Below are 72,089 nucleotides of genomic sequence, written 5' to 3' on the forward strand. Positions count from 1 at the left end.
ATCACTCGGCAACCAAAGGAATCACTTGGCAGAAACTAAGAACTCAACAACAACTACACGCTCTGTAACCATTGAAAGCTCGACAATGCAAGACATTGCAACTCGGTAGAAAGGAAAATTGAAAACATGTAGGATATCAGTGCAACCTAGGATGCTCCTACATCAGACAACCAAGGTTGGAAGAAATGATTCTCATCAATCATTGAGACATTACAACTTGAGTTGAATCCAACTTAGATTGAGAAATCCATGAAGCATCTTCGATGGGTCTGTTCTTCCACTTCACCAAATATTCATAGTAATCTTTTCCTCTTGTGTTCTTTCCAACTCTTTGATCCGATATCTGTTCAACTTCTTCAATATGTTTCTTAGGATAATCTTTTGACACAACATCTTCATCATCTAACTCATGATACTTATATAAATCAACAACATTGAATATAGGAGATATATCCATGTCATCAATTAACTCTACTTTATAAGCGTTGCCACTGTCAAACTTCTTCAAGATCTTACAAGATCCAAACTTCTTCATCTTCAGCTTATTGTACGTTCCAACAGGAAATCTTCCTTTCTTCAAATGAACCATCACCAACTTCAAAATCATGATGTCTCCTAGACTTATCAACATTATCCTTATACTTTTGATTACTATGTTCCAACCTCAACTTTATTTCCTTCTGCAAAGACTCCATAAAATCAGCAAATTCTTCCCTTATAGCGCTTCTCTTTTCTTCACCAGCAACATCTCTCAAGTCTGATATACCTCTAGGCTACATTCCAGTAACAAACTCAAAAGCTGTTTTCCCTATACTCCTATTCATAGAATTATTATATGCAAACTTAGCTTGTGCCAATACCATCTCCCAATTACTTGGCTTATCTACAACTAAATATCTCATCAAATTACCCAAGCTTCTATTCACAACCAACCTCTATCCATCTATCTATGGATGGAATGTAGAACTAAACTTCAACTCAGTACCCATCTTGTTCCACAAAGTCTTCCAAAAATAACCAACAAACTTACTATCTCTATCAGAAATAATACTTCTTGGTAATCCATGTAATCTCACAATCTCTTTAAAGAAAAGTTCAGTAACATGCTCACCATCTGATGTCTTCTTACAAGGTATGAAATAAGCCATCTTAGAAAATCTATCCACCACAAAAAACATAGAATTATACCCCTTCACTATCTCAGAAAATCCAAGAACAAAATCCATACTGATGTCACTCCAAGGTTTCTTAGGAACAAAAATAGGTGTATATAAACTAGTATTCTGACGTACTCCTTTTGCAACTTGACAAACTCCACAACTCTTCACAAATTTCTGAACATCCTTATACATTTGTGGCCAATAATACTTCTCCTTTAGCAAACTCAATGTCTTATCAATTCCAAAATGTCCAGCCAATCCACCACTATGCTTTTCCTTAATTAAATTCAACCTCATATAACTTCTAGGAATACACAAATTGAATACCTTTGAACAACATATTTTCTTGAATAAAATATTCATCATACTTACTTATGTGAGCATTAGATTTTGTGCTCGACACTCTCTCCATGCCTTAGAAAAATCAGGGTCAGTATCATACAACTCTTTCATTTCATCAAAACGAAGAACTTCAACCTTCATCTCAGTCAGTAAAGAACATCTTCGGCTCAATGCATCAACAACTCTGTTAGTAACTCCACTCTTATGCTTAATGACAAATGTGAAACTCTACAAGTACTCAACCCACTTCATATGTCTTTGATTCAATATATGTTGACTTCCCAAGTATTGTAAAGCTTTATGATCAGTATACAACACAAACTCCTTAGGAATCAAATAATGTATCCACTTCTTCAATGCTTGAACAATAACATAAAACTCTTGATCATAGATAGAATTCTTCCTTTTAGCATCATTCAACTTTTCACTAAAGAAAGCAACAAGTTTACCTTCTTGACTTAATACAACTCCTATTGCACTACCACTAGCATCACATTCAACTTGAAATACCTTATTGAAATCAGGAAAAGCCAATATAGGCAATTCAACAACCTTTTGTTTCAAAGTCTCAAAACTCTTATCAGCTCCATGTGTCCACTTAAATTCCTTTTTATCTCCTCTCATTGTTTCAGTCATAGCATTACAAACAAAACTGAAATTCCTTATAAACTTCCTATAAAAACTAGCCAAACCATGAAATGATCTTACCTCACCCACATTCTCAGGTGTAGGCCATTCCAAAATTACTTTTACCTTCTCAGGATCCATCTTCAAACCATTAGCTGAAATCACAAATCCCAAATACACAATCTTCTCTTGCATAAAATAACACTTCTTCAAATTAATCATCAACTCCTCCTCTTTCAATCTCTGTAATACTTTTCTAACATGCTCAAGATGTTCTTCCTCAGTCTTACTGAATATCAGAATGTTGTCCAAATAAAGAATCACAAACTTACCTAAGAATCTTTTCAAAACTTCATTCATCAACCTCATGAAAGTACTAGGTGCATTAGTCAAAACAAGAGGCATAACCAACCATTCATACAAACCATCTTTTGTCTTGAAAGCAACTTCCATTAGCACATTCTCTAATTCTGATATGATGATAGCCACTCTTTAAATCAATCTTGGTAAAATACTTTTCTCCACTCAAGCAATCCATTATGTCATCCATCCTCGGCATAAGAAACCTATGTTTCACTGTGATCTTGTTAATAGCTCTGGAATCAATACACATTCTCCATTCTTTTTAGGTGCTAATACAATAGGTACAACACATGGACTCAAAATTTCTTTGATCAAAACTTTCTCCAACAACTCATGCACTTGTCTATTAAGTTCTTTATTCTCTATAGGTGTCAATCTATATGGTGCTTTGTTCGATAAACTAGCTCTAGGAATCAGATCCATAAAATGACCTATACTTCTCATTGGAGGCAAACCATCAGGAATATCCTCTGTAATAATTTCTTTATACTCATTCAACAATTCAACAATTTCTTCCAGTACTTGGCTACCACTATCTACTGTCACTCGGTCATTACCAGCTTCTGTTGTCACTTGGCCATTACTACCCAAACTTGGTCCTCTACAAAACAAACTTGGTTCCTTTTCATTTCCTTTTCAAATTGTTTCCCATTAACCATGCAAACTTTTATTGCAGTACAATTAACCTCATCTGGACTTTCAATCAAAGGTAGCAATATTTGTTTCTTCCCATTCACCCAAAGAGTGTATTGATTCAATCTTTCATCATGTATAGCATATCTATCATATTACCAAGGTCTATCTAATAAAATATGACAACAATCCATAGGCATAATATCACACAAAACTTCATCAAAGTAATGTCCAATCTTGAACTTCACAATACATTGTTCACTTACCATTATCTTATACTCATCTTTGATCCATGAAACATGATAGGGTTTAGGATGTTTTAGCCTCTGCAACTGCAACTTTGTAACCAGCTCTTCTGATGCCAAATTTGTTGAACTTCCACTATCAATGATCACCTTGCAACATTTTCTAGCCATCTTACATCCAGTTTTGAAAATAATTCTTCTTAAAACAAGTTCCTCATCACTTCCCTTATTACATAAGGTTCTTCTCACCATCAGATTTTCACCAGCCTCAGGTCCACTTGGTAAACCCTTAGTGTCTCCTTGAATCACAATATTTTTTTATCTTGCCCACTTTTAGAAGATCTACATTCAAAAGATTTATGCCCTTCTTTGCCACATCTAAAATAATTACCATGAAAGCCACTTCTAGGATAAGAATTACCTCTTCCTGGGTAAGAATTAGTACCTCCTCAATAAGAATTACCACCTTTCCATTTAGTCTTGTTTCTGTCATCACTCTTCCATTAGGATTTGCCCTTATCTTGCACATAATTGTCAGATCTACCACCTTCTCCATAAGATCTAGCTCCACCTCTCTGGAATCTACCACCTGTACCTCTTTGTCTTTGTTCATGCTTCTTTGTCAAGATCTCCTCAGCTTTCAAGGCATATTGGTATGCTTCTTCCACACTTTCCAATTTCATAAAATTTATCTCATCTCAAATTCCAAATCTCAATCCATTTATGTATCTTGTAATTTTCTCAACATCATCATTCACATGTCCAAATCTGATGTCTAATTTATAGAATTCCTCAGTATACTCCTTCAAACTCATGTCTCTTTGCCTCAAATTTTGCATCTTTTTCAACAAGCTAACTTGGTAATTAGTAGAAGGGAATTTGTTTTTCACTTTTTTCATCATCTTCACCCAAGTTTTGATCTTTTCCTTTCCTCTCCTTTGTCTATTAGTTTGCAAATGATCCCACCATAGTGAGGCATGTCCTTTTAACCTAGTAATTGCAATCTTCACCTTCCTATTATCGAGAGTTTTTTCATACTCAAAGAACTTCTCCATTTCAGAGATCCAATCCAACACAACATTGCTGTCCAATTTTTCATCATAAGGAACAACTTCAACTTTTATAGAAGGCTTTGAATTTTCCCTCGATAATACTCTCAACAACCTTGCTTCATCTTGATCTTCTTTAGGTTCTGGATTAGGGTTTGGTGCGACTGCTTCATCATCACTTATATCGTCAAGAGGTGCTCCTCTCCTCTGGGCTATCTCTACAACATCTAATCTAGCTACAATTTGTCTCAATGTATCTAATATTACATTATCAACATTTCCTCCACCTCGAACCATCTTTATAAATTAGGTTCCTACAAGATCGTAACCCTCAGCAAGTTATCGATCAAATCCACAAATCTACAACCCTATAACCAAATCTGAATTAGGGTTCTACACGATCCAAGGTCCTAGTACAAATTGCCTCACACTTCGGCGATCTACTTGCACACTTAGGAACAATTAGGCTCTGATACCACCTGACGCAGGAAGAAAAGAATAACTAGGACCAAAAGCACACCCAGCTATCCAAACCACCCTACAAGAGTTAACACAGTGGAAACATAACACAAAGAACAATGACCAAAGGAGGGAGAAGCAAAACACTTATTGATTCATCAAAAGATCAACATAAATACCCAACTATAAGGCCTTTTGGGCTATGGCCATATAACAATTCAATTACAATCCACAATGATCCTACTTCACATTTTTGCTCCTTACTATTCTTAGTTCTCTATCTAAAACTTAATCCTAGACCTCCTTGAATACTTGTGTGACCACAGGTCGGCCTATCACAGAACTAAACCTTACATTAAATGTATGTATAGCCATAAGTTGGATCACAACAAATATTAACTACCTATACCAAAATTAAATGCGTGAAAGGTTGGCCCAAACTAGAACCAAACACAGACCACTCATCAAACAAAGACTTCACAAAACACTAGCACTCGACAACCAAACAAACACTCGACAACCACACGAGCTCAGCATCCAAAGAGTCACTCCATAGCAACTATGAACTTGGTATCCTCCAACACTTGGAAACTATAGAGAAATCGACAACCACAGAGAAATCGACAACCAAAGGATCACTTGGCAACCAAAGAAATCACTCGATAGTAAATAAGAACTTGACAACAACTAAATGCTCGACAATCATTGAAAGCTCGATAATACAAGACATTGCAACATGACTGAAAGGAAAATTGAAAACATGCAAGATATCAATGCAACCTAGGATGCTCCTACATCATACTCTCTCTTGAAAATGACAAAGCACCTAGCATTGATGACCTTCCAACCAAGTTCTACAAACACAACTTGGTTTGAATTGGATCTAAACTCTTAGATCCTTATGAAGATGTCTTTGTTCAAAGATCCTTACCTTATGACAATAACTAAGGTATCATTAAACCTATACCCAAGGGTAGTGATAAGAACCAAGTAAAGAACTAGAGACCTATAACACTTTTGTATTGATCTCTAAGCCTAAGTTTCCTATTAGTGTCTAATACTTAGTCATTTTTCAAGGCAACGTTGGTCGGTCATCATTACGATCGAGTCACCTAGAGAAGGTCAAGTTACAAAGGACTTGTTTATTTTTCATTACATGTCGAGCAAGTCAAAAGTTGTCAAGCACCCTAGTACAAACTAGTAAAGTATTCAAGCCGAGTATAATAGTGAAAACCAAGCAAGTGGAAAATCAATTTTTGCTAAGTAAACAAAATATGCCAAGTATATAGAAGTCTTGTAGCAATATGAATGTTAGTTATGACCAAGCATCATAACATTTAAATGTCGAGTAAACTAGTTTTGACATATGAGTTTGTAATAGCACACAAACACTTATGTAAATCATTTTAGCTAACTTCTACACAACATTTAAATATTGTAGAGACAGTTAAGATGGAGATTACACATTTTGTGAGATAGCATTAATCCCATGGAAAGTAGAATAAACAATCAGAAAATTAGAAGGGTAAATAGAAAAAGGATACAATATGGATTGTTGATCAAGATCTATAACATTTTATGATTATCTATTTAAGGAGGATTATAACCTTAAGATCAAAGAGTGATGAATGGATGTGTAAATGAGCACATGTGATTAGCATGTGTAGTGAAGTGCAAGTGAAGGAGCAAAAAAGGACATAGCAAAGCGAGGAAGGATAAGTCTATCAGTCAAAGCAACCTAAGTAGTGAAGGAAAAAATAGAGATATTAGATAAGGAGATCAAAGAGAGGAGATCTATGATTAGCTTTTAGAGTAAACCGAAGGATCAGGTGCTAAGTCTTAACTGAGTTAAGGAAAATCTCTTAATAGAGTGGTTCTAACAGACATATTTAAATCTCTTAATAGAGTGTTTACTTTATTGTAAGCACAAAATCCTTTAACAAGGTAACACCTAATAGTCTTAAATGTTGTGATAGAGAAGACAACTCATAAGGTAGATCATTTGGTATGATCAAATTGTAACCCTAAGAGGTTAACTTTGTTGTTGCAACAATAAAGATTTGTGGGTTTCACCCTAATTTTACCTTCATCTTGAAATGTGTTTGGGTTACCAAAATATTTTGTGTTATGTGTTGATATTTTCATGGTTGTTATGCTTAGATAAGATTTCATTTTAGCATTACAGTTTATGATTTTATGATATGAGATCTAAGATATGATATGGATTAGGTGTGAATACAGTAAAAAAAATTATTAATAAAAATTTATAAGATTCCGATTAACCCCCCCCTCAATATCTTGTTTCCCATTAAAACTTCCAATAATTGGTATCAGAGCATAGTACTCTTGAAAAGAAGTCTAACAATGCAAGGGATAAAATCTTAGAAATGGAGGAATATAAAATAAGAAAAAATCATTGTGAACCATATGATTGAAATCAATATCATACTACAACAACTTGAAAGAGCAAAAGAAGATTTGAGGAAATCCTTAAGAAAAAGGAAGGAAATGACCATTCAACAAAATTACGCACTATACAAGGAAGTTGATATACAAGGATTGCTTAACAATGGAAATATTGGTGATAGCGATGTAGTAATAGCATATCTATTAGAGAAGATTAGCATTTTGAGCAAAGAGTTAAGAGGACTCAAGAGAGAATGGTAAATTCAATCAATAAAACTATGTGAAGTGACCAAGCATAAGAAGAAAGCTAGAGAAGATAAAATTATGGCTGAAGAAGATAAAATCCAAATGGCTAATAGACTTGAAGAAATGTCATTTGATGTGGATAAGCATACAAAGAATTAGTTGGATGTGATGAATCAGTTGATAATTGTAAATTAGGATTTCAACAAAAAGGACATGGAGATTACAAGTCTAAGATTAGAGACTGACCAACTAAGGAATGAGTTGAGGATTGAGAAGGAACTTTTGGAAAGAATAAACAAACCTAGTGAAGCTATCAAATACTTTGAAGAACCAATGAGATCACCAAGGTCATCAAGGGATACTTCTAGTTTAGGACATATCAAGTGCTCTTCATCTACCAATGAAGGAGAATCAATAAAGAATGGAGAGAAAATAAATGCATAATATGAAGGAAACCCTACATATCATTATTGTGGTAAACTTGGAGACATTGCTAACATGTGTAGAAACAAGAATGGTATGCAAAACCCTAAACCTAAGTTTACTAGTAATTGTTTTAATTGCAAGAAACAAGGACACCAAGCACATGCATGCAGGTGAAAGACAAGCGAAGCACCTACCTCACCTAGATATGAAGGACATTGTTATTGCAGACACCTAAAAATCCTTTAGAAAATAAAGTATTTTTATTTTCTGAAAAAGTCCCTGATGAAATCATCATTAATTAATTAATTAATTAATTTTTATGCCATTAAATTCCTTTATCTTAATTAAAAATATTTAATTAAGGAATCCCTCCCAAAAATGTTTAAATCTTATTTATACATTATTTCTTTTTTTATTAATTATTTAATTAATAAATTGACCAAAAATCCCAAAATAAATAAATAATTTATTTTTTGCCCAAAACTTGGCCAATTTCCTTATGACCACTAACCTCTTCAAAAATATTCTAATCCTTCTTTAATTTCGATTAAAGGCTAATCCCATCATTTCCTACCCCTAATCCCAACTCAAAATATTTAATTAAGATTAAATATTAATCCTCATGTTTATTAAAAATATTTTAATAAATATCTCCTCAACCCAAACCCTTAAAATAAATAAAACTTTATTTATTTCCTAAAAATCTTATTTATCCTCATCCTAGGAAGTTCTTGACTCTTCTAGAAAGTCTTCATCCTCATCCAAAGCCTAGACTCTTCTAGAAGATGTCAATCCTTATCTTTGACCCTAATCCTAATCCCCCCCCCCCAACCTTGTCACATTCCCTAAACATGAGTTAAGACTTGCTAACCCAAGCCAAAGCCAACAAATATCTCCTCCTTCACCCACCCTCATTAAATGCCATCCACGTGCCCATCTCTAACAAGCCTAATCTAATCTTAACCCGAGCCTAATCCAAGCCTTAATCATTTGCACATTCCTAAGTCAAGTTTAAGACTTTCTTAATTCAACCCAAGTCAAAATATCTCAACTCTCTCACAAATATCCCAACCATAAAACTTTATAAAGACCACAAAGTCATAAATGACTCTTGCAAGCCCATTCATTGCTCTTACAAGCCATTATGAGGGTATTTATGAGCTTTGAGCCTCCTTTGTTGATCCCTCAACCCCTCTTGCTCTAACCAATGACTATGTAACATGTGTCACTCCCTGATTGGCTGTAAGAAAGAACAATCCATGTGCTCTCCTCTCATTCAATCTAAACCTTCCATAAGCTTTTTCCCATCCTTGCATCCTAGCCCTTGATCCCTCAAGCCCTTTGCCTATTTAAGGAATCCTCTCCCAAGCCATTTTAACACAATCTAGAAAGTAAAGCCATAATTCCATTTTGAGAAAGCCATTTTTACATCAAATCCATTCACCAAAATCTATCAAAAATCTTCCATTGAAGCCCATTTGAGCATTTGAGCATATATACATAATCAAGCCATCTTAGCTATTAGACACACCTCTACATCAAGTGATCATCCTCATTGAGAGAGCCTATCCATGACTCATATTCTCATTTGAGGACTTCACTTTGTCTCTCATGAAGTTATGTTAAATTAGTATGCAAATGCTTTTGATTGTTTTAATTTGGTGTTTCTAACATACTAAAGTAGCATATACATTTTGGCACGCCCAGTGGGACCCCGCATGAGTTATCTTCATTAGCTTTTTTAGTCAAGTTTTGTATGTCATTTGCTGATTTTGGCTAATTTTGCTTGTTTTTGTGATTGGTAGGATTGTATAAATTGGTTTTGTAGGTCCACATGAGCATGAAGAAGACAAAGGAACTCATAGTCTATCTCATAGTGTTTGCAGATTTTTCAAGCTTATAGGTGGACGAAGCACTTGGAATTCTTCTTTCTCTTCTTGTCTATATTCTTCTTCTATTATGTCTACTTCTTCTTCTTCTTCTTGAGGGATCTTGGCCTTTTTTTTTTAAGGAAGCAAAATCATAAACAATTTTTTTTAAGTGCTTAAAATGAACCCCCAATACTTAAATCCATTAAAAACTAAAATTTGCAAAAAAAAAAAAATCTTTTAACAAGTGAAACTAAACCAATCCAATCGTTTGCATCCTTGCAACATCAAGGTTTTAGATACATTCATGCAAAGTTAGGAACACTTCATTTTTGGGAATTTAAAAAGAACTTCAAGTTTCCATTTCAAAAGGTTCAAAATCAACACTAAGTGCACACTAAAATCTAAATCAAACTCAAAGCATCAATCAAGGATAAAATGAACCTCATTTGCAAATATTTTAAAGTTCTTTTAAAAATCTCATGAAAACTAAGAGTCCTAAATGGTTGCCAAAATTGTCCTAAAAAGCTTTGTTATTTGTTCCAAACAAATGTCTTGTTGCAAAATCTTGAATGTTTCTTAAGTTTTTCATGCATCAAAACAATCTAGAAATATCATTTTTGGGCTTAAAACATGAAAACTAGAACACAAAATCTTGAATGAAAACCAAAGTCCAAAGATTTATTTTCACTTTTGAGTCCAAAAAAATCTTGAATGATCTAAGGTTAAAACAAAGCACTTCAAAGTTCTTAAAACAACACGCAAGATCTCAATCTTGAATGCTCAAAGGAAAAAAACTTGAATGTTTAATCACTTGTCTTTGAATGCATGTTGCTAAAATCACTCTTGAGTGTCATGGATTAAAATCAAGTTTTTTTATTTTATGAATGCATGATTAAAACAAAAAATCCAATCTTGAATGCAAAAAGTCAATTAATCATTACAATATCTCACACTTCATCTTTTGGGGCATAAAAAGAATCTACATTTTAGAAACTTTCAAAGTTATAAAAACAAATAAAGACACTTTGAGTGAATTTGTTGTTGGACTCACCCTATTTAATCACCCATCATTCTAACCATTGGTTGCAATATCAGCGCCATATATGGGGATGGGTCTACCTAAGAAGGTGTTAAGTGCTCCACAAAAATCAAATTCCACTCACTTGAGTTTTTATTGGTTTTTCTAAGATTAAAAATTTCTTGAATGCACATTAGTCTCGCTAACACTTCATTTGGGCATAAAAATTGAACAAATCTTGACGTGGAGGGCCTCTGGGCAAGCGCTTGAAATTGAGCTTTACGCACATCTTTGTTTTGGGCTTAAAACAAACTCACACTCAATCTTGAATGCCTTAAAAAAAATCAATTGATACTTGACGTGGAGGGCCTCCGGGCGCGCAAGTTTACTTTTTGTTGACCCTAAATCTTCTTGGTGTATTCATTCTTCGATCACTTCTCTTTTGTTGGCACATTTCAAATTGGAATTGAACCTTTGCATCTTAAATCACGTGTGTTTTCAAAAGGTCTAGATCAGAAAACTTAAAGCGTCAGTTGGAAAAGAACTCTGTCTTTTAGCCCAAGATCATCCAAGTTGTAACGCCCCGCCAAGGGATCCAAAAGAATTAACCTAAGGTTTCACTAAGTTTTCTATAATAACCATGAAACATACTACTAAAACACATAGATAAAAGACACATGTTTTGCAAACAAGATAGTTTCAATTTTCAGTTTGCCTAAAATTTCAGTTTAAGTATAATTTCAGTTTTGAAGTCTAAGTGTTGAAGTATGAAAAATATGCAACTAATAGTTTACATCATGTTTCAGTTCAACTAGTTTCAAGTTTACTTTAGGTTATTTCTTTTGGATCCCTTGGCGGGGCATTACACAAGTCTTCTCTCCCCTTGTCGTCTTTCGAGGCCATCTTGGGTGCATAAGATTAGGATCCAAAATCTTGTCTTAGCTTTTAGGAGGCCTACTTGGGGATTTCATCACCCCTTGGGATGACCTCAACTCTAGCGTTCCAACGGAGTATAAAGATCGAGAGGTGAATCCAAAGACACCTCTCTTGGGATCAAAATTCTGTCACTCGGGCTAAGCCTCAAGGAACTTTATACCCTTACGGAGTGAAAGAGGAGAAGTGGGTTACCGCTCCTCTCGGCTGTGTGACATTGTTTTGGTTTCATCTATGGATTTGGGCCTCACGTACCTTGGGTATATCGAGGACTCCCTAGCTAAACCAACTGTCAACCTTGTAGACAACCATCTAGGATGTTAATGTGTTTGAAGTGACTAATCAAAGCATTTGTAAAATATACACAGTCCTTGGTGCACATATCACATTCTGAGAATCAAAAACTTCTATCTAGTTGTTCCTATCTATTTCTTGATCTTTTACTTGTTGAATAAATGTTTGCCAAACTTGGTCAATCCTAGCTTAGGGAACACTTAGCGTAGTCACTGCCTGTTTTAGAAGTTGAACAAGTTGAAGAAAAACAACCACAATCTCTCAAAGCCAAACAAATTAAGGAATTTATGTTAGAACAACCCAAACCAAAATAGAAGTTTCACAAAGCCAAATTCAAGCCCTCTCAGGCATACCAAGAAATTTCAGCCAAGAGAAATGAAGTAACACCAAACCCTCGAATTGCCAAACTCCATAAAGCAGAAGAAAAAGTGGCCGACGAAACCTGTCAGGACGCCTGGTTAGATCGCACTATCAGATTTAGCAAGCATCCAAGAGTTAACCTTGCTTATGTCTTACCAACTAGGCATGATTTCTATGATTAGGCCCCCTTGTTTTTCCACATCTTCTTGCATAAGTTTCACTTTATAGTCATCTTTGTAGGAAAGCCAGCCATTCTAGGTTATCCCTTTAAATCATTTTAGCTCATCCATCTCATCTAGGTCTTTGCCTTGGAATCAAACCAATCCCCTCAAACCTAGCTAGCATCCCAAAAAGCCTAATTTTCACATCCAAGCCTTCAAAATTGTTGTCACCTTGCCAAAGGTTTTCCATTCCTACCATCTTGCAAATCCACCAGCCTCACTGAGGTTATCCCTCTGACAGAGCTTTGTCTAGGGTAATCTAGCTTTGTCACTTGTTATCCCTCATCACCTTGAGCCAAAGGTTGGGATCCACAAGTGGTCAATCTCATATTTTTCCTAAAGGATCATCAGTCTATCCTTAAAGTTGACACAATCACCACCAAGCTTGCACATAGGAAAGTAGACCTTTCATGCTTTGGCAACATATCTTTGAAGTTAGAATCCCCAACCCAATCCTCCTTAGGTTTGTCATATAGCTTTGCCTCAACCTAGGAAATCATTTGCATAGAAAAGCCTTCCCCTTTTGCATCCATCAGAATTGTTACATCTCATCCCTAGGAATATTTTCATGCCACCCATCACTCGCTTAGCCAAGAAGAAGAAAGAAACAATGGAACCCTATCATTTGGATCAAACAACATCGCTCCCCTTGAGCACTCAACCATCCTTCAGCCCAGAGAACACTATACCATCACCTACTGACATTGAAGCTTTCATGAGCCAACCAGGAAATGCAGTATTGGTGAACACCATTATAGACAAGAACAAAGAAACAATCATGGCTAACTTTCGAAGGGACAATATAGGAGCGTTCGACTTTGGAAGACCTCCTCCCTTATCAGATCCATCTCACCCATTGTTTGGACAACTACCACTCCCAATAGGCTCTTATGATTTAGATTATCCTTAATATGTGCCAAAGAAGAGCCTCAAGCCAATCCTTATGATCCAACAGACCCAAACATACCAGCCTCCACTCAAGTTGAAATCTCCCTTCTGCAAGCCAATCTAGCCACCACCGTTCCACCATTGGTCCATACCACTCCATCCCAAACCCCCTTTGCCCAAAACACCTCATCATTCACTCCCTTCACTATTTTTGTTGCTGCTCTCCAACCTAGCCTTCCAAATCCACCCATCTCCCAAATCAGTGCTAGCATCTTTGGCCAACCTCAGCAATATACAACTGGGATGCCACCCATGGGGCTAAGTAATCAACCTTTTATCACCCCCAGCTTGTTTACCTCAGCTCAGAGCAAAATTCCATCATTTCCACTAGGTTCTTGGAGCTCAATGCAATCAACCACAAATCCACAAGCTACTGCCCTCACTCCACAAAGCTATCAAACCCCACAAGCTACTACCAATGTTCTGCCAAGCTCTCAAGTGACCCAAGCTCCTACCACCACTCTACCAAGATTTCAAATCCAGCCACCAAGCTATCACACCCCATCAGTTCCATTTCCAAGCTTTCAATTCCCACCACCTCCACCACCAACTAATCCATTACATCCTATTACTAACTATTTTTCTATGCCACTTCTAGGAGGAAATCCACCACCACCAACCACCAATTACTTGGCCTCTTTTGCCATGCAGATACCTTCCCAAAATGGGGCACAACCTACATATATTGGTCAAACTCCTCAAATCCAAAGTCAAGTTCCATAAGCTCCCCGATCCTTTCCCCAAGATTCACAACCATCTTATACCTTACCTCCACTAAGCAATCCATTTATCCCACAACCAGCTTATGTTCCTCAATCCCAACCTCAAATCCAATATCAACAACAAGCCTCACAACACATGTAGCAATATGTGCCACCTCCACCTCAGCAACCCATCATCTACCATTCAGTTGCCCAAGCCATGTACAATCCCTACCAGTCCATACCTCAAAGCCATCCATATTCCATTGCCCCATCTAGCACATACCTACCTTAGGGCACTCCTACATTGGGCACACCCCAGCCATCACCCATTAATTCAAAATGGGAAGCCATGAAGACAAATTTGAAGAAAATCCAAGAGGGAAATGATCCAAAAAACTTCAAGTTTGAGAATGTGTGTCCTTACCCATTTGACAGAGCCATTACCATGACACCACTTCTCAAACACTTTGAGATACCCAAGTTTGACAAATTCAGAGGAAAAGGAGACCCTGTCACACATATCAAAGAATTTTACATGCACTGCCAAGAAGTGGCATACGGTGACATCTTCCTCTTGTGTCTCTTTCCCAAAAGCTTGGCTGGTGTCATGTCCCCTTTTCAAATAATTAAAAATAATAATAAACTTTGCTAAGGCAGGCAAGCTCCAAAAAAGTGAAGTTTCGGAAAAAGGGGCTAATCTTTGGAAACCAATGGACTAATAAATAAAAATTATTATTAAATTATATTTTATTAACTCCTCTTGGATGTGAGTTAGGTTTATTCCCTCTTTTAAGGGGTTTGGAGGCATTTTGGGCTGATTCCAGAACTTGATTTTTGCTCATTTCTTTGTTGTTCTTCAGAGGCTGTCAAACCTGTGGATAAGGAGACCCAAGAATGGGAGTTTGTAGGTTTCTAAGAAGGCTAAGGATAGGATTTTGAATCCATTCCATATGCATGCTCATACAGAGTTTGGCTTTGTGCTGAACAGTGCAGATTTGTGGGTTTTTGGGTGTGTTTTTTGTATGAGTTTGGTGTTTCCAGTTGAGTATTTCATATCAGTTTGGGTTGATGCTGTATTTCAGAATTTAAGATATTAAAATAGAGCTGAATATATGTATTGGGACGTGATTAAACTTCTGAGGTAGATTATTAGTGTTTTTATGGTGTTTTCGGGCATTTTTGTGTTAATTTCGGGAGCCCGATGAGCATAGTTTTTGTCCTACATTTGTGAACTGTTGTGTAAAGGCTATACAGATCTAGAAATGCCATTTTTTAGGCTGTTATGCTACTGAAATTTTTGTAAAAATTTCCATTTTCAGATTTATTAATAATTTGTGAAGTTGTGAAGTTTTTGGCACTATTTTGGACATACCCGATTTGGGTTTTATTGAGAAATTGGTGGATCTTTGTAATATTGGATTGTTTGATTTCAAAGATCTGATTTGAGGCTTGAAATATCATACAAAATCAGTAAAGGGACATTATAGCTGGACCAGGTCTTGAATGGTTTTATAGAATCCCATATGGCACAATTAAAAACTTTGCTGAATTGTCTGAGGCATTTGTAGCCCAATATGCCCATCATGTCAAAACAGAACTATTAGTAGTTGATCTTGTCCACACTAAGAAAAAAGGTGGAGAAAGCCTTCCCAAATATCTGCAAAGATGGCAAACCCTTACCACCCACATATCTTGCACCTTGCCAGAGCGCCATTTGGTGAAAATGTTTGTTGATAATGCCCATCCTAGCTTGGCTCACCACATGACCATGAACTATTTGCAAACCTACAAAGATATCAAAGAGAAAGGAATGATCCTTGAGAAAGGACTCATTAAATATGGTGTGGTCAATATTTACAAAGAATCCAACCAAAATCAAACACCAAATGACAAGTCTAGGTATTGGAACAAAAACAAGCACGTTGCAACAGATGGGGTTACTAGCACCAGACATGTGAATATTGTTGGTCCTTCCCAAAATCAGTTCAACCCACCTTATCAACCAAACAATCAACAAGCTATCAACAACCAACATCAGAATCAACAAAGCTTTCAAAGCCACAATCCAAAGCCCAACTTTCAAGGGTCTAACAATCAAGCTAATGCCATCAATGTAGCTGCAGGACCAAAGCCCAAGTTCCAACCTGCACCTTGAAACTATACACCCCTTGGTGAGCCATTGGATGTTGTTTTTGAGAAATTAGTCAAGGAAAACCTAATCAAATTTCCTCCTACCTAGCAAATCTACCCAGGCCAATCCAAAGCTGCATGGTATAGAGACAATGAGTATTGCAAGTTTCATAGGGTGAAAGGGCACACCACCCTCAGATGCATGAAGCTGAAAGATTATGTGCAGGACCTCATTGATTAGAAAGAAATCATAGTTGGAGCACAAACCTCTCCCAATGCAGGCTTGCAGATCTATCAAAATGCTTTTCCTCCTCACAACAACCAAAATCTTGGAAAAGCACCTATCCAAACCAACAACAACAACACCAACAACCGCCAGCCAAACCAATAGCATGGGAAGAACAATGAGCACACTTCATCCTATATAAACTATGGTAGCCTCATCAGTTGTATATTTGAAAAGGAGCCTTTTGTCAATGTTATCAATATCCAAGGCCCAAACAATGAGTGTGCAGACACCACTAGAAGAACGCGATTGAACATCGCAGCCCCATCAGTCCCATCAGCACTATCAACCCCAACAATATCATCAGCTCTATCCAAAAGCCAATACAATATCTTGGAACACCTTGGGAACATGCCAGCCCAAATCTCCATTTTAGACCTTCTCTGCACTAGTCCTGTGTACAAAAACATCCTTGATAGTGCTCTCATAGAATCCTGTGTCCCTTCATATATCAACGCTATTGATTTTCATAATCTTGTTGGACACCTATCCTCCTCATATGCCCTATCATTCAAACCCATCGACATACCTGTGGTTGAGCTAGATCACACCCTTTCGCTTCGCATAGCCATCATGGTATCCAATTTTGCCGTAAAAAGAGTAATTATAGATAATGGATTAGCCTTGAATATTTGCACCCTAAAATTCATAAAACAAGCTAGGTATACTGAGGTAGATATCATCAGTGAGGTTATCACCATCAAAGCTTATGACAACTTGGAAAGAACCATAGAAGGAACTATTTTTCTGCCAATCAAGGTTGGGCCAGTCATCCAAGAAACACTCTACCATGTTATTGATCTAAACCTACCATTTAACATCCTCCTCGGCTGCCCATGGATTCATGCGATGAAATTCGTTCCATCCACTTACCATCAGTGCGTCAAATTTTTGCATCAGGGCACTGAGGTAACCATCCATGCTGATCCAGAACCCTTTGCTTACTGCAATGCGGTTGAAGCTTCATATACAAACCATTGCCCTAGAATTGATATCGGCACAACCATTGCTAGCTCATCCCACACTTGTAATGACCCAGAAACCATCCTGGCCTCCACCCTGTCTATCGTGAAGATCAATAACAAAGGCTGTGGAGAGTATAGTCTGTTAAATGCATTTGCTGTCGGGGCACTCCCACTTGATCCACATGCCCATGGACGACTGACATATCACAAAGCTAAGGAGATTCCACCTCCTCGATACAAACAGTTTGGACCAACAACCTTTGTATCCTCAAAAATCCCTCTTCATGAGGAGCTCACTCCAGATATCAACAATTAGTTACATAAGGATGCACCTCCAAGAAATCAAGCACACCTTGATCACTTTAGCTAGAAGTATCCCCAAGAACATAAGCTGATCACTGAAAAATGGAACTATCAAGGTGGTGGTCTAGGACCAGAAGAAAGAGGCATGCAGTACCCCATCGACACACACAAGTGGGAATCGAAGTCAGGTCTTGGCTTTGGCATAACCACAACTAGGGGCACCAATGAGAACGATCATGCTTTTTCAAACATTCACCGTGACCTTGTCAAAATTGAAGACATTCCTGAGGAAGTTGAAAAGAGAGCCTACGACGATATCCCAGACCAAATCTTCCTCAAAGACTCTGTTCTCCAAGAACTATCCATCCATTTCATTGACCTACCACTCGTCCATCGACTACTCATAGATTAGGACCAACCAAGCGTCATACACATTGATGAGTTCACATTAGAGGAAGCACTTCTGAGATTCATGGGAGCTAAAACTCCTCACAAGCAAACAAAGCTAGATTCTGCCTATATCTGTAAGCTAGATCCCAAGGGGTATTTTGGTGAAAATCCCCAACCTAGTTTCGATACACCCAAAACTGGAACTAAGGTGAATCTAGGACTAGCTAAGGCAGCAAAGATAACCCCTCAGCAAGAAAATCTAGAGTCACAAGCAGAACATGAGGATTTAGCATTGCCTCCTCAAGATAATTGACCAGAGGTGTGTTCTATTCTAATTGAGGATACTAGAGAAGTCAACATCGGTTCTTCAGAGATCCCTAGACTTGTTTACATTGTTGCATCCCTATCACAAGACCAAGCTGACCTCCTCTTTGAGGTCTTAAGAGAGAACATTGGCTGATTTGCATGGTCATATTAGGACATGCCAGGAATGGATCCAAAGCTTGTAGTCCATCATCTTGTAGTCGATCCAAAGATCAAGCCCGTTAGACAAAAGCTTAGAAAAATGCACCCCAAGGTGGCATTACTGGTCAAAGCTAAATTAGAAAGAATGTTAGCTGCTAAGGTTATCCGACCTATCGACTACTTAGAGTGGATCTCCAACATGGTCCCCATCACTAAGCCTTCTGGTGACATCAGAATCTGCACTGATTTCAGAGATCTTAACAAAGCTTGTCCAAAAGATGATTTTCCCTTACCCAACATAGATATGATCGTAGACCTTACAGATGGACATGAAATTCTTTTCCTTATGGATGGATTTTCTGGGTATAATCAAATCAAGATTGCAGAAGAGGATCAGCATAAGACAACATTCACTACCCCTTGGGGAACCTTTTGCTACAACATGATGCCTTTTGGCCTAAAGAATTCTGGGGCCACGTATCAAAGAGCTATGACAGCCATTTTTCATGATCTTATCCATAGCATTTTGGAGGATTATGTGGATGATATCTTGGTTAAATCTCACTCCTTCATGGATCATCTTGCTGACCTGGAGAAAGTCTTTGATAGGTTAGCCAAATATCATCTCATGCTGAATCCCAAGAAATGTGTCTTTGGGGTCACATCTGACAAGCTTCTAGGCTTTATAGTTTCTAAACGAGGTATAGAGATCGACCCCAAGAAGGTCAAAGCTATCTTAGACATGCCTCCTCCCCAGACACTGTGATAGCTTCGCACTCTTCAGGGAAAGCTTCAATCCGTTCAGCGCTTCATCTCCTAGCTTGTAGATAAGTGTACACCGTTTGCACACTTACTGAAGAAGGATGAAAACTTCAAGTGGGATTCTTTATGTCAATGCAGCTTTGATCATCTCAAGCAATATCTCGTCAATCCCCCTATCTTGGTTCCACCAGTTCCTGGTTGTCCCTTGATCTTGTACATATCAGCAACACCTACTGCTCTAGGGGTACTTCTAGCACAACTTGATGACTACGGTAGAGAAAGAGCCATCTACTACATCAGTAGAACCCTAGTTGGTTATGAACTCAATTAGACTCCTATGGAAAAAGATTTTTTGGCAGTTGTTTTCTCAACTCAAAAGCTTTGCCACTACATGCTAAGTCATACCATCCAACTAGTCTCGAAGATCGACCCTCTCAAGTATATGCTCTCCAGAACAACACTTACAAGCCGTTTGGCCAAATGGGTTATGCTCCTTAGTGAATTTGACATCCAGTAAGTGGACAGAAAGGCAATCAAAGGGCAAGCTATAGCAGATCACCTAGCTGATGCACCTCTAGTAGATACATATCCTGTCTTCATTTTCTAAGGAATCTTTTACTAATTTGGGCTCAAATTCACAAAGGAGGCAAGTTTCATCTTTGATTCTTCTCCTTGTCATAACACTTGATTCAACAATACTAATGATTTGATTAGGTTTATGATGTCTTCTCACCTATTTTGCTAGCATAGGTAATTTCCTACTTTATTATTCAACAAGTTCTTCTTGGAAAGTGATCTCAGGTTCATTTGCTCTTTCTTGTTCATGCTTTGGTTCAGCTTCTATATGCTTGACACTTGCTATCTGATGGTTGACATTGCCAGTTTGAGACTTGACATCTACAATCTGGTTCTCGACACCCACTCTCTATTGCTCGACATTTTGAATTTGCACTCCATCATTCTCTATTTGTTGGTAAATGTAGCTTTATTTCTTTGTTTGCTTTGAGTGCTAGGAGAACCATCATCCACATAAATGAAAGTACTATAGTCTTTAGGTTCTTCATTACATGTAATATCATTCCTTTATGTAAACTTGTCAACTTTCACATTTGCACTTTCCACAACTTTGTTAGTGTTAGAGTTTAAACACTTATAAGCTTTGCTTTTGGTGGAATAACCTAGGAATATACCTTCATCACTCTTTGCATCAAGTTTTCCATTCCTATTATCCTTCAATATATAGCATCTACTTCCAAAGATTTGAAACACTTGACATTGGGAACATAACCATACCATAGTTCAAAAGGTGTAGCATTTGTACCTTTCATGACTTGTACTCTATTTAGGGTATAAATAGTAGTAGTAACAACTTATCTCCAATATTTCTTTGATACACTCTTATCCATTATTAGTGTTCTTTCATAGTCCATTATTGATCTATTTCTCCTTTTAACTATTCCATTCTAAGGAGGGGTCCTTGGTGCTGACATCTGTCTTTTAATTTCTCTGCATTATAGAATGTATAGAACTCATTGGAAATTAATTTACCACCTCTGTCAGATCTCAAGCATTTCAGACTCTTCCTAGTTTCTTTCTCAACTCTGGCTAAATGCCACTTAAATAACTGAAAAACATCAGATTTAGCTTTAAGAAAATCACAATCATCATCCTAAAGTAGTCATCAACAAATAAAATGAAATACTTATCTCCACAATAGCTTTGAACATCAATGGGTCCACATAGATCAATATGAACCAATTCCAAAATATCACTTGCAGTGCATGTTTTGCTCTTAAAACTAGGCTTGGTCATTTTTCCCAATTGACATTATTTACATATAGCATTGTTAGGCTTCTTTAGTTTAGGCAACCCTCTTATTTTCTTCATCTTACATAACATAATTGTCAAAGTTCACATAACATAATCTCTTATGCCATAACAAAAAATCTTCTTATTATGAAAATAAACATGTCTCATTTGATAAATCTAGATAGAACAAATTACTTCTTATCTGTTCACCAATTCCAATAAGCTTACTATTAGCATCATGTATCTTGGCCTTCTTATTGTGAAATTCAACTCTGTAACCTGCTCAACTCAGCTATGAAACACTCAACAAATTATAGTTAAGGCCTTTGACCCAATAAACATTGTCACATGCCAATAGTGGCATGTTGCGATGGTTAAGTTGTTGAGTTGTTATCCTTGCCATCAAGGTTCAAATCTCATGGGGATGAGGTCCCTTGTTTGTGGCCTCACTGGTTCATAGCTCTAGGTCAAAGCATTTACCCCTCTTTAAAAAATAAACATTGTCACATGATATCTTTTCAGTCAGTTGAATAATGCCTTTGCCTTTCGTAACACATGGAATATCATTACCAAATTTAACACATCCACCTTTGCATGGACCAATATCTTCAAATTTATCTTTATTACCAATCATTTTATTTGAGCATCCACTGTCAATTATCTATCTACCACTTTTTTTCAGATATGAGATTAGTTTAGTTTTGTCATCTTCATCAGATTCTTCTTTCATAGCAACATAGACAATTTTATTATCATTACTCTCAAATTCATTATCAGTTTATTTTTCAAAAATATAATAGGATTTCTTACCTTTTCCATCCTTATTTCTCTTGTAGTCTCTGCCATCTCTTCTCCCTTTGTACTTTCTCTCCTTCATTTCATCCTTATCCTCTCTATCAGGACATCTAGCAACAATATGACCAACCTTGTTGCATGAAAATAAATAAATAGGTAATTTACCTTTGTATTTATCCACACCATACTACATTTGGATCCCTCTTCCATCTTCCTATCCACAGTGGGAAGCATACTTACACCTATACTTGGTGTATCTTCTTCCTAAAGGGAGAAATATTTTTTGTAGGCATTGAATTCTCTATTGTATATGTATGATGTATGTCATAATAGGGGGGTCTTGATTACTCCATCCATACATGCATCTTTCTTTATTGTATTTATCTCTCTTTTTGGGTGAGGGTTTTTCCCATGAGGTTTTCCCTTTTCTCTATTTACAAAGAGATTTTATTGCATTTCAACATTGCATTTGTACTTGGGTACCTAACATGGCCTAGTAGTTGGGACCTATTATGCATTTCATCATAGCTTTTGTGATCTTAAGTGCATTCCCCTAAGTTGCACTTAAGGAGGGGTATTAGTGTAAATAATTATTATTTACACTTTACTTAAGCTTACTTAGGATAAATGTATTATTTTATTATTTATTAGGTTAGACACCTAGGAGTTTGCATACTCATATGAGTTGTCATGTTGACAACACAAGAGTTACAACTCTATTTTAGCACATGGTGTCTACAACACTGAAGTTTGCATAATCAATTGAGTTGTCATGTTGACAACACAGTTGTTCGAACTCTTAATTAAGCACATGGTGTCTACAACATAATTTTACATGACACACCTTTGTAGGCTTATCCTTTTATCATCGCACTAACTCCTATGCTTAATGGAGGATAATCCACTCTTAGTGGACATGTGCTTAGTTGTGAGGCTTATCATATTGCTAACTCCTAGTCATTCTAGAGGCCTTTATATACAAGCACTCCTAGTGTACTTATACATCAATCAAACATCAATTTATCTATTATCGAATGGCTTGATATCCAAAGATAATCATATATTCATTCTTATATTATTCTGATCATACATTATTTGGTCCATATTGTACTAGTCTTGTGCTTCTTGATCTTGGATTCATTTTGTCCTAAGGCAAATTCTTCATGGTATTATAGCTATACCAAATTCTTACAAATCTCATCATTAGAACTATCATTGTCAGTCTTCACATGTTCGATTTTTCTTTTTCTAAGAACTAATTATGCCTTAAAAGTAGATATAATAGTAGCAAGTGTTTAGTTGTCAAAGTTAGACATCTCAAAAGTAGTAAGTCTACTAATTACACCTTCTAAGGTCAAATTATTATGTGATGTGCATCTCAGTTCTTGGATTGCAGAAACTCTAATAACATATATAGGGAGTCGAGTCCTTAATACCTTGTTTATTACTATTTCATCTTTGATTTTTCCATTTGCACCTTGAATAGCATTAACCACTTCTTTGACTCTTGTGCAGTATTGCACTATGTACTCACTTTTCATCATTCTCATGTCATCAAATTTACCTCTTAGACTCTCTAATTTGGCTTTTAAGACATTGTCATCTCCTCCATATATTCTTTTCAGTTTGTCCCACATCTTCTTTACACTTTCACATTCTTTTAGGTCATCAAACTCAATATATCTTAAGGCTGACACAATCTCCAACATTGCTGGATTGTGTTCTTGCTTCTGGTTCATTTATTCAGGTTTTAGAGGAGTAGTTGTTACAAGTATATATTCAGTGTCCACAAAGTTGATAACATCATCACCAATACTAGATATATGCAACCTCATCAAGGTCTACCATGTAGGAAAGTTCTCTTTATTCAACTTTGGTACATCTCTCTTATGAGTCATGATCTTTGGTTTTATTACCTTCAAAATTTTCTCTAAAAGAACTAAACTCTGATACCAATTGTTAGAAATTTCTAGAGTAATTGAGAGGGGAGGGGTGTGAATTAGTTACTCAAGGTCCTTATATACCATTTGAAAATTAAAACACAAATACTTCACTATTCTACCTTATCCTATTGTTGCTCGATCACTATTGTAAACATCAAAATACTGTCTCAAACATAACTTTCTTTGCTTAATGAAAATATTATCAAATGTAAAAACACACAAAACATTCAACACAATTTTGACACTAGGATTTTTACGTGGAAAGCCAATTTGGGAAAAACCACCAGCAACATGTCACCACTTTTTCACTCTTTCGAAGTGATCCCTATTAGGAGCCAACCCTGTTAAAATGATTTCAAAACAAATTTTTTACAATGATTAGAAAGAAAATAGTAGGCTTGATCTGTGTGATTACAACTCACTCTTATAGGTTCAGATATACATTCAACCCTTGTGTTAATTTGTTGATAAGTCTTCCATTGTCATCTCTATTTCTGATTCACTTGGCAATCCTTCAAGCAATCAAATTTCTTACTTCACCAACTCTTAAGTCATTCACTTATCACTATCAAAACCTATGCAAGCTTTCTTTTGGAGCTTCACCTTCACTAACACACTCTTGTGCACCTCTTATTCACTCTATTTGTATGTCTTCTTCATACGCATCACTCACACATGCACACACACACCTAGCTTGATTTGTTTGGCTATGCACCTCTTTAAATAGGCAATTATTTCTTTACCATTTTCCATGATCACCGTAGATTTTAGGGTTTATGATCTGGTTCAACTTGATTCATTATATCTGTCCATCTTCTTGATCATCTTCTAGAAACTTCTCTAGAATCCATCTATTAAGTCTTTATCTAATCCTCACCTTGAATTTAACGATCCAACTCATCAATCTTATCTTCAACATAGTTTACATCTCCTAAGAACTCAATTGTGTCAACTTGATCTTATTATTTCTTCAAATTCATTTTAAAACTATTACTCAACAATCTATAAATTCTAGCACTCAGTAATCATTGAGTTAGTCGGTTGATACTAATGCACGGTCAACACTAGATTTGCTCGACACTATCTATGGCTTGGTTGACACTAGCGTCACTCGACCTTCCTTAGTCTTTTTTCTCTATTTCTTAGCTTAACTTATCTTTCTTGATATAAACAATCATTTTTCTTTATCAAAGTCTCTCTAATCAAATGTCCATTGTAACTTCCTTTTCATAACTCAACCTTTCCTCTAGGTGCTATTGTTGTGAAAAATTTCTCAAATCCTCTTAATCAATAAAAATAGATATGACATTTAGATTAGGTAGCAATATGTCTTATTAATAGATTTGACATCAATGACAAAACAATAATTGTTCAAATTGTAAGTTTCCAACAAGAAGGTAATTGAAGATCTTGAGGGAAAAAATTGGCAAGGGTGAAGAATCAAAAGAAGCAGCTAAAGCTAAGGATATGAAAGGCAAAGAGGTTTTTGTTATCGAGGCCAAGACAACAAAGTAGAATAAAATGATAATTGTTGATCCAAAGGTAAAAGAAGATCTTAATAAAGGCGTGAAGAAAGTCATTAAACCTCAAGAGTTGAAGAGAAGAAAAATAACAAGATCAAAGGCAACCCAACCCTTGACTGTAGAAGTAAAAGAAAGTTTGTCAAAGAAGAAGTTGAAAAAATCACCAAAGAAAAATATACTTACGAGGCTAAGGAGAAAATTGGTCATGACACATGAGGAGGAAGAAGATGACGAAGAAACTAAGTTAGAGATCAAAGCAAATTGCATATTGTAACTAGACTATCTCCAATGATTGTAGACCAAGTATGTAAAAAGATCAGAGATTCGACAAGTTTTGTAGGATTTAAAGATATTTAATATGATTATTTGATTGAAGATGATCATGAGAATCTTGAAAAAGCTATGTTAGATATGATGATCAAGTTAATATACACACCTATAGAGCTAGGTGATAACATTCCATAGGATTTGTATGATAAATTAGATGCTAAGTGGAATTGGGCATTATCCACTACAAAATAAATAACGGAGACCACGTTGGCACAAGCTATGCTATATTTGGGAAATACACATGTTTATAGCCCTTAAATTTTTTGTAAAGAAATTCATACCAAAGGAAAGAGCTTACAAAATTTTGAAGAATAAATCTCATGAAGTTGAGCAAGAGAGTATTTGTATATGGAAGGAAGCATTTAGACTATTTATTCCATTGGTAGACAAAGAAGAAAAACAAGGAAAAGATGAGCTAGAAGTGCATAATGAAGAAGAAGTTTCCAAACTCACAAAAGAAATAAGGCAATTAGTAGGTGTATATGAGCAATGTTAGTATGCTAATAGAAACCAAATTTAAATAAAGCTTCTACAAACTAAACAAAATTCATAAACTTCAAGATAGACTAATATGAGCTCTCAATTGAGAATATGAGCCATTAATGGGCTCTCTCAATGAGAAGCTCTCTTGTTGAGTAGCTTTGTCTAAATAGATAGGATGTATGCTCAAGCTTTATGCTTCAAAAAGTGCTTCAAATGGAGTTGGAATTTGGGTGTGAGTGTATGGTTTTGATGTAAAATGGATTCTCAAAATGACATTATGACTTTACTTCATGGATTGTGTTATTTTGCAAAGGAGAAGGATCCAATTTATAGGCAAGAGGCTTGAGGGATTGAGGGCTAAGATGCAAGGATGGGAAAAAGCTCATGGAGGGCTCAGATTGCATGAGAAGAGAGCACATGGATTGTGCTTCCTTATAGCCAATCAAGGAGTGACACATGTCACATGGTGAGAGGATGGAGGAAAGGGGAAGGATGAGTCAACAAAGGAGGCTCAAGGGATAAAATCTTCATAAAGACCCTCATAATGACTTGTAAGAGCAATAAAAGGGCTTGTAAGAGTCATTTATGACCTAGTGGACTTCATAAAGTTTTATGGTTGAGATATTTTGAGGGTGATGAGAGCAATTTCGACTTGGACTTGATTAGGAAGGTTTTAAGCTTGTTTAGGCTTGTGGAAATGATTAGAGGATGGATTAGGATGGTTTAGGATTAGCTTAGGGATAGGCAAGTGGATGGCATTTAATGAGGGTGGGTGAAGGAGGAGATATTTGTTAACTTTGGCTTGGGTTAGTAAGTTTTAACCCATGTTTAGGGAATGTGACAAGGTTAGGAGGGGATTAGGATTAGGTTTAAAGACATCTTCTAGAAGAGTCTAGACTTTGGATGAGGATAAAGACTTTCTAGAATAGTCTAGAATTTCCTAGGATGAGGATGAAGACTTTCTAGAAGAGTCTAGAACTTCTTAGGATGAGGATAAATTAGATTTTTAGGAAATAAATAAAGTTTTATTTATTTCAAGAGTTTGGGTTGAGGAGATATTTATTAAAACTTTTTTAATAAACATGAGGATTAATATTTAATCTTAATTAAATATTTTGAGTTGGGATTAGGGGTAGGAAATGATGGGATTAGCCTTTAATCAAAATTAAAGAAGGATTAGAAGATTTTGGAAGAGGTTATTGGTCATAAGGAAATTGGCCAAGTTTTGGGCAAAAAATAAATTTTTAATTTATTTTAGGATTTTTGGTCAATTTATTAATTAAATAATTAATAAATAAGGAAATAATGTTTAAATAAGATTTAAACATTTTTGGGAGGGATTCCTTAATTAAATATTTTTAATTAAGATAAAGGAATTTAATGGCATAAAAATTAATTAATTAAATAATTAAATAATTAATTAATAAATGATGATGTCATCAGGTATTTTTTCAAAAAATAAAAATACTTTATTTTTTAAAGGATTTTTAGGTGTCTACATTTTGCCCCTCTTTGATGTGATGCCACAAGTGGCATGGCATCAAAGAAAAGAAAATAAGATGCCCAAGGCTAGAGCAAAAGAGGAGAGAATGGACTGTGAGATGCCCCCTCAAAAAGGTAGCGGGGAGAGAAAGCGAGGCTCGGTGGCTTCTTGAAAAATACAAGAATCTGGGATGAGAAAGGAGACTCAGATTGAATTAAGAGAAGAGGTTTAGTTAGCTCAAACTCTTACTATGGGAGAATGATAAAGGGCGAATCAGAGGCACAAGACGAAGCAAGCTTAAGATCTCAGGGATTGCAGAGGATGAAGGAGCGGAGCACTATAAAAAAGAATCCAGGATAGGGAGATGGATGAGGGGATTATAAAGCTGATGCAACAGGATTTCAAAGAGTTAGATTGGCGGAAGATGGGTTTCGGAGATCCCTAGGACTAGGATTGTGGATCTCAAAAGATGAGGCTTGGTGGGTTGATTTGGATTGGTGGATCCCTAAGACTAGGATTGTGGATCCCTAAAGCTAAGAGTGATGAGTGATTCAAAGAGATACTGATGCATCAGCTGGGGTAGGAGAGACGGATGCTGGATATGGATGGGGGATAATGAAGATGAAAGAAAATCATTGAAACTTTTTGAGCGGGGGGATACTTCAAAGAGAAGTACCACCATGTAGTGGAGCACTAGATTTGCTATAGGACTATTGGTTAATTGCCAAGGTTACCAAGAACATCAAGGCCTTTTCACCAACCGTCCAAAGGATTGACAAACTAACTCAAAACAAACACACAAGGATTGCCCCAACATCACACATGAATCCTAGAGGAAGCAGCGTGGAAATGACACTGGAGAACCCACAAGCAGAAAAGAAAAACAAATGAAAGACCTGATAAAGACCTTACGCTCTAATTGCCCCATTCGCAGCATACCATGATATGGAAGATCGTGGCAACCTCGAGGAGGGAACAAGGAGATTGCTTGGAAAAGATACTTCAAGACCCAAAAGGGAAGATCCCAAATCAAAAGAAAGTGAAAATCCAAAAGAGAGCCATTTGCCAACGAGATGGGTAGGACAAGGTACTAACGGACCAAGATCAGACATGAGGAAAGCTACATCCTGCAAGGACCTATCGGAGAGCACCGAAGCTGGTGGATTTGGATGAGTGATGCGTCTAACAAGCTGAACTAAGAAAGATAACACTTTGGTGACAGGAAATCTAGCTAAAGGATGCATTGGAATAGCTAACCAAGATGTGTGATGGGTGCAAGATGCTAATCAAGGATGAACTGACACGAACGCTGGATAGATACAATGGTACTAAGCTAAAGAGGATGTACAAGCTGATGGACCAAGATATGTTACAAATGTACACGTTTGTTCATGTTTTGGTTTTTGTGAGATGGAAATGTTTGTGAATGATGGGATGTCTATAATAGGTGATAGGTGGATAGGTAGATGGTTTGCGAAAAGCTTAAGTGAAAATGGGGTTTTGTGTGTGCACGTGATAGTATACAAGCTAGGATACAGGATTATTTATAGGCTGAAATATGGTACAAACCTTGGACAAGATTCAGATAGACAAGGTATGGTACAAGATTTACAAGGTATAATACAAGCTTTGGTACAAGATTTACAAGCTGTACAGGAGGTATTTACAAGCTTCATCAGATTTTGGATATTTGGTTGGAACACCAAGGGAACAAGCAAGTGTGTCTTATGGGATGGTGGGTGAATGGATGAGGGATAGGATAGTGATAGATAATGGATTAGTCTTTAGTACACAAGGCGCCTGAATTACCAAGTTTTCACCAAGGTACCTATCCAAGGTGCTTGAATTGCCAAGTTTTCACCATTGGACGCTTATTTCTCTTTACTATTTTTTTCTTTTGTATTTTTCAAAAGCTGGGTATACCAAGGATCTTCAAGCATAGAACTTCTTGAGATGAATGATGTTAGTAGGATCATTCAAGAGTTCTCCTTCTGGTGTAGATAGCTGATAGGCTCCAGAGCCAAAGGAAGCAGTGACAACATAAGGACCAAGCTATGTAGGTTCAAACTTGCCTTTCTTTTCTCGATCTGCTTGGACTTTCATGTTTTCTTTAAGGACCATGTCACCTGGTTGAAAGTGTCGTGGAAGCACCTTCTTGTTGAAATTTCTTTTGAGACGAGTTTGATAGACTGTGAGATGATCATAGGCTTGTTGTCGCTTCTCGTTTAAGAGATCTAGCTGGGTGAGTCGAGCTACTCTATATTCTTCATCTGATATTTGCCCTTGCAAAGATATGCGCAAGGAGGGAAGTTCAACCTCTATAGGTAGTACCGCTTCGGCACCATAGACTAGGGAGTATGGAGTTGTGCCTGTGGATGTACGAAAGGAAGTTCGATAGGCCCATAGGGCTGGATTTATTTATAGGTGCCAATCACAGCTGGAATCATTGACAACTTTCTTTAGAATTTTGAGGAGGGTTTTGTTAGTTGCCTCTGCCTGGCCGTTACCTTGTGGGAAATATGGGCTATAAAAGAGGTGATGGATGCGGAGGGAAGTGCATAATTCTTCCATGTTGAGATTTTCAAAGTTACCTCCGTGGTTGGTGAAGATGGTGGATGGGATGCCGAAGCGGCAAACAATGTGGTACAAGATGAACTTGGAGACCTGAACTCCTGTAGCTGAGACTAGGGGGACTGCTTCCACCCATTTAGTGAAATAGTCTATAGCTGTTATTATCCATTTATGTCCATCAGATGAGAGGGGTGTGATAGTTCCAACTAGATCAAGGCCCCAACAAGCGAAAGGCCAAGGTGGTGTAATAGGCTGTAGATCCTGTGCCGGAGCATGCATAAGATTTGCATGCTGTTGACATGGGAGACACTTTCTGACAAAGTCACAGGAGTCTTCTTCAATGGTAGGCCAATAGTAGCCTGCTCTAAGGATTTTTCGCGCTAGGACAATACCACTCGTGTGGGCACCGCAAAGTCTAGAGTGTACTTCCTTTAACACCATCGCGGCCTCATTTTGGTCTAAACATCGAGAGAGAGTATCGTGATAACCCCGACGATATAGGGTATTGGCTATGATAACATAGCGAGATGATTTTCGGATGAGGTTTTGGCGTTGGGTACGTGTGAGGTGAGGGGATATGATACCATCGTTAAGGTAAGCGTGAATCTCATGGTACCAAGGGGATTGGGGACCAAACAAGATACAAACACAGTTTGAATCCTCATTTGCATAGGCGGGTGTGAGGAGCTGCTCCACTAAAAACTCATACTATGTAGCTGGTTGGGGAATTTCCAAGAGTGAGCCGATAGTAGCCATAGCATTGGCTGCTTTGTTCTGTATTCGAGGCACTTGTGTAAACTGAAGCCTTGTAAAATGTTGGGTTAGCCGATCAACTAGCTCCTTGTAGGGTAATAGCTTTTCATCTTTGGTTTGATATTCATTTAGGGCTTGCTTGATGATGAGTTGAGAATCGCCAAAGATTTGTAGCTCAACAATGTTCCATTCTGCAGCTATCTTTAATCCTGCTATGAGGGCCTCATATTCAGCTATATTGTTGGTGCTAGGGAATTGTAGCTTGAAGGCTTTTGGAATGTAATCTCCTTGAGGTGTGACCAACAATATTCCTACCCCTGATCCATGAGATGTGTATGAGCCATCAAAATAAAGTTTCCATGGGGGTTGTTCTTCAATTAGACAAATATGCTCATCTGGAAATTCTGTGATCAATGGATAAGCATCTATTAGAGGTGCATCAACTAGGTGATCTGCTATAGCTTGCCCTTTGATTGCCTTTCTTTCCACATACTGGATGTCAAATTCACTAAGGAGCATAACCCATTTGGCCAAACGGCCTGTAAGTGCTGTTCTAGAGAGCATATACTTGAGAGGGTCAATCTTGGAGACTAGTTGGATGGTATGACTTAGCATGTAATGGCAAAGCTTTTGAGTTGAGAAAACAACTGCCAAACAAGCTTTTTCCATAGGAGTGTAATTGAGTTCATAACCAACTAGGGTTCTACTGATGTAGTAGATGGCTCTTTCTCTATTGTAGTCATCAAGCTATGCTAGAAGTGCCCCTAGAGCAGTAGGTGTTGCTGATATGTACAAAATCAGGGGACGACCAGGAACTGGTGGAACCGAGATAGGGGGATTGATGAGATACTGCTTGAGATGGTCGAAGCTGCGCTGACATAAAGGATCCCACTTGAAGTTCTCATCCTTCTTCAGTAAATGTGAAAATGGTGTACACTTATCTGCAAGCTGGGAGATGAAGCGCCGAACAGATTGGAGCTTTCCTTGAAGAGAGTGAAGCTGTCGCAGTGTCTGGGGAGGAGGCATGTCTAAGATAGCATTGACCTTCTTGGGGTCGATCTCTATACCTCGTTTAGAAACTATGAAGCCTAGAAGCTTGCCAGATGTGACCCCAAAGACACATTTCTTGGGATTCAGCATGAGATGATATTTGGCTAACCTATCAAAGACTTTCTCCAGGTCAGCAAGATGATCCATGAAGGTATGAGACTTGACCAAGATATCATCCACATAATCCTCCAAAATTCTATGGATGAGATCATGAAAAATGGCTATCATAGCTCTTTGATAGGTAGCCCCAGCATTCTTTAGGCCAAAAGGCATCATGTTGTAGCAAAAGGTTCCCCAAGGGGTAGTGAATGCTGTCTTATGCTGATCCTCTTCTGCAATCTTGATTTGATTATACCCAGAAAATCCATCCATGAGGGACAAAATTTCATGTCCAGCTGTAAGATCTACAATCATATCTATGTTGGGCAAGGAAAAATCATCTTTTGGACAAGCTTTGTTAAGATCTCTAAAATCAGTGCAGATTCTGATGTCACCGAAAGGTTTAGTGACAGGGACCATGTTGGAGATCCACTCTGAGTAGTCGATAGGTCGGATAACCTTAGCAGCTAACATTCTTTCTAATTCAGCTTTGACCAATAATGCCACCTTGGGGTGCATTTTTCTAAGCTTTTGTCTGACGGGCTTGATCTTTGGATCAACTTCAAGGTGATGAACTACAAGCTTTGGATCAAGTCCTGGCATGTCCTGATATGACCATACAAATCAGCCAATGTTCTCTCTTAAGACCTCAAAGAGGAGGTCAGCTTGGTCTTGTGATAGGGATGCAGCAATGTGAACAAGTTTGGGGATCTCTGAAGAACCAATGTTGACTTCTCGAGTATCCTCAATTAGAATAGAAGACACCTCTAGTTGATTATCTTGAGGAGGCAATGTTAAATCCTCATGTTCTTCTGGATTTTCTTGCTGAGGGGTTCTCTTTGTTGCCTTAGCTAGTCTCAGATTCACCTTAGTTCCAGTTTTGGGTGTATCGGAACTAGGTTGGGGATTTTCTCCAAAATACCCCTTGGGATCTAGCTTGTAGATATAGGCAGAATCTGGCTTTGTTTTCTTGTGAGGAGTTTCAGCTCCTATGAATCTTAGAAGTGCCTCCTTTGATGTGAACTCATCGATGTGTATGACACTTGGTTGGTCCCAATCTATGAGTTGTGGATGGGCGAGTGGTAGGTCAATGAGGTGGATGGATAGTTCTTGGAGAACAGAGTTTCCGAGGGAGATTTGGTCTAGGATATCGTCGTAGGCTCTCTTTTCAACTTCCTCAAGAATGTCTTCGATTTCGACAAGGTTGCGGTGAATGTCAAAAAAGCGTGACCGTTCTCATTGGTGCCCCCAGTTGTGGGTATGCCAAAGCCAAGACCTGACTTCGATTCCCACTTGTGTGCGTCGATGGGGCACTGCATGCCTCTTTCTTCTGGTCCTAGACCACCACCTTGATAGTTCCATTTTTCAGTGATGAGCTTATGTTCTTGGGGATACTTTTGGCTGAAGTGATCAAGGCGTGCTTGATTTTTTTGAGGTGCATCCTTATGTAACCATTTGTTGATATCTGGAGTGAGCTCCTCATGAAGAGGGATTTTTGAGGATACAAAGGTTGTTGGGCCAAACTGTTTGTATCGAGGAGGTGGAATCTCCTTAGCTTTGTTATTGATCTTCACGGTAGACAGGGTAGAGGCGAGGATGGTTTTTGGGTCATTATAAGTATGGGATGAGCTGGCGATGGATGTTCCAATATCAATTCCACGGAAATGGTTTGTATATGAAGCTTCAACCGCATTGCAGTAAGCAAAGGGTTCTGGATCGGCATGGATGGTTACCTCAGTGCCTTGATGCAAAAATTTGATGCATTGATGGTAAGTGGATGGAACGGCTTTCATGGCATGAATCCATGGGCGACCGAGGACGATGTTAAATGGTAGGTTTAGATCAATAACATGGTAGAGTGTCTCTTGGATGACTGGCCCAACCTTGATTGGTAGCAAAATAGTTCCTTTTGTGGTTCTTTCCAAGTTGTCATAAGCTTTGATGGTGATAACCTCACTGATGATATCTGCCTTAGTATACCCAGCTTGTTTTATGAATTTTAGGGTGCAAATATTCAAGGCTGATCCATTATCTATCATTACTCTTTTCACAGGAAAGTTGGATACCATGATGGCTATGCGAAGCGAAAGGGTGTGATCTGGCTCGACCACGAGTATGTCGGTGGGTTTGAACGATAGGGCACATGAGGATGAGAGGTGTCCAACAAGATTATGAAAATCAGTAGCATTGATATCAAAAGGGACACATGATTCTATGAGAGCACTGTCAAGGATGTTCTTGTACACAGGACTAGTGCGAAGAAGGTCTAAAATGGAGATTTGGGCTGGCATGTTCCCAAGGTGTTCCAAGATATTGTACTGGCTTTTTGATGGAGCTGATGGTGTTGGTGTAACAGGTGGGCTTGCGATGTTAAATCGCGCTCTTCGAGTGGTGACTGCACACTCATTGTTTGGTCCTTGGATATTGATAACATTGATGGAAGGCTCTTTCTCAGATATACAACCTATAAGGCTACCATAGTCTATATAGGATGAAGTGTGGTCATTGTTCTTCCCATGCTGTTGGTTTGGCTGACGGTTGTTGGTGTTGTTGTTGTTGGTTTGGATAGGTGCTTTTCCAGGATTTTGGTTGTGGTGTGGAGGAAAATCATTTTGATAGATCTGTAAGCCTGCATTGGGAGAGGTTTGGGCACCAACAGTGATTTCCTTCCGATCAATGAGGTCCTGCACATAGTCTTTCAGTTTCATGCATCTGAGGGTAGTGTGACCTTTTACCCTATGAAATTTGCAGTACTCATTATCTTTGTACCATGCAGCTTTGGATTGGCTTGGGTCAATTTGCTGGGTAGGAGGAAATTTGATGAGGTTTTCCTTGACTAATTTCTCAAAAATGACATCCAATGGCTCACCAAGGGGTGTATAGTTTCTAGGTGTAGGTTGGAATCTAGGCTTTTGTCCTGCAACTACATTGATGGCATTAGCTTGATTGCTAGACCCTTGGAAGTTGGGTCTTGGATTGTAGTTTTGATAGCTTTGGTTATTTTGTTGTTGGTAGTTGATAGCTTGTTGATTGTTTGGTTGATATGGTGGGTTGGACTGGTTGTGAGAAGGACCAACAATATTCACATGTCTGGTGTCAGTGATGCCATCTGTTGCAACGTGCTTGTTTTTGTTCCAATACCTAGACTTGTCATTGGAATGTGATTGATTTTGGTTGGCTTCCTTGTAAAGCTTGACCACACCATCTTTAATGAGTCCTTGCTCAAGGATCATTCATTTCTCTTTGATATCTTTGTAGGTTTGCAAACAGTTCATGGTCATGTGGTGAGCCAAGCTAGGATGGGCATTATCAATAAACATTTTCACCACATGGCGTTCTGGCAAGGTGCAGGATATGCGGGTGGTAAGGGTTTGCCATCTTTGCAGGTATTCGGCAAGGATTTCTCCACCTTTTTGCTTGGTGTGGACAAGATCAACTATTGATAGCTCTGTTTCAACAAGATGGGCATATTGGGCTACAAATGCCTCAGATAATTTAGCAAAGTTTTTAATTGTGCCATAGGGGATTCTATAAAACCATTCAAGAGCTGGTCCAGCCAAGCTTTTGGGAAAAAGGCACAAGAGGAAGACATCATTGTATGCTACGTCTTGGCAGTGCATGTAAAATTCTTTGATATGTGTGACAGGGTCTCCTTTTCCTCTGAATTTTTCAAATTTGGGTACCTCAAAGTGTTTGGGAAATGGTGTCATGGTAATGGCTCTGTCAAATGGGTAAGGACACACATTCTCAAACTTGAATGTCTTCAGATCATTCCCTTCTTGGATGGCTTTCAGAGCTATCTTCATTTGCTCCCATTCTGAATTGATAGGTGATGGCTGGGGTGCCCCCAATGTAGGAGTGCCTTGAGGTAGGTATGTACTGGATGGGGCCACTGAATATGGATGGCTATGAGGGATTTGCTGATAGGGATTGTACATTGTTTGGGCAGCTGCATGGTGGATGACAAGTTGCTGAGGGGGAGGTGGCGCATATTGCTGCATGTGCTGCGAGGCTTGCTATTGATATGGGATTTGAGGTTGGGATTGAGGAACATAAGCTGGCTGTGGGATAAATGGATTGCTTTATGGAGGTAAGGTATAAGATGGTTGAGAGGCTTGGGGAAAGGATCAGGGGGCTTGTGGGGTTTGACCAATATATGTGGGTTGTGCCCCCATTTGGGATGGTATCTGCAAATAATTGGTGGTTGGCTGGGGTGGTGGATTACCTCCTAGAAGTGGCATTGAAAAGTAGTTGGTAATTGGAGGTAATGGATTAGTTGGTGGTGGAGGTGGTGGGAATTGAAAGCTTGGGAATAGAACTGATGCGGTTTGATAGCTTTGTGGTTGGATTTGGAAGCTTGGTAGAGTGGTGGCAGGGGCTGGGGTCACTTGGGAGCTTGGTAGAAAATTGGTAGTAGCTTGTGGGATTTGATAGCTTTGTGGAGTGAGGGTAGTAGCTTGTATATTTGTGGCTAATGGTATTGAGCTCCCAAGACCTAATGGAAATGATGGGATTGTGCTTTGGGCTGCAGTGAACAAGCTGGGGGTGATGAAAGGTTGATTACTTGGCCCCATGGGTGGCATCCCTATTGTATATTGCTGAGGTTGGCCAAAGATGCTAGCACTGATTTGGGAGATGGGTGGATTTGGAAGGCTGGGTTGGGGAGCAGTAACAGCAATAGTGAAGGGGGTGAACGGTGAGCTGTTTTGGGTAAAGGGGGTTTGGAGCGGAGAGGTATGAACCAAGGATGGAGTGGTGGTGGCTGGGTTGGCTTGCGGCATGGAGATTTCAACTTGGGTGGATGATGGTATGTTTGGGTCTGTTGGATCATATGGATTGGCTGGAGGCTCTTCTTTTGGCATATATTGAGGATAATTTGGATCATAAGAGCCTATGGGTGGTGGTAGCTACCCAAACAATGGGTGAGATGGATCTGATAATGGAGGGGGTCTTCCAAAGTCAAAGGTTCCTACATTTTCCCTTTGAAAATTAGCCATGATTGTCTCTTTGTTCTTGTCTATAATGGCATTTACCAATACTGCATTTCCTGGTTGGTTCATGAAAGCTTCAATGTCAGTACATGATGGCATAGCTTTCTCTGGGTTGAAGGATGGCTGAGTGCTCAAGGGGGGTGAGGCTGTTCGATCCAAATGATAGGGTTCCATTGTTTCTTTCTTCTTGGCTAAGCGAGTGACGGGTGGCATGAAAAATGCTCCTAGGGATGAGATGCAATAATGCTGATGGATGCAAAAGGGGGAAGGCTTCTCTATGCAAATGATTTCCTAGGTTAAGGCAAAGCTAAATGAAAAAACCTAAGGAGGATTGGGTTGGAGATTCTAACTTCAAATATATGTTGCCAAAGCACGAAAGGTCTGCTTTCCTATGTGCAAGCTTGGTGGTGATTGTGTCAACTTAAGGATAGACTGATGATCCTTTAGGAAGAACATGAGATTGACCACTTGTGGATCCCAACCTTTAGCTCAAGGTGATGAGGGATAACAAGTGACAAAGCTGGATTACTGTAGACAAAGCTCTGTCAAAGGGATAACCTTGGTGAGATTGATGGATTTGGAAGATTTTAGGAGTGGCAAACTTTTGGCAAAAGTGACAACAAATTTGAAGGCTTGGATGTGAGGTTTTGATTGCTAGCTAGATGGTTTGATTTTAAATGAGATGGATGAGCTAATAATGCTTAAGGGGATAACCTAAGATGGCTGGCTTTTCTACAAAGATGACTCTAAAGTGAAGCTTATCCAAGAAGATGTGGAGAAACAAGGGTGTCTAATCATAGAAATCATGCCTAGTTGGTAAGGCATAAGCAAGATTAACTCCTAGATGTTGGCTAAATTTGATGTTGCACTCTAACCAGGCCTCTTGAAGTGCTTCATCGGTAGCTTTGTCTTCTGCTTTGTGGATTTTGACAATTCGTGGGCTTGGTGTTATTTCTTTTCTCTTGGCTGAAAGTTCTTGGTATGCTAGAGATGGTTTGAGTTTAACTTTGTGGAACTTCTGTTTGGGTTTGGGTTGCTCTGACATCAATTCCTGACTCTGCTTGGCTTTGAGAGATCTTGGTTGTTTTGCTTCAACTCGTTCAACTTCTGGAATAGGCAGTGACTACGCTAAGTATGCCCTAAGCTAGGATTGACCAAGTTTGGCAAACATTCATTCAACAAATAAAATATCAAGCAATAGATAGAAACAACCAGATAGAAGTTTTTGATTCTCAGAAAGTGATACTTGCACCAAAGAGTGTGTATGTTCTACAAATGTTTCGATCAGTCACCTCAAAAACATTAACATCCTAGATGGTTGTCTATAAGGCTGATAGTTGGTTTAGCTAAGGAGTCCTCGATATAGCCAAGGTACGTGAGGCCCAAATCCGTAGATGAGACCAAAAAGATGTCACACAGCCAAGAGGAGCGGTAACCCACTTCTCCTCTTTCACTTCTCAAGGGTATAAAGTTCCTTAAGGCTTAGCCTGAGTGACAAAATCCTGATCCCAAGAGAGGTGTCTTTTGATTCACCTCTCGATTCTTATACTCCGCCAGAACGCTGGAGTTGAGGTCGTCCAAGGGGTGATGAAATCCCCAAGCAGGCCTCCTAAAAAGAAACAAGGTTTCGGATCCTAATCTTATGCACCCAAGATGGCCTTGAAAGACGACAAGGGGAGAGAAGACTTGGATGACCTTGGGCTAAAAAACACGCTTGTTCTTTTACCAACTGACTCTTATGTGTGCTAATCTAGACTTTGCAAGCACTCATGTTTAAGAGACAATGTTCAATTCCAACTTGAAGCGCCAACAAAAGTAAATTGATCAAAGAATGCAAACAATAAGAAGAGTTAGGGTCAACAAAAGCAAACTCGCGCGCCCAGAGGCCCTCCACGTCAAGTATCGATTAATTTTCTTTAAGGCATTCAAGATTGAGTGTGAGTTTGTTTTAAGCCCAAAACAAAAGTGTGTGAGATTTGATTTCAAGCGCGCGCCCAGAGGCTCTCCATGTCAGTTGTTGTTCAATTTTAGTGCCCAAACTTGAAGTGTGATCGATTTAATCTAGAGTTTTGATCATTTAAGAATTTTGATAAAGTTAAAGCAAACATTCAAAGACCAAGTGAGTGAGTTAGATTGTGGAACATTTAACACCTTTTTCAAGTAGACCCATCCCCATAAATGGCGCTGAGATTGCAACCAATGGTTAATATTTGATGGGCGATTAGAAAAGAGGTGAGTCCAAAGAACTACTCAAATTGATTTTTGCAAATTTGTATTTTAACTTAACAAGGTTTCTTAAATGTCCAAAAATCAAACTTTACCTAGATTGCATGTGGAAAAGAGATTTGTTTTGTTCAATTTTTAGAAGCTCCAAATGAAGTATTTGATATTGCAATGGTTAATTGATCCTTAGAATTCAAGATTGGATTTGTTGTTTTAATCATGCATTCAAGGAAAATTTGATTTTAATCCATGGCATTCAAGAGTGATTTTAGCAACATGCATTCAAAGAAAAGTGGTTAAACATTCAATTGTTTTCTTTTGAGCATTCAAGATTGAGATTTTGTGTGTTGTTTTAAGAACTTTGAAGTGCTTTGTTTTAACCTTAGATCATTCAAGATTGTTTTGGACTCAAAAGTGAAAATGACTCTTTGGACTTTTCTTTTCATTCAAGATTTTGTGTTCTAGTTTGCATGTTTTAAGCCCAAAAATGATATTCCTAGATTGTTTTGATGCATGAAAAACCTAAGAAACATTCAAGATTTTGCAACAAGACATTTGTTTGGAACAAATAACAAAGCTTTTAGGACAATTTTTGGCAAACATTTAGGACTCTTAGTTTTCATGAGATTTTTAAAAGAACTTTAAAATATTTGCAAATGAGGTTCATTTTATCCTTGATTGATGCTTTGAGTTTGATTTAGATTTTAGTGTGCACTTAGTGTTGATTTTGAACCTTTTGAAATGGAAACTTGAAGTTCTTTTTAAATTCTCAAAAATGAAGTGTTCCTAACTTTGCATGAATGCATCTAAAACCTTGATGTTACAAGGATGCAAATGATTGGATTGGTTTAGTTTCACTTGTTAAAATATTTTTTCTTTTTTGCAAATTTTTAATTTTTTAATGGATTTAAGTATGATTTGGGGGTTCATTTTAAGCACTAAAAAGAAGTGTGTATGATTTTGCTTCCTTAAAAAAAAAAATGGCCAAGATCTCCCACAAGAAGAAGAAGAAGAAGTAGATGGAATAAGAAGAATATAGACAAGAAGAGGAAGAAGAATTCCAAGTGCTTTGTCCACCTATAAGCTTGAAAAATTTGCAAATACTATGAGATAGACTATGAGTTCTTTTGTCTTCTTCATGCTCATGTGGACCTACAAAACCAATTTATACAATCCTACCAATCACAAAAACAAGCAAAATTAGCCAAAATCAGCAAATGACATACAAAAATTGACTAAAAAAGATAATGAAGATGACCCATGCGGGGTCCCACCGGGCGTGCCAAAATGTATATGAGCAATGTTAGTATGCTAACAGAAACCAAATTTAAATAAAGCTTCTACAAACTAAACAAAATTCATAAACTTCAAGATAGACTAATATGAGCTCTCAATTGAGAATATGAGCCATTAATGGGCTCTCTCAATGAGAAGCTCTCTTGTTGAGTAGCTTTGTCTAAATAGATAGGATGTATGCTCAAGCTTTATGCTTCAAAAAGTGCTTCAAATGGAGTTGGAATTTGGGTGTGAGTGTATGGTTTTGATGTAAAATGGCTTCTCAAAATGAAATTATGACTTTACTTCATAGATTGTGTTATTTTGCAAAGGAGAAGGATCCAATTTATAGGCAAGAGGCTTGAGGGATTGAGGGCTAAGATGCAAGGATGGGAAAAAGCTCATGGAGGGCTCAGATTGCATGAGAAGAGAGCACATGGATTGTGCTTCCTTATAGCCAATCAAGGAGTGACACATGTCACATGGTGAGAGGATGGAGGAAAGGGGAAGGATGAGTCAACAAAGGAGGCTCAAGGGATAAAATCTTCATAAAGACCCTCATAATGACTTGTAAGAGCAATAAAAGGGCTTGTAAGAGTCATTTATGACCTAGTGGACTTCATAAAGTTTTATGGTTGAGATATTTTGAGGGTGATGAGAGCAATTTCGACTTGGACTTGATTAGGAAGGTTTTAAGCTTGTTTAGGCTTGTGGAAATGATTAGAGGATGGATTAGGATGGTTTAGGATTAGCTTAGGGATAGACAAGTGGATGGCATTTAATGAGGGTGGGTGAAGGAGGAGATATTTGTTAACTTTGGCTTGGGTTAGTAAGTTTTAACCCATGTTTAGGAAATGTGACAAGGTTAGGAGGGGATTAGGATTAGGTTTAAAGACATCTTCTAGAAGAGTCTAGACTTTGGATGAGGATAAAGACTTTCTAGAATAGTCTAGAATTTCCTAGGATGAGGATGAAGACTTTCTAGAAGAGTCTAGAACTTCTTAGGATGAGGATAAATTAGATTTTTAGGAAATAAATAAAGTTTTATTTGTTTCAAGGGTTTGGGTTGAGGAGATATTTATTAAAACTTTTTTAATAAACATGAGGATTAATATTTAATCTTAATTAAATATTTTGAGTTGGGATTAGGGGTAGGAAATGATGGGATTAGCCTTTAATCGAAATTAAAGAAGGATTAGAAGATTTTGGAAGAGGTTATTGGTCATAAAGAAATTGGCCAAGTTTTGGGCAAAAAATAATTTATTTATTTATTTTAGGATTTTTGGTCAATTTATTAATTAAATAATTAATAAATAAGGAAATAATGTTTAAATAAGATTTAAACATTTTTGGGAGGGATTCCTTAATTAAATATTTTTAATTAAGATAAAGGGATTTAATGGCATAAAAATTAATTAATTAATTAAATAATTAATTAATAAATGATGATGTCATCAGGTATTTTTTCAAAAAATAAAAATACTTTATTTTTTAAAAGATTTTTAGGTGTCTACAGTAGGGAGCTATGAAACAACAAGATGTTGTCACAATTGAGGATATTTTAGATTCATTCCCATTGAATCCAAATGTGTTTACTGAGGATGATCTAAATAATATTACATCAGGTACCTCATTACTATGAACTAATCTAATGTTATTGAAAATAAAGGATTGAAAGTACTAAAACTTATGATATTCATGTTACATCAGTTACTACTGACACAAAAATTGAGAAATAGGGCAAGGCTATCATTGTGTTTGCACAATTTACTTGTGTCACAATGGGCTAATTTGATGAGAAAGTTGAAGAAAAAGAGAAAGAGATGGTAGAAGAAGAGAAACCAAAAGAACAAGAGGCCATCTAAGCTCTTATAAAAATTTTGATTGCCAAGATAGCAGAGACATTGACTGTCAGACTTGTACAACAAGTTAAATCTACCAATCAGGAGTTGAGGCAGATAGCTAGATCTAGTGAAAAGGGAAAACAATTGCAAATAAAAATGATATGATAGAAGAGACAATAAGTTTAGATTAGGTAATTACTCTACCTATGTATGATTTAAATAATTTGACATTGGAACATATGCAAGAGTTGAAACCTTTGCTGAGCTACAAGGCAAAGCAAGACCAATTGAGGAGAGAACATAAAAAGAGTCATGTATTACATAAAATCAAAGATATTTTTGTTGATACATTTGGAATCTCTAATGTTAATGAACAACATCTAATTTTAGAATAGTTAGTGCGTATAGTTGATAAAGTTCAAACAAAAGATATTGAGACCAATGACAAATTGATGAAATGGTTTGAGAAGAAATTGTTGGACTAATCGCCTATTAGATTAAATAATTATTTATTCTTTTACTTAAGTTTACTTAGGTTAATGCATTTATTTAATAGTTGTAGTTCATGAGTTGTTGACAACACGAGAGTTTGTTCCTATCTAAGTCATACTTATCCTCTCACCTTGATCGAGGATATTCCACCTTTTGTGGACGTATGCTTAGTTGTCATCCTTATCTTCTAGCACTTTCCAGCTTGTTCTACAAGCTTCCTTGAGGCCTTTATATTTGGGCTCTCTCATTTTATTTTCTCAACTCATAACTCATTTTCAAGGCATATTGTATAGCAATACATTTTTCTTTGTTTGCAATATCTTCTCTTTCAGTCTGTTTAGTTTTTCCAAGCTCCACCTCTTCCTTCTTTGGTTTTCCTTCGATAGGTTATTTGCATGCAGGTGATCGTGGCGAGCTATAAAGTTGGCTTTCATCAACTTCTACATGGTATCAGAGACTCCCTACTGCTTCCTAAGTGAAGGATTTTTGAAGCCACGATTCAGAGACACAAACCCTAGTTTGGTCATGATTTTTTCTTCAATAAGGGGGAAGAGAATTTTTTAGAGCACTTTGGGCATAAACAGACATTGCCATTAAGTTTAGAAGGCCTATTACAGTCAGAATCCATATAAAATTTTTCAATTTTGGAGAAAGTCGCTTCGGGAGGCAAATTTTTTTTACCCAGGCTTACCGTACGGACTATACGGACGATTTCATTCAAATTTTTTTTTTTTAAGGTGCACCACTGTAGTGTAGCCTAGTGGCCATCGCTGTGCCACCACACAGCCCACACACTGCTATAGTCGATTGCACTATCGTGGCAACACTGCAGCCCAGCCGCCGTCGGTGGGCCTCCCTCTAGCCATTGTGGCCCAGTGATGCCTCCAGTCTCCGCCACTCTATTTTGTGCTCCACCAATGTTTCCCACCTCTTCGCCACCCACCAGCACTACTCACAGTCATTGAAAGTTGAATCAGCCTTAGCTCACATGGATTTACATTTTTTAGACAGTTGGCACATACAGTGGTTTGCACTTGCCACGTGGCCCCTGCTACATCACCCACACATGTCAGCCTCCTTCCACATGGATGCCATGTGGCACTGCCATGTAGTACTGCCATGTGGCACACCACATGGCTCTTTTTTTTTTGCTATGATGGCTGTGAGGCCGTCAATTTTAATGCAGTGACTTGCTGATGTCAACACTGAATCAACCTTCCTGCAAGCACTTCAAGGTCCTTTTTGACCTACTTGCAATTTTTTGGCCATAACTTGAGCATATGGAGGTATTTTTTTGATTTGAAAGAAGTGCCAAAAAGCTAGTTCCGAGATAAAGACATTGGTGTAGGTATTTTTAAGTTTTGATGCAGTTTTATGGTTCATTTTTGTAGTCAAAGTCCAAAGTTCTATTTTTCACTCCGACAAGAATATCTTTTGCATCCCATCTCTATTTTTTGAAAACATTATTTTTTTGGAAAGCTAGTTTTATCATCTTTTCAAAAATGCTATCATTTCCTTTAGATTCTACCCCATGCTCTTTCTATCATATTTTTGGCATTTTTTTCTCTATGGTAGATATCTTGGGTGTTCCAGGTCTGAGGATCATTTTCATGGCATGGGATCTTTTGTTTTGGGCTATTCTATCTTTTGTATCAGCTTTTTTTCCTTTCGAATCATTGTAGCTATCATTTGTAAGCATCTTTATACAAACGCACTGAGATAAAGTGCCACTCTTACATTTTGGGTTCATGAACGTTGTTTTGAGATAGTTGTACTAGCACTATTTTATAAAGCACCATGGGGGGGTTAGTTGTTGCCATTTTTTTGCCCTCTTAATTTGTCAGGTGAGTGTCCCTTCCATGACATTAGCCCCATGATGTGTCAGTAACACATGCCTTTATAGGTGTTTGTACCTCTTCAACTCTCTCGTCGTTCTTGGTTCTTTCTACAGAGGATTTTGGCGCATTATTTGAATTGCATGCCATCTCACCCCATTTGTATTAAGGGGGGGTTATTTTATTGTTCTAATGCTTCCTTGGTTTGATGGTTCGATAGTGTGAACTATGTATTCAGTGGTTAATCCTATATACTAGGCAATTGCAGTGGCTAGCTACCTATGTATTTCGGTGAGATGGATCATCTACCATATAGAAATGCTTGGTTCATGTCTTCTTCTTCCATGGATGTTCTTGAGATCAGTAGTTTCTTTCTGATAGAGTTTGTAGCTTCTTCATGCTTCAGTGATACTCTTCATAATCACTTTTTGTTCCTATTTTTTGGGACATTCCTCTAGTTGGAGGCTTCTTTAGTACTTCACTAGGTTTTCTTATTTCTTTTAGGGGGAGGGTTTTTCCCATGAGGTTTTCTCTCTTTCCCCGTTTTTAGATCTTGCATTTCTTTGAATTGTACATGGGTACCTAACATGGCCTCATTGCTGGGACCTATTTTGCATTTCATCTTAGTTGTTGTGAGCTTAAGGCATTCCCCTAAGTTGCACGTGAGGGGGTGTATTAGAGTAAATAATTATTTATTAATTATTTATTCTTTTACTTAAGTTTACTTAGGTTAATGCATTTATTTAATAGTTGTAGTTTATGAGTTGTTGACAACATGAGAGTTTGTTCCTATCTAATTCATACTTATCCTCTCACCTTGATCAAGGATATTCCACCTTTTGCGGATGTATGCTTAATTGTCAACCTTTTCTTTAGAACTTTCTAGCTTGTTCTATAGGCTTCCTTGAGGCCTTTATATTTGGGCTCTCTCATTGTATTTTCTTAACTCATAACTCATTTCCAAGGCATATTGTATAGAAATACATCTTTTTTTGTTTGCAATATCTTCTCTTTTAGTCTATTTAGTTTCTCCAAGTTCCACCTCTTCCTTCTTTGGTTTCCCTTTGACAGGTTATTTGCATACAGGTGATCTTGATGCATTGCTTTCATCAACTTCTACACTGCCAATGTTCCCCTTCAAGATTCGTGACATGGCTTAACCACCTCCTGTGTTCTATAAGTCTAGTGGTTGTATCGAGCATTAACAGGTTGATCTTTTGGTGCAACAAAAACTCTAGCTCGTAACAAGTGGTATTAGAGCTTGGTCATAGGTTTGAATCTTCTCAGATAATGTTGAGGGGGGATTGTTGGACTAACCACCAACATTCCCCTTTGGGATTCGTGACATGGCTTAACCACCTTCTATGTTCTATAAGTCTAGTGGTTGTATCAGGCATTAATAGGTCGATCTTTTGGTGCAACAAAAACTCTAGCTTGTAATAGAAATTTGAGCACAAAGTTTTGGAGAAAGTCTCAAGGGAACTTGCAAATAGGTAAGTGGAGCTTTCTAACCTTACTAGTTAGCTAGAAGAAATTTTGAGAATTATTCATTCTTTATATATGAAACTTTGTGATGTTGAATTCTTCACATTGGAGAATCAACATTCTATTGATTTGTTACAAGTTGATATGAAGGCATGCATAATTCATTGAGCAAGAATGCAAGTTCAAGCTCACCTTCATACAATAAGTTGACATTTAGTCAGTATAGATTAGCTGAGTTAATGGCTAGAGACAGTGGCATAAGGAAAAAAATAATTTCAATTCAATTTATGTTACTACCTCATTTGGAGATAATTCAAATGGAATTATCTATAGCTCAAAATTTATTGAAGAAACATACATATCTTTCAACTGTAGAGAGATTAATTGATCTAGTTGTTGAGCTAGAGATTCATATTCAAGTCATGGTCAACAAGGGAAAGATGGAATAAATGACTTAAAGACATTTTGGCTAGTCATCAAATATTTTTAAATAAGTACAAGCTAACCCCTACAAATCCCAAGCCATGAGCGACAAAAACAAGGGGGAAAGATATAATCAAAAAGGGGAAATATACTCATGAACATCTACAAGGGGGAAGTTAAACCCAAAAGAGAAACAAAGGGGGAGATAACACAAAAAAGAAAGGCAAAAATAAAGAAATAAAATTATCTAATGAGTCAACAAATTTTTTTACAAGACATGTACATAATGTATAGTAGAGATAAGTTTTGAAGACTAAGTTATAGTCTTAGGTGGAGTACTATTTTTGTACTAATAACTCATGACAAAGTTGTTTTTTCCACTAATGTCAAAGGGGGGGATTGTTGATCTCTAAGCCTAAGTTGCATATTAGTTTCTAATACTTAGTCATTTTCAAGGTGGCATTGGTCGGTCATCACTATGACTGAGTCATCCAGAGAAGGTCGAGTTACAAAGGACAAGCAAGTCAAAGGTTTCCAAGCACCCCAGAAGAGACCAAGCAAGCATACAAGCCAAGTATAAGAGTGAAAATCAAGCAAATGGTCAAATCAATTTTTTTTGAGTAAACAAAATATGTTGAGTGTATAGAATCCAAGTGACATCATGAATGTTAGTTATGACTATTCATCAGAATATTCAAATGCTAAGTAAAAGAGTTTTGACATATGACTTTGTAATGGCACAAACACTTATGTAAATAAATCTAGCTAACTTCTACAAGACATTTAAAAATTGTATAGATATCTATGATGGCGATTTTGTATTTTTTCAGATGGCATTAATCCTAAGGAAAGCATATTAACCAATCATAAAATTAGAAGGGTAAACAACAAAAGGATGTAATATGGATCATTGATCAAGATTTAGAACATTCTAGGATTATCTATTTAAGGAGGGTTCTAAAACTAAGATGAGAGAGAGTGATGAATGGACACGTGAATGAGCATGTGTGATTACCATGTATAGTGAAGTGTAAGTGAAGGAGCAAAAAAGGATAGAACAATGCAAGAAAGGCTAAGTCTATTAGATAGAGCAGCCTAGGTAGTGAAGCAAAAAAATAGAGATATCAAGTAAGTGTTGTGACGTGGAGCCTAATCAGACCTAAAGGTTTATTCACTGTGGTTCCCCCTCAAATTATTTTTATAGGGGTTTGGGGGCAGTGCCCCAAGTGTGCTCCCAGTCCCAGTATAAGGTGGGGTCAAGGGGCAACACCCTAGTGGGGGTTTTCAGAAAATGACCTTATATTGTAAAAGGTATCAACTGCTATTTTCCTATTAGATGATTTATTCTAGCCCTAATTTTGTAAGTGACAAAAAACTTGTATAAAATGACTTAGGGTTGGGGATTTCATTATGCATGGTGATATTGTAGCTTCTTGCAGCGGTATTAAGCTGTAAGGGTTTGCAAATTGTAATCACTAGATAATAATAATCTTGGACTTGTTGTTGGTGGACATAGCCTAGGGATTGGGTGAACCACATTAAATCTTTGTGTCTTGTGTTCTCTTATGGGTGATCTATTATTTTATGATATTGGTTATATTTGTATGTAACTATTACTTTTGTCTGTGGCTTAATCCTAACAAGTGGTATTAGAGTGAGATTGTCTTCATTTTTTTTTAGCCACACTGTCATCCTTATTATTTTTAGCTATCCTTTGTAGGAAGGTCTCACGGTTGAGTGGAGTGATGGTAGACGAGGTTAAGCTGAAAGTTGACAAGTTTAATGGGTAGAACTTTCAGTTATGGAAAATGCAAATGGAGGACTATCTTTATGAGAAGGATTTATGGAAGCCATTGGAAGGAAAAGCAAAGAAATATGAAACTATGATAGAGGAGGACTAGCAGACTCTAGATAGAAAGGCACTTGGAAGCATTCGATTATGCTTGGCACCATTGGTGACATCTAACATTAAAAAAGTGAAGACAATGGAAGAGTTGATGCAAACCCTCACAAAATGTATGAAAAACCCTCTGCTTCAAGGTATTTCTCATGAAGCATTTATTTAATATGAAGATGACAGAAGGTGGATCTATTGTAGATCATTTAAATAAGTTTAATATTGTTACTAGTCAATTATCTTTTGTGAATATCAATTTTGATGAAGAAATTAGGGCTCTCTTGATTTTGTGTTCTTTGCTTGAAAGTTGGAATGGCTTGGTAATGGTTGTCAGTAATTCTGTTTCTAGATCTAATACCCTAAAATTTGATGATGTGATTGGTGTTATTCTGAGTGAGGAAACTTATAGGAAAACCTTAGGTGGATCCACATCAAGAAGTGTTAGAAAGGTCAAGGTTGTCGTTGCACCAAAAGATCAACATGTTAATACCCAATACAACCAATAGTGTCATAGAACCATAGGAGGTGGTTAAGCCATGTCTGAACCCTATGAGAGATATTGGCCCACTACCAATAATCTCCTAGTATCACTCATCATGGCTTGTAGGATTCAAGTCCATGACCAAGCTCTGATACTAATTGTTAAAAAGGTCAGGGTTGTCGTTGCACCAAAAGATTGATCTGTTAATGCATGATACAAACAATAGTATTATAGAACCATAGGAGGTGGTTAATCCATATCGTGAACCCTGTGAGGGACAGTAGTTCATTGCCACCATGAAGTACTTTGAATGCACAAAGTAGAGGCAGAATGACATAAAGAGGGAAGTAATTCTACAAATTGTGGGAAGTCAAGAGGAGAACCAAAGGAGAAGAGGTCTCAATCTAGAGGACTGAGAGATTTCTAGTATTGTAGGAAACCAAGGCATAAGAAGAAAGATTTTTGGACTCAAAAGAACAATGAAGGATATAAACCAAATGGTAACAAGGAGACAAATATGGTAAGTAACAAATTCGAAGAGGATGCTTTGATTCTTTCTTTAGAAAGTGTGGATGATTCTTGGGTTTTAGATTTTGGGGCTTCATTTCATGTTACACCCATAGAGGTTATTTTATTGATTATGTCCAAGGGGATTTTGGGCTCATTTATTTGGGGGATAATGAACCTTGTCAGAGTGTTGGAAAGGGAAAAGTTAAGATTAAGTTGTAGAATGAGAATCACTAGCTATTACATGATGTTAGACATGTTCCAAGGTTGAGTAGGAATTTAATTTCAGTAGGGTAACTTGGAGATGAGGGTTGTATAGTTACTTTTAATGATAAAAATAGAAGGTATCATAAGGTTCTCTTGTAATAGAAAAAGGTGTGAAAGTAGGCACATTAAATCTTTGTACAAGTCATATTGTTCCTTCTACTTTGATTGTTTTAGAGAAAAATAAATGTTCAGGAATAGTCGCTGTAGTTGATCAGGGAGAATGAATGATTGTTGTAGATTCTGATACAACACTATGGCACAATAGACTTGGGCACATGAATGAGAAATGTATGAAATTAATTAATTCAAAGAAAGTTTTAATAGATCTAAAATGTGTTAATATGGACTTTTGTGAAAGTTGTGTGTATGGAAAATAAAAAAGAGTTAGTTTTGTGAAGATTGGGAAGGAAAAGAAAAATGAGAAATTAGAGCTTGTCGATACAGATGTATGGGGACTAGCTCAAGTATCTTTCCTTGGTAGCTCTCATTATTATGTTACATTCATTGATGATGCAACTAGAAAAGTATGAGTTTATTTCCTTAGATAGAAATTTGTTGTATTTCAAACTTTGAAGAAATGGAAATGCTTGGTTGAAAATGAGACTAATAAAAGATTAAAATATCTTAGATCTAATAATGGTGGCGAGTATTGCAAAAAATAATTTGAAGATTATTGTGTAGTGCCTACCCCTAGTTTACATTTTCGAGCTACATTTCTGATATCATTGCCAAACTCTTTTAGGCCAATTTATGTTTGATGATTAGTATTATTATTTTAGATATTATCAGATGTTGTTTTACACTCAGTTTATTATATGATGAGATTACTTGGTACTCTATATTTCATGCATGTATGATGATTATTCAATGGTTTTAGATATCGATGATGATTAGTTAGATGGTTTATTATTCCATGTGCTTCTTATGGATACTTACCCCATACTGCATGTGTATGGTGTGCGTGTTGTTTTATTTATGTATGGTGTTTCTGATATGGTTAAGGAAGGGAGTCGTAGTCACCTGCTAGTCGGGATCTACACGATGCACCACTTCCTGCCATTGTCTGTTTAGCTTAGAATATTGTGTTTGTACATGCGTGGATTTTATGCAGGTTGCAGGTACTGGGTATCGACTTCCTTGAATTGTCAGGATGAGCGTACTCTATCGCACTGTCTCAATGGTAAGAGAGGGGAGATAAACTCTTAAGTCCAAATCCTAAACCCTTTAGCCAATTGTCCTAATTGATAATTAGGACAAGTATCTAAGTTAAGCACCCTCTGAATGCATCAAACGATGTAATTTCGTGATTATAACCCTTTTTGTTTGATATGGTATGTATTTTTCTATGATGGGTTTTCGTATGTTGCTTTATGAGTTCTTGTTGTTTTTCTATTAATTAAGTCTAATTAAAAAGATTAATTAATGATTTAATTTAATAGAGAATTATGATGATATCTTTATATTTAATTAATTAATTAATTAAATAAAAGAATTAAAGTTGGAGATTAAAGTTCAAAGATAAATTTAGAACAGGATAATATTTATTTAATTTAATAATAATATATTTGGAGTCATTTTTAAATAAATGCTAAATATTATTATTATTTAAATTAATTAAATATGTTATCAATTAAGTTCTAAAATAAATTAAAAGTTGAAAGATATTAATTTATTAAGAATTCTAGATCGCATGATCTAAACATGAGTTTAAATATAAGAATTAAATTAAAAGATTAAATTATAGAAATTAATAATGTTATTTTAATTTCTTAAAAGTGCACATAAGATTGAAGTAATAAATTAATTAAGAATAGAAGTCAAGTGAAATTTTAAATAAAGTTATTTAATAATTCAACTTAATGTGCATGAAAGTTGAATGCAAAAGAATAAGAAAAGATAATAAAAGTTAATTTGGAGTTAACTGAGTTGTGCAAAGAGTCTTCTCAGGTAAACACACAATTAGTGCCCCGATTTGAGGAGAAATTGCTTATCACAACTTTGGGGGTTCATTTTTGAGATAGAGGAATTTGGACGGGAATTTTTGGGAGACAATTTTTGGAAGCAAATTTCAGAAAGTTGATACCAAGAAAGTTTTCCAGAGGAAGGTTATTAAGAGGAGCGAATTCTTTTACAATTTTTGGAGATTGCATAATAGCATCAGGATCAGGTAGGGTCTTGTGTTTTCGATTATCGATTTATTACACAATTATCCTTTCCTGTCTTCTTCGTGTCTGAGGTTTGTAAATCTGGAATTCTCTGTGATGAATGTTAAAACATTACGATATTGGAATTTATCAGATGCTTGTCAATAAACTTCTGTATACACAAGATTTAAATGGGAAGGGTTGAATCTATACCGAAATTCTAAATTAGAAGATCGATTGGTATTCTTATTAATAACGAAATGGTATTCTTTTGTTTTAAAAATATAAGATATTATATATCAAATAAAAAAAAGAAAAAAATAATAATATAAAAAAAAAAAAAATATATATATATATATAGTGGGGGGGAGGGAATCACCCCGTACCCGCCCCCCACTGTCGGAGGCTGACAGTACCTGCGTCGCAGGTACTGCAACGACAGGTACAGAGTACTTGCCGCGACGGGCTATAAACGTTATTTGAATGAAAAAAAAAAATGAAACTTTGATTTTCGCTTTTGTTTTTTTTTTAATATAATTTTTAATTTATTAAAAACAAATTTTATTATTTAAAATTTTTAATTAATAAAATTATAATATATTTAAATTAATAATAGTTTTAACTTTATTAATATTTAATAAATAAATATTAAATGCATAGACATAGTTGTAAATATTAATTTATTAATTTTGGTATAAAATTAATAAATTAACAATTAATGATTAGATTAAGTTAAGTAAGTAGAACAGGTAATTATTGATTAATTTAATTTAAAATTAGTTTAATTAAGTTAATTAATAATGAATATTATTTGACTAAATAATAGATTTGGATTATTGATTTAATAAAAGTTATTATAGAAAAGGGTTAATCGTAAAGGGTAGTTGTGAAAACCTAGTTACTTGAATTCGACATTAAACTGAAACATAAACCTTACCTTAACTCAAATAATATACTTTCAGATCCAATCTCTGAGACTTTGATGTTGTCTTTGTACTTTGAATTTTTTGGGGTTGGTTTAGCGTTGACCAGTTTAGGTTGTTACCAGAGGTTCGGGGTTGTGAATGTGATGTCATGATGATTTGGTCTCGATCTTTCTTAACCCAACCATGGTAATGTGATAGTATGCTCTATGATGGATGTATTTACTGTTTGTTATTGCTTTCCAGTTTCTTTGTGTGAAGTTGAGGTGTATATATTTGAGATACCTAACTTAACCATTTTTGAGTCTCGATCAGTTATATTTGATAACCATTTCTGAGTCTCGATCAGTTATACTTGTATTACTTTCTGCTTGCTCATTGGAGAACCATTGGATTTTGTGACTTATCATTGATGCCTTCAGTTGCTGATAGAGAACTGTCGCGATTACATGATTACTATTTGATATTATCTGTTGCTCATGAAGAACTGATGTAATTTTGTGGATTATATTTTTATGATGTTTTTCAGTTGCTTGTATAGGACTGAGGTGGTTTTATTATGATTCTTTGATTTATGAGTTCATGAGCTAGGGTAGGTTATCTATGTGTAGAGTCGGGAAGTGGCTTGCAATGGGGGTCGGAGCCCTAAGAGGCTGCCTTGAGAAACCCATTGTAAGTCATTTTTAATAAGTGAAAACATTTACACTAAATGAGAGAAAATGAACCTAACAAGATAATTGTATGTTCTCTCCCATGCCTTGAGTGCTAGTACAGACTAGGATGGGGTAGAGAGAACGCTTGGTTATGAACTTGCATTCCATAGTATGCCTCATCAGTACGAGAGGATACTAGTGGCCGCAGGATCAGTAGGGACCCGGGATTCCTAAGGGATTGCTCGGGTAACTTCTACATGACTTTTGCGATGACACTTTCCCGCTTGCATATTAGGTTTCCTACGTGTCTTGTGGTACCTCTGGGATTTAGATGTCGATCTTTTTAGGAATCCTTGAGTTAGCATACTTATAGGAATTTCTTGGACTTAGAGAGTATTTATGATTATAGGTTTGTCATCCTATTTGGGACTTGAGACTATCTCCTCAGCGCGGTGGGAGTGGACCATTTAGGTTCCACGCGGTCGGGTGGTAGTACTTTTACTCTTACCATTGAGATCCGTTCCGTGGTCACCGTGGCTGGAGTTTTCGTGATTGGCATTTACCTTCACTATGTTCTTGGATTATTATGATGGATGGTTAGATTTTATGATAGATGTTTTATCATTATGGATGTATGGATGTATCATGTATGGTGAATAGTTTCATATATTTTTACTGTACTTTGTATCATGGATTTGAGGATGTTGTGTCTTGGTCTTTACATATGTATATTCTTTTAAGCCTTTCATACCCTGTGACTTGTACAGTGGATGATTGAGCATTCCGAATTAATTTGCCGAGAGGCATTCAGAACAAATGTATATTATGGACATGAGACTTTCTGATTATTCTTTCATATGTATGTGATAGTTGTTAGACTTAGATTTAATTAAATTTAAACATGACTCAACGTCTTGGGATCTTTAAGAAATGTAACTTGCAATGTATGTTTGTCGATGATTACATGTTATTGCTTCCGCTACTATGTGTTGATGTGTATGTCATACTTTCTTACTTAAAAAAAAAAAATGTTTAGCAAACTTAGTGAAACTTTAGGTTAATTCTTTTGGATCCCTTGGCGGGGCGTTACATATTGCTCCACTAATGGTATTCATAGATAAAAAATTATTCCAAGGAATCCACAAGAAAATGGAGTGGTTGAATGCATGAACAAGACAATAATGGAGTGTACAAGGAGCATGAGGTTGCATGTTGGACTACTGGGTTGCCTCTAAACATGTGGGTGGAGGCTATCAATACTGTTGTATATTTGATTAATAGAGGTCCCTATACTCCTTCAGACTATGGTATTCTAGAGAAAGAATGGATTGGGAAGAAGGTGAGTTATTCTTTTTTTAGAACCTTTAGTTGTGGAGCATTTGCACATGTTGATTATGAAAATAGGACCGCGCTGGAAGCTAAGTCAATGAAATGTGTAGTTGTTGGATATGGCATTGATGAATTTGGTTATAGCCTTTGGGATTTTGAAAATTATAAAATTGTAAGAAGCAAGGATGTCATATTCAATGAGAAAGTGTTGTACAAAGATCTGTTGCAACAACATGAGAAGAAAGAAAATGATTATGTAGTGTTGGATGATAATCCAAAAAATGATGTTCTAACAATTCCTCATGGTCTACAACCACCACAACAACAAATACCACACACCCCAATGAATGTTAGATGGCAAACAAGGCTAAGTAGACCTTTAGAAAGATTTTATCCTTCTCTTATTCTATTTTACTTATTGATGTTGGTGAACCAAAATGTTATGATGAAGTTGTGTAGGTCGATACAAAGATTCAGTGGGAGTCTACAATGAAAGAAGAAATGGATTCTTTGCTGAAAAATTAGACATGGGATTTATGTAAGTTGCTTGTAGGTCAAAAGTCTTTACAAAGTAAGTGGGTTTACAGGTTGAAAGAAGATGATGGAGGTAAGAAATGATTTAAAGCCAGGTTAATAGTAAAAATATTTACACGTAAAAAGGACATTGATTTTGATGTGATATTTTTTCTTGTTGTTAAAATGACTTCTTCATACTTTTTAAAGTATTGTAGCTAATGAAGATTTGCATTTGGAGCAACTTGATGTTAAAAAAACCTTTCTTCATGGTGATTTGGATGAAGATATATATGGCACAACCACATGGATTTGAGGTCAAAGGTAAGGAGAACTTAGCATGCAGTTTGCTGAAAAGTTTATATGGCTTGAAGCAAGCACCTCGACAACGGTATCTAAAATTTGATAGCTTTATGCATGAGCATGTATATAGTAGGTATCATTTAGATCACCGTGTTTACTTTAAGAGGTTAAATGATGATAGCTACATTATTTTATGTTTATATGTTGATGATATGCTTCTAGCTGGGTCTAACATGGATTACATTAAAGGGGTTAAAAAAATAATTAGCACATTCATTTTCTATGAAGGACTTGGGGGAAGAAAAGAAAATCCTTGGTATGAAAATTTGTAGAGATAGAAAGAATAGAAAATTGACATTATCTCAAGTTGATTATATTGAGAAGGTGTTGCAATATTTCTCTATGGAGAATGCTAAAGTTATTAGCACACCTTTGCCTAGTCATTTGAAGTTGAATAAGGAGATGTGCCCAAAGACACAAGAAGAGGAGGATAAGATGTCCAAGGTACCTTATGCTTTAGTTGTAGGAAGCATGATGTATGCTATGGTATGTATAAGGCTAGATATTGCACATGCAACCAAAGTTGTTAGTAGGTATATGAGTCATCTAGGAATTGAGCATTAGAATGCAATTAAATGGATTCTCAAATATTTGAGAGGAATATCTAGTAAGTGTTTAAATTTTGGGGGCTCTAATATTGATTTGCAAAGCTATGTTGACTCATATTTGGTAGGGCATATTGATACTAGGTGGAGTACTATAGGTTATGTATTTACTGTTGGTGGGACAACAATGAGTTGGATTTCTGACTTATAGAAGGTTAATACTTTATCCACTACATAGGCAGAGTATGTTATTGCTACTAAGGCTGTTAGGATTTAAGCATAGACATAAATAATAATTACATTGAAATATAAACAATATTAGAAAATAATAGATCAAATAAAAGAGAATACAAGACACCAAGATTTAATGTGGTTCACCCAATCCCTGGGCTACGCCCACCAACAACAAGTCCAATATTATTATGATCTAGTGATTACAACTTGATTACAATCCATAATCCCTTATAGCTCAATACTGCTGCAAGAACCAATTTTTGTATCACACCTTATGAAAATCCCAAACCCTAAGCCTTTTTATACAAGCTTTTTGCCACTTACAAAATTAGGGCTAGAATAATATAAAAATAGTAGTTGAATCCTTTTACAATATTCTGTCATTTTGGCTTTGGGGGCGCTACCCCCCCAAAACCCCATGAGGGTGTTGCCCCTCAACCCCACCCTATACTGTGATAGGGAGCGCACTTGGGCTGTTGCCCTAGGACCCTACAGGGGCGCTACCCCCAAATGCTCATAGAAATAATCTAGAGGGAAACTACATAGAATAAACCTCTGAGTCTGATTAGGCTCCATATCAGAACAATTCAGCACAATCTCCCTCTTGGAGACTGATTAGACTCCACAATAATAACCTCCCCCTTGGAGATTGATCATAGTACTACTAAACTTGTAGCTCCAAATGGAATATATCAAACCACCATGTACTCTACTGTTCTTTTATTCTATTCAATCTAGAAGACCAACTGAAGATGAAGAGGAGGTTAGCTTCTAGCTTGTGTCTACCTTGGTAAACAGATCTACTAGATTATCAGCTATATGTATCTTGTCCAACTTTAACTATCCATTATCTGAAACTGACTAAATGAAATGGTATCACAACTATATGTGTTTTGTCTTTGAATGTAGAGCTGAATTCTTTGAAAGATGAATGACACTTTGGCTATCTATAAACAAATAATTATCTTTTTGAGGATGTCCCAAATCTTCCATGAAGAACTAAAGCCATATCATCTCCTTAGATGCCTTTGTGGCAACAACATACTCTTCCTCTGTAGTGGATAAAACATTAACCTTCTAACCTAGCTCACTATTGCCCCACCAATAATAAATACATAACCTATAGTACTCTACCTGGTATCAATATCCCCTACCAAATCCGAGTCAACATATTCTTGTAAATCAGTAGTAGAGCCCCGAAAGTGTAAACACTTATTGGATGTTCCTCTCAAATATCTAAGAATCCATTTGACTAGAATCCAATGCTCAATTCCTGGATGACTCATATACTTGCTAATGACTCCCACTGCATATGCAATATTTGGCCTTGTACATACCATAACATACATCAAGCTTCCTATAGCTAAAGCTTAGGGTACCATGGACATCTTATCCTCCTTTTCTCATGTCTTGGGATACATCTCCTTAGTCAACTTCAAGTGACCAATTAAAGTTGTGTTGACAGCTTTAGCATTCTCCATAGAGAAACATTGCAACACTTTCTCAACATAATTAGCCTAACATAGCGTCAATTTCCTATTCTTCCTATCTCTACAAATCTTCATACCAAGGATTTGTTTTGCTACCTCCAAATCCTTCATAGCAAATGCATGTGCTAATTGGCATTTTAACCTCTTAATCGGATCCATGTTGGACCGATCTACAAGCATATCATCAACATATAAACATAAAATAATGTAGCTATCATCATCCAACCTCTTAAAGTAAACATAATGATACAAATGATACCTACTATATCCATGCTCGTGCATAACCTTGTCAAATTTTAGATACCATTGTTGAGGTGCTTGCTTCAAGCCATATAAAAATTTCTTCAATCTACACACTAAGTTCTCCTTACCTTTGACCTCAAATCCCTGTGGTTGTGCCATATATATCTCTTCATCCAAATTATCATGAAGGAAGGTTGTTTTAGCATCAAGCTGCTCCAAATGCAAATCTTTAATGGTCACAATACTTAAAATAGTGCAAATAGAAGTCATTTTAACAACACGAAAAAATATCTCATCAAAATCAAGGCCCTTTTTCTATACAAATCCTTTTACCACTAACCTGGCTTTAAACCTTTTCTTACCTCCATCCTCTTCTTTTAACCTATAAACTCACTTATTTTGTAAAGCCTTTTTACTTGTAGGCAACTTGCATAAATCCCATATCTTATTTTTCAACAAAGAGTCAATTTCTTCTTTCATTGCAGACCCTCATTGAATCTTTGTAACCACCTATACAACTTCATCATAACATTCAGGTTCACCAAAATCTATTAGTAAAATAGAGTACAAAGGAGAAAATATTTATGGAGGTCTATTTAGCCTTGTTGACCGTCTAATATTCACTAGGGTGTGTGGTATTTGTTGTTGCAAATCATGAGGAATTGCTGGAACATCAACTTTTTGAGTATCATCCAACACCACATAATCATCTTGTTTCTTCTCATGTTGCTGCAATAGATCTTAGTACAACACTTTCTCATTGAATATGACATCCCTACTTAGAATTTTATGATTTTCAAAATCCTAAAGCCTATAACCAAATTCATTAATGCCATATCCAAAAATTACACATTTCTTTGACTTAGCTTCCAGCTTGGTTCTATTTTCAGAATCTATATGAGCAAATGCTTCACAATTGAAGGTTTTGAGAAAAGAATAACTCACCTTCTGACTAGTCCATGCTTCCTTTGGAATACCATAGCCCAAAGGAGTAGAGGGACCTCTATTAATCAAATATACAACAATATTGATAGCCTCCACCCACATGTTTAAGGGCAACCCAACATGTAACCTCATGCTCCTCGCACACTCCATTATAGTCCTATTCATGCGTTTAGCCATTCCACTTTCCTATGGAGTCCTTGGAACAATTTTTTGTCTACGAATACCATTAGTGAAGAAATAATCTTTGAATTCATGACTACAATACTCACCAGCATTGTTAGATTTGATACATTTTAATTTCTTTCCAATCTCATTTTCAACCAAGCATTTCCATTTCTTAAAAGTTTGAAATACATCGGATTTTTGTCTAAGGAAATATACCCATACTTTTCTAGTTGCATCATCAATAAATGTAACATGATAATAAGAGCCACCAAGGGAAGATACCTAAGCTGGTCCCCATACATCTATATGCACACGCTTTAATTTTTCACATTTATTTTCCTTCCCAATCTTCACAAAAGTCACTCTCTTTTGTTTTCCATACACCAACTTTCACATAAACCCATATTAACACATTTCAAGCCTGGTAAAACTTTCTTTGAATTAAGTACTTTCATACCTTTCTCACTCATGTGCCCAAGTCTATTGTGCCACAACATTGTATCAGAATCTACAACATCTATTTGTTCTCCCTGCTCAACTGCAACAATTGTTCCTAAACATTTTTTTTTTTTGAAACAATCAAAGTAGAAGGAACAATATGACTTGTACAAAGGCATAGGGTGGCTACTTTCACACCTTTTGCTACTACAAGGGAACCTTTTGAAACATTCCAATTTTTATCATTAAAAGTAACTACACAACCCTCATCACCAAGTTGCCCTACTGAAATTAAATTCTTACTCAACCTTGGAACATGTCTTACCTCATGTAGTAGTCACAGTTCATGTTTTTCAGAGTCACCATTTTTATTCTTTATCTTTGGTTCACTCTTGTTTTCATGTTTTTGGTTTGAACCATTGGTTCTGTCAAGTGTCAAACCCAAAAATGAAGTTGTACTAACATTGTCATATTTACCCAACTTTGTTTTTGGCAAATCCTTCCCTCAAGCTAAATTGTTGACCAAGTCCTCATATTTAGCCAACCTTAACCAAACTGATTTATTCCAAAGCACCATCTTATCAAGGTTTGGAAGGTTTCTTGGTAGAATTTGTGAGTCTCCTTGTACTCCTTGAACCTTTCACACCCCTTGTACCAAGTTCAAAGAACACTAAGTTACATTGAACCATTTGTACCAAAGGAACTAATTCATGAGTTCAATGCATCATTTGTTCCTCAAAGAAAAGTCCCTTGGTGAGCCCATTAACATGCTGCATATGCACATGACATATAAGACACACAACACCTGGTTGCCTTGTCATGTATGACATGGTCGTGGGTGACATCATGATTTAAAAGGTAAGTACAAGTAATTAATGTTGAAGTAAGATCACCATCAATGATCATGCCAGAGCTTTGATTTAAAGGTGTAGAAATAAAGATTTGGCACATGTAAAGAGAGGTAATTATTTGAAGTACTTACCTCCCATTTTAATGTCAGTACCTAATTTGTCCTATCATCTTTCCTTCACAACATGCTGAAATTATTTCTGTCCTCTGCACAATTAATGACCATTTCCTCTTTTTTGAGATGCATCAAAAGGGAAGTTCTCCTTTAATAAGAAAACATTAAGTTTCTTTTTGTTATTCAAGACAAGAAATCACAGGAAAAATGGAGAAAACAAGCTTTCTTCCATAGTTGGAATGGTCGTCGCTCTTCAAGTAATCCTTTCATTTTTTGGTTATTTTTCTCCTGCTTGTTGAGTGAATCATATTTGTGGTTATTTCTTTGGTTTTGAATTCAAAGTAAAGCTCCTAAATCATGAATTCTACACTACATCTATTTGGAAACACTCATAGTTTGCAATGTAGGTCCCCCATAATAGCTGATATAGACTTGTTAGGAGTTGATTTGGGAAGTTTTTCTAAAAGACTATGTGAAAGACTGGCTAAACCTTTCTCTACTAAAGTGTTAGACACAAACCTCCTCATGGCCTCCACTTTTCTGCCAACTTATCCCTATTCAAAATTGATTCAAGAGTGCATAGATAAGTACAATGTGTCTAGAGGAAATATATTGAAGAAAGATGGAAGTATTTTGTTGAATATCAATAGGGAGATTGTATCTAGCTTGTTTCACCTAGAAGAACAACAATTTGCTGACCTTACCCTAGCTTTGTCTGCGACTAGATTTTCTAAGAAAGAAAGTGATTATAGGAATGTCATAGCAAAAATTTGGAGTAAGTCCTTCTATAAAGGTGGTTCTAGGTTACCCAAAAATTTGAAGAAGAGCCTAATGACTACTCATGTTCAAGACATAATGGTTCTTTTACATAGGATTTTTGGGTCTCCTAATGTCTTTGTTTTTGAAGATTGGATGTATTTCTATATTCATATTGTGTTAAAAGGTTCACAATTTCTAGACTAGGCAGAACTTGTTGGAAATATAAGAGGAATAACTAAGAGGGGAGGGGTGAATCAGTTACTACTAAAATAAATCCCAGATCCCTTAGATGTCAATACAAAAATACAATCTAAAAATTGAATACTACTGATGCTTGGTAAATACACGTAAAATGCTGTAACTTGATAAGTACTCATTATACTCGATAAATGCTTAACATACAAAATTTAAATGTTATCTGTGATTACCATTACTTTAACTTAGTTGCAAAAACATAAAATAAAATAGCATGAACACATTTTAAACTAGGATTTAATGTGGAAACCCAATTTGGAAAAAACCACCAATTGCAACTAGTTACTATTTTCACTCTTTTGAAGTCAGCCCTGTTAGGATCCAACCCTGTTAAAGGTTACAAAACACACTGTTAGGTGTGACCATGTTAAAGGATTTAATCACCCTATTAGGAGTGGCCTTGTTAGAGGTCTGAAGACAATTTAATAGAACTACCACCTTGTTAGAGGATTTGTAAATAACTATTGAGCTAACTCTGTTAAGAGATTTAGATCACTACTACAATGGTTAGAGAGTAACAATTAGATGACCTGACTTGAATGCAACTAATTTTCTAATTATAGATCTATATTTTGGCTTGTACTTGATCCTTCCTGATCGAATATAGCTTTTTTTCTCCACAAGGATATTCTTCTTATCCTTCAAATTCGCTTCCTTTCTTCATCATTAAATCTTGAATACATTCATTTCACACTTGCACACTTTCAAATTCCCAACTTGACCTTATACTTATATCTTTCATATTGTTAAGTTGGCTCATATACAATTTAGAATAACTAATATTCATCACCTTAGTCAGCTAGAACCAATAGATAAATCAATTAAGCTTAATATGCCAAAATAAAAAAATCCTTCATTAGTTGACCCAACTTGGTAGACACTAAATTAGAAGCAATTTTCTATGTTAACTGTTGTCATAGAGGTTTGCACCCTTGTCCAAAGTCTTGTTGTCATAGAGGTTTGCACCCTTGTCCAAAGTCTTACCTAAGGACTGTATATGAGCAATGTTAGTATGCTAATAGAAACCAAATTTAAATAAAGCTTCTACAAACTAAACAAAATTCATAAACTTCAAGATAGACTAAGATGAACTCTCAATTGAGAATATGAGCCATTAATGGACTCTCTCAATAAGAAGCTCTCTTGTTGAGTAGCTTTATCTAAATGGATAGGATGTATGCTCAATATGCTTCCAAAGGCTTCAATGGATGATTGTGGATTTTTAGTGTGGATAGATGGCTTTAGTATGGATTTGGCTCTCAAAATAGCATTATAACTTTACTTCATGGATTGTGTTATTTTGCAAAGGGGAAGGATCCAATTTATAGGCAAGAGGCTTGAGGGATTGAGGGCTAAGATGCAAGGATGGGAAAAAGCTCATGGAGGGCTTAGATTGCATGAGAGGAGAGCACATGGATTGTGCTTTCTTATAGCCAATCAAGGAGTGACACATGTCACATGGTGAGAGGATGGAGGAAAGGGGAAGGATGAGTCAACAAAGGAGGCTCAAGGGATAAAATCTTCATAAAGACCCTCATAAGTGCTTTGTAAGAACATTTATGACTTTGTGGGTTTTATAAAGTTTTGTGGTTGAAGATATTTGTGAGAGATACCATGAAATTCGAATTTGAGGGTTTAGGGAGGTTTTAAGCTTGCTTAGAGTTGTAAAAATGATTAGAGGAAGGGTTAGAGATGGCTTAGGACTAGGCAAGTGGATGGCAAGTGGATTGCAATTAATGAGGGTGGGTGGAGGAAATATTTGTTAACTTTGGCTTGAGTTAGCAAGTCTTAACCCATGTTTAGGGAATGTGACAAGGTTAGGAGGGGATTAGGATTAGGTTTAAAGACATCTTCTAGAAGAGTCTAGACTTTGGATGAGGATGAAGACTTTCTAGAAGAGTCTAGAACTTCCTAGGATAAGATTTTATGAAATAAATAAAGTTTTATTTATTTCAAGGGTTTGGGTTGAGGAGATATTTATTAAAATATTTTTAATAAACATGAGGATTAATATTTAATCTTGATTAAATATTTTGAGTTGGGATTAGGGGTAGGAAATGATGAGATTAGCCTTTAATCGAAATTAAAGAAGGATTAGAAGATTTTGGAAGAGGTTATTGGTCTTAAGGAAATTGGCCAACTTTTGGGAAAAAAATAAATAAATAATTTATTTTGGGATTTTTGGTCAATTTATTAATTAAATAATTAATAAATAAGGAAATAATGTTTAAATAAGATTTAAACATTTTTGGGAGGGATTTCTTAATTAAATATTTTTAATTAAGATAAAGGGATTTAATGGCATAAAAATAAATAAATAAATTAAATAATTAATTAATTAATAAATGATGATGTCATCAAGAATTTTTTAGAAAATAAAAATACTTTATTTTCTAAAGGTTTTTTAGGTGTCTACAAGGACAACCTTGTGAAACATGGAAACAACCTCCAAGCTGTGGGACTTGAATTGTGAGGTTGAATCTCCGGAGAAGGCCAGCTTCCTCTTACTATCAGGGTGCACCTAACTACTCTTGGAGAGGAAAAGGGAGAAGGAATGCATGAAAAGAAAATCTACCTATTCTAACCTAAGGGGGTGATGCACCAAAATAGAGTGTTCAAACCAATCTCTGCCCATACATGCACTATTGAACCATCATGACACCAAAAGATATACACATTCAGACTTGCTTTAATCTAACAACTACATGCAGATTAGAAAATCTAGATGAATGACACAAGGAAAGAGAAGATTCACTTATATATCATTCATAGGCTAGAAGAGATACAGTCATGCAGATTGCAGATATCCACAAAACACCAATGAGAGGCAAATAGTTCTTGCACTTTACATCAATGGCTAAAGGAGATAAGGTAGAATGCCATACAGTTCAGATGCAAAGGGAATTTACACATGAAATTGCAGAGCAATACCAGAGAAATCAGAGAAGGTCTGACCTTGACAAAATTTACAAAATCTGCCCTTATAGTTCAGGCATAACTGAGATTTCCTCTTACTGAAGTTACTTCTCAACTATTGCCATTAAGTCCTACAGAGAATAATCATGGGGATCCATATGCAATGATATCTGATCTTTGTTGGAACAGGGCCCTGAGAAGACAGAAATGATACCATTAAATCACTCTAACTAGGTAGATGGATCGGATCAGAGATGGTGGAGTGTTTCTCATGTTTAGCATTCATTCGAGGGTGGTTGGAAATCATCACTAAGATCAAATTGTGTAAAACCTCAATTTCCCCTATTTTTGGCTTGTGAATCAACAGGGTTAGCAAGTCAACATAACCCCAGCACCCAAATGATCCACGTGGACCAATGATCTTTTATCTTTCTACCACCTCGCAAGGTCTTCCTAAGTTTGACCACATCCCTCTACTAATTGCGCCAACTCCTCAAACTCTAACTGTGATGGTCATAGGAAATCGTGACCTTAACCACACTGCCTTCATGTTAATACCTTGGCTGGGCCCACTGGGACACGTGTCCCTCAGGTGTTTTCCCACATTGCTTAACTTCCTAGCACTTCCATATTGCGGGGATGCCCTAATCATTGATCTCTGCAAGATCAACGATCATGAAAGATCTTCTGTATTTTGTGCTTGTCCTTCAAGATTTTGGGGCCCATGAAACACTCGGCAGCTGACTTAGCCTAACTTGGCCCCATCTAGCATCACCTTGGCACACAACTGGCACCACCTGGCACCACCCTACAGCTTATGAAACTAGTCTAGCCCCATAGGGACACACGGAAACAAGGCACTTGCCCACATTTCTTAAAGTCCTCACATCTTGATCTTGTGGGCATGTTCCAGCCATGGATTAGATCACATCGGACGGTGGAAGGAACAACTGAGAACAGGGGATGCCATGGGACACGTGTCATAAAGGGGCATGCCCGCATTGTTTAAAGACTTTGCAACTCCATCTTGCAGGTGTGCGCCAGCCGTGGATCTCAAAAGATCTGACGATGATCATAACACGTACTTCTGAACCTTTGCGAACATCTGTCGTGACATCATCCAGATATGCATCACCAAGGTGCTTCCCTGCATTGTCAAAAAGTCTGACAAAGATCAGAATGCGAGAAAGTGGGCACCAATAGGATCACCAACTCAACCAGCCACCCTGTCCAGTGGCCCACAAGAAGGACATGGACCCTCCTACCATGCGTCACTAAGGGGCTTTCCTGCAATGTTTAAAGGTCATGCATTTTCAAAATGTGAGGAAGCGCCCACCATAGATTTAGGCAAGATCTAATGGCATAGAAAGTTGCAGGCCGACGAAAAAAATAGGCAATACACTAAGGTTTTAATCGTTTGATTTTTGTATTTCTCAAGAAATTAAATAACATTAAATCTAGGAACTAGCCATTGGGTGGGGTCAAGCATTTGAATTCAAACTTTTGGCAGGGGCACAATAATAGGCAACATTAACTAACAAAAGCTCAGTTAATACTGCACACTTGCAAAGATCCTTTGGCAACCAAGTCAGCTCGGTTAACACTGGTTCCATCCAACTTTTCTTCATTAACCGAGTGAGCTTGATTAACATTCATCTTCTACAGACTTTCCTTTGATGCCCGAGTGAACTTGATAGACACTGCCTTTTGAACTAGGCAACCATAGGAATGCTCAGTAGACACAGAATTTGTTTTTCATTTCCTAAGTGAGCTCGGCATATATTGACTGATATGACATTTGTGTAACATCAAAGACAATACACAATTAATCAATTGTATCCAACAATCTCCCTATTTGAAATTGATGGCAACACAACATGTCATAACATAATGAAATTTTGGATTTAATTCTTGAGAACTCCCTTTGTCAGTATGAGCTCTTCCTTTCACTGGATTCTATCTCTGTCTGCAACAACTTTTGCCAAGTTCATTCATAGAACTTTCTCCCTCTTATAGAAAACTTCTCCTTCTTTGGAATGAAAAAAAAATTCTATGAGATATGAAAATAAACTTCTCCCTCTCTGATAATACATGCCAAAGACAACTCTATTAATATCAATGTACCTCAAGTACTAATTCATTTGCAATATGCCCTTGTCAATTCTACACCAATTGATTGATCTTCAACTTAGCTCTTGTTGATGTTTCACTAAGCTTTACTTAGTGAGCTTTAGATAGGGGAATGACCCCTAGCTTACCTCTTAGATATAGAAATGCATCCTTAGGTAATGGCTTGGTGAATATGCCTACAATTTGTTCTTTTGTATTTACATATTCCAATCTGACTTCTTCATCCTACACCAACTCTCTTAAGAAGTGACATTTTATAGAAATGTGCTTTGTTTTGGTATGCATCACTGGATTCTTTGAAATGTTGATTGGACTGGTGTTATCATAGTATATGACTATTAGATCCTTGATCTCTATCCTCATTGCTTCCAACAATTGTTTGAACCAAACAATGTTAGAACAATTAATTGCTACTACCACATAGTCTGCCTCTACTATGGAGTGAGAGATGATATTTTGTTTCTTGCTTGTCCAAGACACTAGTCTTTTACCAAGAAAGAATGCTCCACCACTAGTGCTTTTCCTATCATCAAGACTTCCTACCCAATCAGCATCAGTAAATACCTTCAAGTCCAAATTGCCTCCAAGTTTGTACCATAAGCCATAGTCTTCAGTACCTTTCAGATATCTCACGATTCTCTTGATTTTCATCATGTGATTTTCTCTAAGATTTGCTGAGAATCTTGCCACCATTCCAACTACTAGAGCAATATTAGGCCTTGTATGTACTACATATTGCAATTTTTCAATCACTGATCTATATGTGGTCTGATCTACTTCTTTGGAATCATCATTCTTGGAAAATTTAAGTCCAATAGATATAGGGGTTCCAACTGGTCTTGAATCTTCCATTCCAAACTTCTTCAGTATCTCCTTGATATACTTGGATTAAGTGATGTAGATACCATTTTTGTTCAGATGTATCTGTAACCAACAAATTTTTTTATCTCACCAAACATGGACATCTCAAATTCTTTTCTCATTTCTTCTGAAAATGCTTTGCACAAGTCATCATTTTCTATGAATAATGTATCATCAAAAAATATTTCTACCAACACAATCTTCTTGTCTGGTCCTTCTTTGCTATACAGACTACTGTTATCATATGTTCTTTGAAAGCCAATCTATACCAAGTAATTATGAAGTCTTTCATACCAAGCTCTAGGAGCTTGCTTGAGACCATATAATGCTTTGTGTAACTTGCAAACCATGTCTCTTTTTCTAGGATCTACAAAACCTTTTGGTTTTTCAACATAGACTTCCTCATTAGGAATTCTATTCAAGAATGTAGATTTAACATCCATTTGATACACTTTAAATCCTTTGTGTCTGCATAAGCTTGTACAGTTCTAACACCTTCTACTCTTTCTATAGGAGCAAAAGTCTCACCATAATCAATACCTTTTTCTTAAGAATAACCTTTACATACCAACCTTGCCTTATTTCTTGAAACTTTTCCATCTTCATTCAGCTTATTTTCAAATATCCACTTTGTGCCAATTATATTTTTATCCTTGGGTCTAGGAACAAGAGTCCAAGTTTTGTTCTTTTTTATTTGTTCTATCTCTTCATTCATTGCTTCAATCCAACTTTCATTATCCAGAGCATCTTTACCATTTCTAGGTTCAAATTCAGCAAGTAAACATATACCTTTTAATTTTCTTCTTCTCATTATTCCATCAGATTTGTCTCCAATGATCTGATCAGGTGCATGATGCCTTCTGCCATATCTTGCTAACATAGGTTCTTTGGCTTTTGAATTAGTTCCATTGTCTTCATTATGAACTTTAGTTTCAAGCTCAGGTCTTTCTATCTGTGACTCAGGTCTATTAGACTTGATTTGAACTAGCTTGGTAACCTCTGATTGTGACTTGAGTCCTTCAGACTATGACTTAGTTACTGTTGGAGATTTTGGGGACTCAGGAGATGGAGCCTCCTTTCTTTTAGATAGGTTTGTTAGGGTATTAGGTTCATAGTAAATGAATCTTTTGTAATCCTCTAGCTCCTTGTTTCTTTCTTCTTCACTCTTTTCTACAAATTTATCAATTCTAACATGTGCACTTTCTTTTATTTTATGAGTAGACAAGTTCAAAAATTTGTGTGCTTTACTTCTACAAGAGTATCCTAGAAATATGCCTTCATCACCTTTTACATCAAATTTTCCTTTTCTAGAATCTTTCAAGATATAACATTTGCTACTAAATACTTTCAAGTAACTTATATTAGGTTTGTAGCCATACCATAGTTGATAAGAAGTTTTGTTTGAATCTTTCTTCAACTATACTCTGTTCAAGGTATGAACTATAGTGCTGATAGCTTCCTTCTAGTATTTGAGAGCAACATTCTTTTCAATCATTAGGGTTCTTGCACAATTCATGATAGATCTATTTCTTCTTTCAGCTATACCATTCTTCTGTGGTGTACTAGGGGTTGATACTTGTCTTTTAATGCATAAATTATTGAATTAATTAGAGATGAATTTACCACCTTTGTTTGATCTTAAACATTTCAACGTCTTTCTGGTTTTTTTTTCTACTCTTGCCAGATACCACTTGAACTTTTGAAAAGCTTCTAATTTTTTCTTTTAGATACATTATAGTCATCATTCTAGAATAGTCATCAACAAAAATAATGAAAATTTTTTCTCCAATGTAACTCTCTATTCTAATAGGTCCACATAAGTCTATATGAACAATTTCTAAGATTTCTTCTAACTGATAGTTTTTTCTTTTGAAACTAGTCTTTTCTATTTTACCAATTTAGCAATTCTTGCATAAACTCATATTAGGCTTCTTTAAACTAGGAATACCTCTTATTCTTCTATATTTTCTTATCTTAACTAGATTATCAAATTTTACATAACATACCCTTTTGTGCCATAATTAACTTTCTTCTACTTGAGCAATAAAACATGAACAATCACTGAGATCAAGATAAAATAGATTACCTTTTGTTTGCTTGCCAGATCCAACCAGATTTCCTTTTCCATCCAGTGGTTTGGCCTGTCCATTCATGAATTCTACCTTGAATCCAATGTTATTCAACTGTGCCACACTCAGTAGATTATGCTTTAGTCCTTCAACCCAATAAGCATTGTCACATACAAGTTTTTTAGTCAATGAGATACATCCTTTTCCTTTTATGTTACAAAGTTCATTGTTTCCAAATCTCACACTACCTCCATCATAATGTTCCATGTGCTCAAATTTTGTTTTATCTCCAGTCATATTATGTGAACATACACTACCAATAATCCATATATCATTTTTTCTAACATGAGAGATAAGTGCCATCTTATCTTCTTCATCATCAAATTCATCTTTTACAATAATATAGACCACTTCATCTTCACTGTTATCAGAATCTTTAGCTATAAAACAAGATTTCTTACCTTTGTCCTTATAGTTCTTGTATTTCTTGGAATCCTTCTTACCTTTGTGCCTACTTATTTTCTTTTCATCTTTGATTTCTTTATTTGGACACCTTGCAGCAATGTGACCAATTTCTTCACAAGAAAAGTAGATTAGAGGAACTTTACCTTTATACTTTCCTCTACCTTTGGAATACTTCCTTGCAAGTAGGGCTTCAAAAACTTCAAGATCACTATCTAAACTTTCTTTTTATTCTTTTTCTTCACTTCCTAATTGACTAGGCTTTGATTTCTTACCCTTTTCTTTGAGCAAGAGTTTAGCTTTAAAAGTAGACTGAATAACCTTTGAACTAGGAAAATAGTTATCAAAGTTATCTAACTCAAAAGAAGTCAACCTTCCAACTAGATCATCCAAGGATATTTTATTATTTAGATCACATCTCATTTCTTGAATAGTAGATACTCTAATTGTATAAATAGGAAGAAGAGTTCTAAGTACCTTGCTTACAACTATTTTCTCTTCAATGTTTCCTCCAAATGCTTTGATTGCACTTACACTTGCTTTGATCCTTTCCACATATTTCACAATATTCCCCATCTTCTCTCATTTTCATTTGATCAAAATAACCTCTTAGAATTTCATCTTTGGCTCTTCTTACATTGTCATATCCTCCATATATGTCTTTTAGTTTGATCCACATATGATGAGCTGTCTTGTAGTCTTTGACTTTATCAAATTCAACATAACTAAGAGTAGATACAATATCAATCATCATGATGTTATGATTCTTCTTTTCAGCAATGTCTTCAATTGATAATGTTCCAGTGGGAGTCTTGTATTTAGTATCAAGATATTTGCAACCTAAATCACTAATGGTAGCCAAGTGTAACCTCATAAGTCCTTGCCATGGTGCAAAATTGTCTCTATTCAGCTTGGGGATTTCTCTTCTGTAAGACATCCTGATCTTTAGCTTAGGTCTTTGAAACCTTCTCTGTAAGCACCAAAAGCTCTGATACCAATTGTTAGAAATATAAGAGGAGTAACTAAGAGGGAAGGGGTGAATCAATTACTACTAAAATAAATTCCAGATCCCTTAGATGTCAATACAAAAATACAATCTGAAAATTGAATACTGCTGATGCTCGGTAAACACACAAAATGTTGTAACTCCATAAGTACTAATTATACTCAGTAAATGTTTAACATGCAAAATTTAGATGTTATCTATGATTACCATTACTTTAGCTTAGTTGCAAACACATAAAAGAAAATAGCATGAACACATTTGACAACAGAATTAATGTGGAAACCAAATTTTGAAAAAACCACCAATTGTAACTAGTTACTATTTTTACTCTTTTGAAATGAGCCCTATTAGGAGCTAACCCTATTAAATGTTACAAAACACACGGTTAGGGGTGACCCTATCAAAGGATTTAATCACCCTATTGTTAGGAGTGGCCTTGTTAGAGGTCTTAAGACAATTCAATAGAACTAGTACCTTGTTAGAGGATTTGCAAATAGCTGTTAAGCTAACTCTATTA

This window comes from Cupressus sempervirens, chromosome 4, assembly GCF_028749045.1.
Source record: "Cupressus sempervirens isolate cs-2001-9-10 chromosome 4, ASM2874904v1, whole genome shotgun sequence".
NCBI lineage: Eukaryota > Viridiplantae > Streptophyta > Pinopsida > Cupressales > Cupressaceae > Cupressus > Cupressus sempervirens.